The sequence below is a fragment of the Puma concolor genome, chromosome E3 (assembly GCF_028749965.1).
Source record: "Puma concolor isolate L17-30 chromosome E3, mPumCon1.1.hap2, whole genome shotgun sequence".
NCBI lineage: Eukaryota > Metazoa > Chordata > Mammalia > Carnivora > Felidae > Puma > Puma concolor.
Window position 1 is genome coordinate 35,796,651 of NC_141682.1, and position 72,089 is coordinate 35,868,739.

The 72,089-nt window shown below is 45.6% G+C and overlaps 2 long non-coding RNA genes across 2 annotated transcripts; both read left to right on the forward strand.

The window, feature by feature from the left end:
* The first annotated feature begins 9,155 nt into the window (after window positions 1-9,155).
* On the forward strand, window positions 9,156-10,633 carry LOC147573152 (uncharacterized). Its single transcript, XR_015245367.1, has 3 exons — window positions 9,156-9,223; window positions 9,700-9,802; window positions 10,497-10,633. It is a non-coding gene; the product is annotated as an uncharacterized LOC147573152 (long non-coding RNA).
* Window positions 10,634-18,613: 7,980 nt separating this feature from the next.
* Window positions 18,614-30,024, forward strand: LOC147573153 (uncharacterized). The gene is made up of 4 exons (XR_015245235.1): window positions 18,614-18,707; window positions 24,541-24,733; window positions 28,415-28,507; window positions 29,692-30,024. It is a non-coding gene; the product is annotated as an uncharacterized LOC147573153 (long non-coding RNA).
* Window positions 30,025-72,089: the final 42,065 nt, after the last annotated feature.

Genomic DNA, 72,089 nt, shown 5'->3' on the forward strand with positions numbered 1-72,089 from the left:
CGTCACCCTTAGCCAGCATCGTCTTTATTTCACAGGTGAGGAGACTGAAGTTTGGGCTGAGGAAGGGACTCCCGGGGAGTAGTGAGAGAGAAGACAAATGAGATCATAGAAGAACTTTAGGGCCAATTAACGGCTTTGCATTTCCTGCTCGGGGCGGCGGGGAAGAGCTGAGTGGCTCCGCATAGCTCTGGCTGCTGTGTGGTAATGACACGGAGAGGGGCAGAGCAGAGAGAGGGAGAACAAAGAGCTGTTTAGCGTTCCACACGAAGCCACAGCGTGGCTTGGGCCAGTTTGTTTGCAGGGAAGGGGTTTCTGATGCATTCTGCAGACAGCCAGCTTGTGGCAGATCCTTCCCGACTGAAGGCCATTCTGGACTTATTCACTGGCTGATGTGGGTGCTGAGAGTGGGTCAGCCTTTGGTGGCCAGACGCTCAGGTGTTGTGGGTCCACCCTGAGTCTCCTGTGCAGATGACACATGGCCTTCAGTCTCCCAGGAGATGCTTCTCTGCAGCGGAGCCTCTCAGCCTACAGAGGACCTAAACTTTCAAGGATGGAAAAATGGGCCACATGCGAGTATCCTGTCTCTTCTCCAGCACCCTGCAGACCCCAAACCCTTTCTAGAGCAGGAAGAACAACCTCAGAAGAGGCCATGAGAGCTTGGGAGACCAGTGGGGGGAAATCAACATTGCCTGTGCTCCTCCTGGTCTTGGCACTCCTGTACGACTTCTGATTTAATCCTCACGGTCCACATGAGACTCTGGCATACTTAGCCTGATTTTGTGGATCAGGAAGCTGATGCTTGACGATTCTAAGGTCATGTGGCAGGGGCATGGCAGAGCTAAGATCTGAATCGGAGTCTGGGTTCAAAGCACAAGCTGTTATAACTACGTGCTGTCATATGCCAGAGCTAAGGGTTCTGAAGCGGTAATGTGTGTGGGTGCTACAGTGGGGGGCCTTGAGGATCCTCAGGGACATTACAGCCCCCAACCAGGCCCCCTTTTCCCCTGAATGAGGCCCAGGTTTAGGTGACATTTACTGGTCAGAGCTGACACTGCTCAGTACTAATGGGCATTAACATGGACAGGTAGGTCTTGGAGATCTATATAGGGAGGGATGCCTAACGGAGGAAAGAAGGGGTGACCTCACCAGGAGCTTGCACACCTTCAGAACCTCTTGGCAACCACATTTGCTGATGCTTGAGATCCTCCCCAGGACAAGGGCAGCTTGGGTTTTCCCTGGCCTCTGAAAGAGTGAGAGAGGATGCTGAGAGCAGGGTGGTCTCAAGAGGAGGGAGGAGGGTTGGCCTGGGAGCAGGGTTCTGGCACACCTCCAATCAGACATGTGCCCTGTGCGGCTTGCGGCCCCTCTCCCTGGAATTACAGGTAATAAGGTAGAGCTGATGTTAATGGTTTATGACATGAATTCATTTTGAGAACTATATGCTTCACCCATTGCTTTTATTTTTCAATTTGGATCTGTTGGGTATTAATAGCTTTGGGGCTGTGTTTTCCATTTTAATCTTGCTTTTTCTCATTTCCAAGTAGATTCCTTCTTTCAATTTACACAAACATTAAACCTCCATTTCCTGCAGCCCCACACCTCCCTGGCTCTCCTTCTCTCTGCTGACCTTGGAATGAAACTTTCCTTTAATGTGCGGGCTTTCCTCATCCCAAACCTACCTTCCCATCCCCACTGACCACTGCTGCCTTTTGCATTAGCCACACTTTGCTGCTGGTAGCTTCTCCTTGGACATGATGATTCTTTGCGTTATAAGAAAGAGAATTCAAACCGACAGAGCCTTGGGGCGCCTCAGTCAGTTAAGCGTCTGACTTCGGCTCAGGTCATGATTTCACGGTTTGTGAGTTCAAGCCCTGTGTCGGGCTCTGTGCTGATAGCTCAGAGCCTGGAGCCTTCAGATTCTGTGTCTGCTTCTCTCTCTGCCCCTCCCCCACTTGCGCTCTCTCTCAAAAAATAAATAAACATTAAAAAAACAAAACAAACAAACAAAAACAAACCAATAAGAGGCTTAGAATATACAAGTCTTTAATGTCTTACATAATAAAACGTCCAGAGGTGGACAGTCCCAGGCTGGTTGGTTTGGAGGCACTATGATCTCAATAAGGATACAACTTCTTTTTATTCTTTGTTCTGCATGTAGAATATAAATCATTTCCCTTCCAGCCTGTGTCCTCATCCTTGTAAGAAACCTGGAGAGAGGTATCCTGCCTTCCTGCATCCTCAGGAAGGAAGGGGAGTTTTTTTTTTCCTTGTCTATTTCTTTTTGTTTAAAGTTTATTTTTATTATTAATTTTAAGAGAGAGCATGCTTGAGTAGGGGAGGTTGAGAGAGAGAGAGAGAGAGAGAGAGAGAGAGAGAACCCTAAGCAGGTTCTGCACTGTCAGTGTGGAGCCTGCTGAGGGATTCGATCCCATGAACCATGAGATGATAACCTGAGCTGAAATCAAGAGTTTGACGCTCAACCAACAGAGCCACCCAGGCGCCCCTCCCTGTCTGTTTCTTTTTTTTTTTTTTTTTTTAGCTTTTTATTTTTTTATTTTTATTTTTTTTTATTTATATATGAAATTTATTGTCAAATTGGTTTCCATACAACACCCAGTGCTCATCCCAAAAGGTGCCCTCCTCAGTACCCGTCACCCACCCTCTCCTCCCTCCCACCCCCCATCAACCCTTAGTTTGTTCTCAGTTCTCAACAGTCTCTTATGCTTTGGCTCTCTCCCACTCTAACCTCTTTTTTTTTTTTTTTTTCCTTCCCCTCCCCCATGGGTTCCTGTTAAGTTTCTCAGGATCCACATAAGAGTGAAACCATATGGTATCTGTCTTTCTCTGTATGGCTTATTTCACTTAGCATCACACTCTCCAGTTCCATCCACGTTGCTACAAAAGGCCATATTTCATTTTTTCTCATTGCCACATAGTATTCCATTGTGTATATAAACCACAATTTCTTTATCCATTCATCAGTTGATGGACATTTAGGCTCTTTCCATAATTTGGCTATTGTTGAGAGTGCTGCTATGAACATTGGGGTACAAGTGCCCCTATGCATCAGAACTCCTGTGTCCCTTGGATAAATTCCTAGCAGTGCTATTGCTGGGTCATAGGGTAGGTCTATTTTTAATTTTCTGAGGAACCTCCACACTGCTTTCCAGAGCAGCTGCACCAATTTGCATTCCCACCAACAGTGCAAGAGGGTTCCCGTTTCTCCACATCCTCTCCAGCATCTATAGTCTCCTGATTTGTTCATTTTGGCCACTCTGACTGGCGTGAGGTGATACCTGAGTGTGGTTTTGATTTGTATTTCCCTGATAAGGAGCGACGCTGAACATCTTTTCATGTGCCTGTTGGCCATCCGGATGTCTTCTTTAGAGAAGTGTCTATTCATGTTTTCTGCCCATTTCTTCACTGGGTTATTTGCTTTTCGGGTGTGGAGTTTGGTGAGCTCTTTATAGATTTTGGATACTAGCCCTTTGTCCGATATGTCATTTGCAAATATCTTTTCCCATTCCGTTGGTTGCCTTTTAGTTTTGTTGGTTGTTTCCTTTGCTGTGCAGAAGCTTTTGATCTTCATAAGGTCCCAGTAATTCACTTTTGCTTTTAATTCCCTTGCCTTTGGGGATGTGTCGAGTAAGAGATTGCTACGGCTGAGGTCAGAGAGGTCTTTTCCTGCTTTCTCCTCTAAGGTTTTGATGGTTTCCTGTCTCACATTCAGGTCCTTTATCCATTTTGAGTTTATTTTTGTGAATGGTGTGAGAAAGTGGTCTAGTTTCAACCTTCTGCATGTTGCTGTCCAGTTCTCCCAGCACCATTTGTTAAAGAGACTGTCTTTTTTCCATTGGATGTTCTTTCCTGCTTTGTCAAAGATGAGTTGGCCATACGTTTGTGGGTCTAGTTCTGGGGTTTCTATTCTATTCCATTGGTCTATGTGTCTGTTTTTGTGCCAATACCATGCTGTCTTGATGATGACAGCTTTGTAGTAGAGGCTAAAGTCTGGGATTGTGATGCCTCCTGCTTTGGTCGTCTTCTTCAAAATTACTTTGGCTATTCAGGGCCTTTTGTGGTTCCTGTCTGTTTCTTACTGTGGGTGAAATATCTTCCTCAGAAGCTCCCGCATTGGTTACCACTGGACCACATGCCTACACCAATCACTGACATGACCGTGATTGGTCCAGACAGATTATGGTTCATTTCCGAGGGCGGGGACTATCTTCCCAGAACACCTGGTGGGCTGATGCCTGGACACGCGCCAAGGGAAGGATGGCTGTTGTAACAGCCAAGGATGCTGCACACGACAGCTAACTTCCTGTCCGCGAATGTTTGCTCACGCTGTGTGCTCCTTTGACACGTCTTCTGCTGCTGCTGCCCCTTGACCTCAAACGCAGGGAACACCTGGCTTCTTCCTCATCACACTGTGAGATGCAGCACAGGCACCACGTTCTCTGGATGTCCCTGGTTCAGCGCTTGTCACCCACACTCCGTAGTGCCCCAGGCGAGTGTCAAGCATTGTCTTTGCAATGCAATCCTTAAAATAGTCTGCCTGTCCCTCTGAACGGGGAGCCCTTTGTGGGTACATGCTGGGTCTTATTTACCTCTGTCATCTCACAACCTGGCACACGGTGAGTGCTCAGTGAAATCGCTTAAGGGACAAACGGCCTTGAGGAAGGGGACATTGAGAGATGTCCTCGGTCTGTTCCTGCCTCGGAAGAGGCCCCCCCTAGAGCACAAGAGCCTTACTTTGGTTCCGCAAGCAAGTCACGCTCTCTTGTGCCCCAGTGTCTTAGACCTGTGCCTGCACGTCCTCATCTGGGCTTCTGCTCACAATGTGCAACCATCTTTGGGGGAACCACTTCCCTTTTAAGAAGAATCATCTCCTCCACGACCAGGTCTTGTCTGGAAATCTCTCCCAAATTTGGACGCTCTTTTATGGTTCTATTGCCCTTTGCATGTGTTTCCATCAACTAAGGAACACTTTAAGAGCCTTTCTGTGCTTTAGGTGATCAAAGAAATGGTAAACCACTTGTCTGTGGTTTGGGGGAGTAAATGGGTTAATGTTTTCATAACACTTAGAAGAGCACCATGCAAAACCGAGCACTGGACGCATGCCACCGAGTCATGATTGTAGCACGCGTCCCTCAGCCCCTCTGTGTGCACCTGGTTACTGTTCCTTCTTCCCCAGTGTTGTAGGAGAACCTTGCAAATGAAGTCCGTGTCTTGCCCATCACCAGCTCCCCAGCTCCCAGCACGAGATGGGGAGCACAGCTGATGCTCAGATGGTTTGCTGGGGTCCGAGTGAGTGGATATGAAAGCTTTCCTCTTGGAGGAAGGCTTAAGCCACTCTCCATCTCTCTGGACAAAGTGACATCGAGGAGGCGGCAGGACTGTAGGGGGAGGGATGCAGACCCGGACAGGAGGCAGGTGACTGAAGACCCTTCCATCCTCCTCCCGCAAGGCACGAAAACCAGAGCCAGTGAATAGACATCTTGGAAAGATCATGTGTCTGCCTGGTTGGGGTGGATTACAGATCAGGGGATCCGGGTTCTAACCCTGATTTTGCCACACACTCTATGCCTTGGGTGGCCTTGGGTGAGCTCCTGAAACCAGACCCTTGCTTCTCAGACCACAAAATGCAGGCACATGAAATGAATGACAAGCTTAGGTTCTTAGCATCTCACACATTTAAAAAATAAATACATGCAAGAATAAAACTGAGACATTCTGTGGTTCTAAGGACTTTAGACGCTTCCTTGAGACCCACTCATGTGGGAATATGGTCCGAAAAGCTTGTAATTAGGGCCAGGTGGGGAGGCCTGACCCTGGGCTGGGATCATGGCTAGACCTGAGAGAAGTGGGGAGCACAGGACTCTGGATCCAGGCAGGCTGGGTGTCTAGCTCTTACTCTGTCACCTGAGAGCCATGAAGCCTTCAGGGAGCGATTGCAACTCTCCAAGCTTCAGTGTTCTCATCTGTGAAATGGGGCTGTAGAACCTACCCAGAAGGTAGTTATGGGAGAGATGTGTGGACCTGGTTCATGGCAGCTCCCTCCCTACTGGGAATCTTAATGGAGACGAGTGTCTGTTGAGTGCAGTTGTCAGGAGGTGAAACGTGAAAAATGCATACTGATCTACTAGGCACAGACAGGTGAGGAAAAAGCCATGTCCGAGGCTAGGGGTGATGATGATGATTGACAATGGCCGTGTGACTGTGCATCACCTAGTCTCACTTGATTCTCAAAACAACCCTCTAAAGCAAGTGTTGTGATTTGTCCCCTTTTACACATTGGAGACCAAGGCTCAGAGAAGTCAAGTAACTTGCCCAAGGTCCCACAGCTAGCGTGTAGCTGAGCTGAGATTGGAACGCATGTGGATGTGTCCCAGAGCTCGTATGTTCTCCTGTCTTTGTAAGAGTCTGGGAAAGACCTGGCATACCAGGCCGACATCTTTGAACACTCAGCTGGTATGACGTGGTAGCCTTTGAAGGATAGCAGGGGTTGTCCAGGACGAGAGCTGAGTTCCAGACCCCTTGGCTGAGTGTAGGCAGGGCAGCCCAGCCCTCCCATCTCCCTCTGTCCTCTGAGAAGCCTCACAATGCCCAGGTTGCCTGATGGCTGAGCCACAGCACTCATGATGCTGGCTGGCAAATTGGAGACACCCTTAATTGGATGCTGAAAAACTCTGCCTTTTGTACAATGGCTCTAGCAGAAGAGTTATAGCTGTTTACTGTAACACACAGACAGTCCCATTAACAAGAATGATGGGAGGCTGTTCCGTGGCATTACTCTTAGCAAAAGACTTGACAAATATGCTTTGTAAATGAAGGCGCTCCAACAGAGAAAACATATAACACTCTCTCTCCCCACCTCCAACCCCCCTCCCTTTCCTAGGGACACTTTGCATGTTGAATCCTTTATACATTATTCAAGGCTCCGTATTCTGACGATGTTCATCAATAGCAGTGCCTATGGCAGGGAGAAGCTTGTATCAACTGACAAATGTAGACAAAGCAGGCTGCTTAACCCAAGAACAGTGGGTCAGAGAACAAACAAGGAAATTGATTGTGCCCGCCATATTTCTGCGGGAGCAGTAGAGTAAATGAACACCATACGTCACAGCTTATCACATACGGTAGGAGGCGATCGTGAATAGAGCAGCATGGCCTTCTTAAGGAATGCTGATGGGTCATTCACAGACAGCTTTCATTCTAGTTAGGGGTTTGTCTTGTGTACAGAGGGTCTGAGGTGTCTTTAGGATGACGGCCATTGGAAACATGCCCTCCCATCTATAGGCATTGGTGATGGTCTCTCGTGAGTGGTGGAGATGCCCAGTTGCCGTGCCCACTGGACCCACTGGACTCTCCTGGGTCCCCCTAGGCATATAGGTCATGAAATTCCTCAGAAGGACGGAGGGTCTGGGCTTTGGTATTTGTTAGCTCTTGGTCTGTCATTTATTATCTTGCGGACAAGTCAGTGAACAGAGGAGACTTCGATATCTTCCCCTTGGAAAGAAGGAAGCAACGGTACCTGCCTCACAGGAGTAGAATCAGGATAAGTTGAGTAACCGGAGCCCTTGGAACAGAGTGTGGCATCCAATTCATGCACAGTAAGTGCTAGCTGGTAGGTGTCTTGTGAGGTAGTGAGCTTACCATCGCTGGAGTTTTTAAGCAGAGGACAGACCACCTGCTGTTCTGGGGTGATTCTGGGATGGTCCTGGGAGGTAGGAATGGAGTATTGGGAATGCTGGCTTTGGAGTCCTGGTTTTGCCAGTTAGCTGTTCACAGGGTCTTGTCAAGTCTCATGAAGTCTGAGACTTACTTTCCTCTCCTGTCAAATGGAGAAATAGATAATGTCTACAAAGCACAGGATAGAGTGTGCTGCCCATAGATGACCACTGGAGCCCAGAAGTGGGTTTGGGTAAGAGCCCACCATGCTGTCTTCAATTCCAAGAGCCCACTGGGCTCTAGAGGAGAATTACGTTGATTCTCTCAGGACAGAAGCGGAGACATGGGATGGGTCTCCCCTTCTTCCCAAGCCACAGGAAATGGAGAAGAGAGTGGTAAAAGAACAGAGAAACAGAATGTGTTGAGTACCTGCTGTGCATTAAAGCAGCTTCAATAACCTCACTGAAAGCTCCCAACGACCCCGTCCGCCTCAACCAGTGGTTCTTAGCCCCATGTTGCCACATTGCCACTTGCCATCCACAGCGGGAGCCCTCCAACAGAGCGAGCTGGGGAGAGACCCGGGAGGGGAGGTTCTGGAAGGCCACTGTCCCCTGTCCCCTGCCCCCACCTCCGCCCCTGCTGGAGAGGTATCCTGAAGTCCATCCGGTGGAATGATCCTTTCTTCCTTTAGAAGCCTGCTTCAGAAAAGCCAGTTTCAAGTGAGGCTGGACAAGCTCATTCTGTTCCCAGCCAGACATCGATATGATAGTAAAATCTCCCAAGTTTCTGTGATGAAAATTGGCTCTTGTTTTTTCCAATGAGCTCATACCTAGAAAGAACCACAGCAGCTGAAAAAGGGGGTGCTGGGATTGGAGGCGAGGCCCAGGGCCTGTGCTGGGGTCTTGGGACAGACAGACGGGTGGAGGCGAGGAAGGCTGACAGCCAGGAAAGCCCAGTAGATTATTTCAGCCTTGCTCTCCTGAATCTCCAGAAGGGAAGGGTTATGTCCATGGCCACATGGGCCACCAGCATACCTGCTCTGTTCCATTCCCACATGGCAGGCAGTCGAGAAGAAATCCTTAATGTAAACTCCTTATCTCATGCATTCCTGCCATTGCCCACAGGAGGAAAGTGTGATTAACACCCTTTCAGCACCAAGGATGCTCTGAACCTCCCAAGTTCACATAGCCAACGAGCGGTAGATCGAGGACAAAGACATGTCCCACTGCCCCAACGCTTCGAACCTTTGCTCTTGTTTTTCCTTTCTTTCTGTCGGGAGCAGAGCCATCCATTGGAAATGCAGTGCCATCCATGAATGGATACCCTGTGGGAAATTTTAAATTTTTTGGTAGCCACGTTAAAAAATAAAAAGAAATAGGAAATTAATTTTCTTTAATCCCCATTGCCCCAAATATTATCATCATAACGTCTGATCAATATTGTAAAAAGGATTAATTACATATTTTACCTCTTTCTCTTGTACTAGGTCTTCTGGTGTGGACTCTATGCTGATGGCAAGCTCTCTTCGGACTGGCCATAGTTCAAGCGCTCGGTGGGTACCCGTGCGGACAGTGCAGGTCGGGAGGGTGAGCTCTCGGCTCACACGTCACCCCCACAAGTCACTTCCCTGAACCCTCTAATCAGAATGGCATCCCACCTCCGTCCTGTGACTTCTATCCCAGCATCCTTTTTAGCTTTCTACACAGTGTGTATCGCCCCCTGCTGGTCTTGCTTTTGTTATATGTTTATTTTTGTTTTATTTCATTATTTAAAAAAAATTTTAAATGTTTGTTCATTTTTTGAGAGAGAGAGCAAGAGAGCGATCACATGCACAAGTCGGGGAGGGGCAGAGCGAGGGAGACACAGAATCCGAAGCAGGCTCCAGTCTGAGCTGTCAACACAGAGCCCGACCCGGGGCTTAAACTCAGGAACCGTGAGATCATGACCTGAGCCAAAGTCGTACCCCTAACCGACTCAGCCACCCAGGCTCCCCTGTTTATTTTTCTTTTTATTGTCTGTCTCCCCCAGCAGAATGTAAGTGCCCAGAGGCATTTACTCCTGTGCCCCCGACATGGAGAACAGTGCATGGGGCCCAGGAAGTGCTCAGAAAACGTAACTATGTGTTGAACAGGTGAGCGAACAGACATCTCAGTGAAGAGATGTCTGAGTCCAAGGCTAATGATAAGGGTTATGTTGGGGCATCGAGACTTCTTTTGCCCCCACCGCCCCATCTCCAACCCAGGCAGCAGCTCCCCTTTCCAATAATTTGTAAACTGGAGGTGCCCGCTTTCAGCCACCTTCCTCCGTATTCCAGCATATTCCAGAAGAGGATGGCCTGTTGCCTATTCTAAGTTCTTCCCATGCAGGTACTTGCAGAAAAAGAAAGATCCAGGGACTGTGTGTATCGATTCCTCATCTATGCTAATTTGCCCATTCTTATGTAATTTGTAAGGTGGCAAAGCCCTGACATACTCTCACAGTCTGGCTGTTTATCAGCTGCTCCCTGCGCTAGCCATTGAATAATTTTGGGCCGCCTGTAAGCAGCAATCTACCGGATTCATTACATCTGGCGCATGCAGCTATTCGCCATACAGGTGAACCCGGTACAGCATCCTCGGATGCGGGACCCTGTGCTTTGGGGTTCCTGGAGTCCGTCTTTGCCCCTCAGTCCGTGATGACAGGAAGGATAAACTTCCTCAGGGGAATGACGACCTTTGCTACCCACAGCTTGAGTGAGAGACCTGGCCTGTTGTGATTGCAGAGAGACTGGTGTGGTGACGTAGATATATAAGGTGAACATCTCTCTGGGCTTCCTTCTCGCCCAGGAACCTGTACCAGATGTGCCTGTCCCTGACATTGGACCCTGAGCTCTTTGCGGGATGGAAACATACTCTGCTCATCTCTGTAACCCCAGCTTTTAGCCTCCAGCCTGACATGTGGTCTGTGTGTTGAAAGAACAAATGAACCAGGTGAGTCCACACACCATTCATTCATGCATTTATTCAAAGCTCTTGACGAAACATCTGCCGTGCGCTGAATCCTGTTCTGGTATCTGAGACAAGTCTCCTTCCCTCTTGGAGTTTACCTGCTCGCAGAGAGTTGAATGAATTTTGTGGATTTTTCCCTCTTTTTCAGAAGCTCATTTTGTCCCTGTTATTATTGACACTGCTGTAACTATTTGTTTAGCATAGTGGTAAGAACATGGGCTCATTAGTCTGATAGTGCTGGGGTCAGGTCCTTGCTCTGTCACTTACCTCCGGTCCATTTCTCCATCTGTAGAGGAGGGATAATGACAGTCCTCACATCAAAGGGTGGTTGGGGGCAACTGAGCGCACTGCTTACAAATTGCAGAGTGTGGTTCCTGGCCCAGGCATCATAAACATGTTTCCGACCCTAGGTGGGGCCGTGTTTGGTAGGAAAGATGGCCAAAGAGTGAGTTTGGGGCTGGGCCAAAGGAACCACAGATGGGCCCAGGTGGGAGATTTCTGGAGGCCAGAATTGCTGCGTGTGTCTTAGATGCTGGTGGGAAGGGGCCAAGGAGGTACCATGACAACAGCTGCACAATCTCTGGCGTTAAGCAATTAACACTTGGACACTACAAAGAGGCAAAGTTGCCAAGAAACAGGACAACAGGGCTCGGTGACCAAAAGGAGCCACAGGAAGAGAGTTGTGGCCACAGTCCCAGAGACAGCCCTTCGTCATTGATGTCTGATGGGGGAAGAAGGAGGGGTGAGGCAGCCCCGACCATGGCTCAGACGTTTCTCCAGAGCACGATTTCTGGATTTCTGGAGTCCTGGTGGGGCTAGGAGGGCTGCCCCAGGATGACAGGGAGAGAGCAGAGGTCTCTGAATGACAATGCAATATGCACAGAATGTTCTGGAGCCTTCTGGACTCTTCAGAACTTGCACTCTGGAGTCAGATTACCCTAGATGGCTCTGTCACCTATGGCTGGATGACTTTGGCAAGTCCCTTGCCCTCCATCAGCCTCAGTTTTCCTATCTGTAGAATGGGGATAACATTAATAGCCATCTCATGGTGGTTTGTGGGGGGCTATAATGGGAGAATTTGTGTAAAGCATTCAGGATGGTGCGTAGGACATAACAATCCCGTAGTAAGTCCTCTGTAGAGGTCTCTTTCCCCCAACATCTCAGCCCCTACGGTTAGTGTTCCTGACCTTTCTGGGTCCTCACTGTATCCTGAGGCCCTCCCTTGGATTCAGGCTAGTGCGTCTCATTACTGTGATCCCCAGAGTGTCTGCAGAGATGTGCAAATACAAGGTGGATAAATCTGTATCTTATTCACAGGATACCTACTTACAGGATAACCTGGCCATGCTTCTGGGCTATAAGTTCCCCCTGTCTCCTCAGATAGATGTGTGTGTATATGTGTGTGTGTTCGGTGTGGGGCTGCTGGTGAAGGAGAGGAAAGAAAAATCAGGGGAAAATCAGTCTTGCAAAATAAATAAGGGCAATTCTCTATTTTTACATACTGTTTATTATTTAGTGTCACACAGTTGTTAGCAGCTTTAGCCAAATTAGAACCGCAAGTGATGTCTGTGTGGGTATTTTTTAAGCAAATTATTTTGAGACATCCCACAATCATATTTTAGGGAAAAAAAAACCCATGTATTAGTGAAAGGTTCTCAGAAAGGACATCAAATGAAAGGAATAGACTGATGATTTTTTTTTAATTAAGAGAAAACAGAAAGGAAATTAAAAAAAAAAAGTAACCCTGGCACCTTAAAATAAAATGGGATGATAAACTCTTTGCTGGAAAAGTTGCAATTTCTCTGTTGGATTTTGGATCTGGCTTTTATTATTAAGGCTGGTGCTGAAAGCTGGCATTTTGACAGGAACACGGAACGTTTGTCACTATCTGGGAAAGAGATAGATGTTGAATGACATTTTGGAAGAAATGTATACATTTTGGGTCTAAGTGCTCTCTCTCCTTACCAGGAAAATTCCACTAGCAAATAACTGATTGGTTATCTTGAGTTCCCAATTCCCATGGCTATTTAAATGAAAACAGAATTAAAAGGCTTCTCTCTCTCTCTCTCTCTCTCTCTCTCTCTCTCTCTCTAACCCTTGGGGGAAAATGGAAAGATCTCTCCGTGGGCAGCATCCTTGCCAGATAAGGGCATCATCCTGGTTAGAAAAACCCCAATGGAGCATATTCTTTGTCTCCAGAGGTGAAGTAATTGGGGAAACATAGAATACATCTCTCGAGGAGTAGCTGAAGTCCACGATTAGGGAAAAGATTGTTTCTGTCTCCAAGTCCCACTTATTAATGCAAATAACGCAGGGGAGGAACTTGGCAGAGATGAGAAACGATGTCGGGAATGTCACCCAGGAGACTAGCGTTTCTCTAACTCTGCTACTTACCAGCAGTGTGACACTGGGCAAGTCGTTTTCCATTCTTGGCTTCTTCTTTAAAAATAGATGTAGTGGAGGGGCTTCTGGGTGGCTTGGTCTGTTGAGCATCCGATTTTGACTGGGGTAGTGGTCTCACAGTTTGTGGGTTTGAGCCCTGCGTCAGGCTCCGCACTGATGGTGCGGAACTGCTTGGGATTCTCTCTCTCTCTCTCTCTCTCTCTCTCTCTCTCTCTTTCCCTCTCTCTTTTTCTCTGCCCCTCCCCCACTTGCACGCTCTCTCTCAAGATAAGCAAACTTCAAAAAAATAGGTACAGTGGGATAGATGCTCCCTCCCTCACTGTGAGGATCAAATGTGATGAAATGTGGGGTAAAATCTAGACTGCTATACAAGTCCATGCTGTTGGATTAGGAAGCTGAGTTTGTGACCCTGAATGGGCAGGAGACAAACAATAGGATGATGAAGACTGGCCCGCAGGAGCAGGTTGATGGCACCCATTCCCTGGCAAGTGGAGGGTGGCTGTATGCCTGTTACACTAAGTTGGGTCCAGTGTTCATTCTGTTCCTACCATTTTAGCCTACAGATAACAGAGGCATTCCTTGCAAAGATTGCTGAGAAGTTGTAAGAGGGCATGGACCCGCCATATGTGAGAAGTCACGGTTTCTGCTTAGGGAAGTCAGAGTCCAAGCTCATGGCTGCCTGATTTCAGCAGCTGTTCTGCACGGTGGCTGCGCTTGACTTTGTGCATGTGCTTTCTCTCTTCCTGTGCTGGGTTACTTTCCCTTTAGCCATGGTCTTCTGTAGCTGTGAGGTAGACCAGTAGTAACCAAGCCCAAAGCTATTGAACTTTGGGGAGGTCATCCTCACAAAGACAGGAGTCTGGGGGAAAATATCAAGTGATGACCCCAGCTCCTCTCAAAGGACAGAGCTTTGGCTCAGGTGTCCGTGAATCACAGAAACTCCCTCTCTTCAACATGCCTTGGAGATTTAGCTGACTGAGTTAGCTAAACTAACTGAGCTGAGTTAGCTTAACTGACTGAGCCACCCAGGTGCCCCAAAACAGTGAGGCTTAAGAAACATCCTTATCTTGGGGCGCCTGGGTGGCTCAGTTGGCTGAGCGTCTGACCGTCTCAGGTCATGATCTTGCAGTCTGTGAGTTCAAGCTTCGTGTCGGGCTCTCTGCTGACAGCTCAGAGCCTGGAGTCCACTTCGGATTCTGTGTCTCCCTCTCTCTCTGCCCCTACCCTGCTCACGCACTGTCTCTCCCTCTGTCTCAAAAATAAATAAACATAAAAAAAATTAGAAAAAAAACCATCCTTATGTTTTTGTTTTCCAGGGAAATGGCTTATCACAAAGTACCGCCCTCCCTCTTACATATTCCAACATAAGACCCACCTCCGCTTTCCTCAGTGACCCAGATATGTGGGTCTCTATACCTTTTCATGATTCCCCCAAGACTTGTGAAATGCCTTCCAACCCTCCCGCCAAATGACTTCCAAACCCACCTCAAACGCTCTTCCTTTCCACTGAGACATCCTTATTACTGAATTATCTTCCTGTTGTAGTAGCCTGCATGAAATCTTCTCGTTAATTGTCTGGTGCATTTTGTATTTGACAGCCCCAAGGTGAATAATTTTTGCAGACCAGAGTTTCCATCAAGGCCCTAAAAAACTTGAAGCAAGAAGGTGATGGGGAGTCAGCAGGAAGTTCCTAAAAAAAATTGAGCTGGAGGTAGATTAAGCAAGGAACACAGGGAGAATTTGTATGCAGCTGGTGGGCATTCAAACCTTCCTGCTTACAGGAAAAAAAACACAGCCTTGGCAAAAGGAAGAGAAAGGATGTGGGGTGATAAAAGATGCCCTTGTTGGCCCATAAGTTTTCTCTACTTTAATATCATCACAAGTCCTATGATAGATGTCATCCTGGGGGCCCTGACACCAACATGAACACAGACAAGGGCTGGGACGGAGCTTCAGGCTGGGAAGTGTGAAATTGCTCCAAAATGGTTGACTTCTGGAACAATGCCCTTGGATGCTGGTATTTCTTAAGATTTTATTCTGAAAGCTGGAGATGTCTGGGAGTTTTGCCTCTCATCCCAACGGCAGCTGCCAATGACTGATGGGCAAGTACAAAAGTCTGGTGTCTTTCCATCAAGGCCTGGAGATAATTTTCAGCCCAGAGATGGCCTTGGGTTCAGGGTGCATTTGGAGCTTCACCTGTAACTGCCCTTGGTTACCTGCTTTCTCTTCCCTGTGCTAACGTCTCCACTTCCTTATTGGTTGCTCCTGGACCCCTTCCTTGAGGAATTGCACTCGAATCCTTGGTTCACAGTCTGCCTCCTAGTGATCAGACCTAAGACATTCTGTTGACCCACTCTGATGAAGGAACGAAAGAAGGAGAAGAGGGAGGAAGGGAAGGAGGGAGGAAGGGGAGAGGGGAGGCCAGCTCTGTCATTACCAGATTTTGATTCTTGCATATTATTTCCCTGCTTTAGTCTAGCCTTCTCTATCACTGACTTTGGGTTGGTGCAATAGTTAAGTAAGGTAATGCTTTTGAGTGGACCAAAGATGGCCAGATCAGCTCATTCAAGCACATCATGGCTTTTCAAGAGGAGTACATAAGAAAACTTGTGTTCTTTAGTGCAAGATCCCAGAATTACCCCTTTTGTTCTAATGAGAAGTGTTGACTTACCTCTTCCTCCTTCCTCACCCATTGGCTCTGAGTCTAGGTAGTATGAACCAAAGTAGACAGGAATCTTACCGCCTTAGTTCAGTAGATTTCAAATTCTCGGGCACAAAAATCACTTGGGATCTTTGTTAAAAATATAGATTTCCAGATTCCCCCAAGAGATTCTGGTTCAGTGGTTCCAGAAGTCTCAGTTTTTATAAGCTCTGTGAGACTAAGGCTGACATTCCACAGACCTTGTTTTTAGAGGCCTTGCCCCAAGTGCCAACTCTTCCCTGGTACTGTTCTCATGGTCTTTGCCCCTCCACAATGTATTTGTGCACATTATAGTCCCTGCCAGTAGTTTTCAGCCCAGGCTGGACTCTCCATGCCATTGCCCAGACCCCAGCTGCTTACCTGAGCTCTCAAATGCCTCTTGGTCTACCTTGCCCCATTGGGTTGACACTTTGCTCCGCACATCGATGAATTCATTCATGGATGTCAATGAACCCTTGTCCGTTTAGTACAGAATGAATAGGCCGAGGTTGCTGAGAAACTCAGATGGCACCGATGATCAATCACAGCATGCTGTGGGTCCACCTGGCCCTGGAAGGTGACACATCCATTACAGCCGATTAAGACCAAGAATGACAAGAAGCCAAGGCCCTTCCTCCTCCATGGTGCTTGTGACAACGCCAGAGCTCAGCCTCTGACTTTGACCATGAACACTGTCACCTCTGGTCATCACGTTTGTATTTGCCATCACTTATGCCTCAATCAATGCCTTGGCTCATTATGTTCGGTTCTAACTGCAGCATGATCAGTAGTGCCTGCCGGGCCCTGTCCAAGAACTTCCTTTCAGGCACTCCACACCTTGAGTTCCTGAAGTTTCCAAAACACAGCTGCATTCCTATCTACACCATCTTGTTGGATGGAGGATGGGCCTGGGAGGAAATCGCATTTATTCTTCATAAAACTTTCTGGTTTTCCTGTTACCTCTTGAGAGATTGGAATCTAGTCTGGCAGTTAGGAGACTTTTCTGCAGAGGGTGAGATTGTAAATATTTTTGCCTCATGGACCAGATGATTTTGGGGCAGTTCCTCATCTCTGCCTTTGTAGCACGAAAGCAGCCACAGAATGGGTGGCTCAGTCTGTTAAGCATCTGACTCTTGTTTTCGGCTCAGGTCATGTTCTCACAGTCATGGGTCCGAGTCCCATGTCGGGCTCTGTGCTGACAGCGTGAGCCTACTTTGGATTCTCTCTCTTCCTCTCTCTCTGCCCCTCCCCTGCTTGAGCTCTCTCTCTCAAAGAAAGAAAGAAAGAAAGAAAGAAAGAAAGAAAGAAAGGAAGAAGGGAGGGAGGGAGGGAAGGAAGGAAGGAAGGAAGGAAGGAAGGAAGGAAGGAAGGAAGGAAGGAAGGAAGGAAGGAAGGAAAAGAAAGCAAGCAGCCACAGAGGATGGGCAAACACAAGTGGGTATGGCTGTGTTCTAATAAAACTTTATTTGTAAAAATGGCGGTAGACTGGGTTTGGTCCATGGGCGGTGGTTGGTAATAACTGATCTAGCTTCTGTTTCTCCATCTTTATTCATTTAACAAATATTTTGGGGCATCCACATGTGCCAGGCACTGTCCTGGGCACTGGGGATACAGCAGTGGGGCAAGACAGATACTATTACCCCTCTCGGGGCGGCTATAGTTTAAAAGCAGGGAACAGATAACAAATAACTAACAATACAATTGAATGCTTATCTGCTATTGTTGCAAGTTCTCTGAGGGAGAGTGTAAGCTGTCATGGGACTGAGTAAGGGGAGGTATGGGGTTCAGGGAGGTGAAGGTCGGGGGGGGGGGGAGCAGGGTGGAGTGGGCCACCAAGCAGGAGTAGTGGGGAGGGTCCAGAGGCAAAAGGAGCATGGACATCGAGAGACTTCAGGGTAACTGTCACCCAGAGAAGGATGGAGAGAAGCATTAGAGCCAGAATTTGGTTTTTTTTAGCTACGTATTTCATACGTCCCCCCTCCCCAGAAGCCAGGAGACACCTCCAAAATCTTTTTAAAAAGCAGGGAGGTGACATGAGTAGATTTAGATTTCAGGACAATTTACGTGGCCAGTTTGCAGAACAGACAGGGGGACAAAGTCAGGGATGTGATGCAATGTCCACACCGAGGTCACCATATTGGGACAAGCCTGCCCATACCCCACCTGTGGTCATTCTGTTCTTGCAAAACAACGTTTCATCTGTACAGGGCACAGGGGTCTGCTGGGGGAGCCTGGGAGCTGGGCTGTGGTCACAACGTGAGTGCAGAGCCTGTTAATAACAAGGGATGTAGACTTCTAGAAGCCAGACTTCCATAGCCCTTCCTTCTTGCCACAGTGCGGCTCTGCATTTCAAGGCCACCTGGACCTTCTGAAGCTTTGCTTATAGCCAATTCAAGTAATGGTCATTTTGCTGATATCTTTTGAAGATGCTGTAATGTTGTAATGTATTCTAAGACATTTAATACCTCTGCTTGGAACGCACTGATATGTAGATCATTAAACAGAGCAGACCTTCTCGGGAAAAAGAGTACTAATTGCACTTTTCAAATGCCATTTTCATGTGCTATTTGGCAGGGGTTCCACTGTCACGGTATTTATATTTCTATTAACCACAAGGGCTGGGACAAAGTCATCCCATCTCCCCCGGCAGTGGTGTGGCTATTTAGGCATTACAGAAAGACGTGAAGCCAGCCCCTGAGACGGCCCCCAGTGATGGCATCTCCTGCAATGACACGCTGGTGGAGCGCCCTCTCACTTTGTACTATGGTTGATCTTTGTGGCCAGTGGCACTCGGGCGGAGGTGATGATACATTACTTCAACATTAATTTCTAAAAGATGTTGCAGCTTTCATCGTGGTAATGCTCTCTGTCTCAGATCCCTCACTCAGAGAGAAACTGGCTTCTGGCTTGCAAGGAGCTTCCTGAAGAGACCCATGTGGCAAGGAACTGGAGCCCCTTTCCAGCAGGTGAGTGAGCTTGACATGGACACCAGCCTCAGTCAGGCCTTCGGATGAGTGTCGCCCCTGTCCATAGGTTAGGGGCAACCCCATGTGACATCTCAACTAGAGGCAGCCAGGTAACCTACACCAAGCTTCTTGACCCTCAGAAACAATGAGATAATATGTGTTTACTGTCTATACATACACCACATCCTCTTTATCCGTTCATCAATCAAATATTACTCCATGGAATGTTATAGAGTATTACCAGTCACCGAAAAGAATGACATCTTGCCATTTGCCATCATGTGGATGGAGCTAGAATGTATTATGCTAAGCAAAATAAGTCAGCCAGAGAAAGAAAGATACCATATGATTTCACTCCTATGTGGAATTTAAGACACAAAGCAGAAGAACATATGGGATGGGGTGGGGGGCAAAGAAGAAGGGGAAAGAAACCACAAGGGACTCTTAATGAGGGCTGATGGAAGGAGGTGGGTGGGAGATGTGTTCAGTGGGTGATGGGTACTAAGGAGGGCACTTGTTGTGATGAGCACTGGGTGTTGAATGTAAGTGATGAATCACTGAATTCTACTCCTGAATCCAGTATTGTCTTGTATGTTAAATAGCTAAAATTTAAATAAGTCAAAATAAATGTTTCCATTCTTCACTTCTAAGTTTTAGGATAACTTGTTGCATAGCAATAGATAACAAAATACAGGAGATAAAAGCTTTGGGTCCTTCAAACAATTTGACCTTGTAGGAATGTTTGTATCAAGTATGGCAAAAGAGCCTCCTTTTTTGGAAGGGGGGCAACTCAGGCAGAACCTGGCTGAGAGCCAGAAGCCCTTATTGAAGCTACTAACAAGGTTTGTGGTCTGGGGCCAGTCACTGTCCCTTTCTGGACCTTGCTTCCCTTGCTATAAAAGCAAGAAGATAGATAGGATGACCTTACAGATTGATGACCTTCCTGATGTTTGGGTGTTTGGTGATGGAAGTACCCCATATGGGCACACACACTTAACATGTGAGGAGGTAAGCTAGCAATTAATAGGTATTGAACCATAGATCAAGCAGTGAATTACATAGGAATTGCCAATTAATATTGACAAGAGCCAATAAAAGTAGGTGTTTCTACAATTATCGTTTATTAGACCAAGAAATTCAGGGTCAGAAAGCTTCGTTTTGAGCAGACATTGTATTGCTTTTCTACTGCCGCATAACACACATCACAAATTTCATGGTTTAACACAACACACATTTATTATTTTACAGTTTCTGTGGGTCAAGAATCTGGGAAAGGCTTAGCTGGGTTCTCCAAGTAGGGTTTTAGAAGTTTGCCATTGAAGTGTTGATCAGGGCTGCATTCTTGTATCTGTGTCTCAGGGTTCTCTTCCAAACTCTCCTGAAAGGTTGGAAGAATCTTGTTCTTTATAGTCTGGGTCTGAGGCCTCCCAGAGGCAGCCTCTCCTTGTAAGCAGTTCAAAGCATAGCTCTTGATTGTGTAAGGCAGGCAAGAGAATGCCTCTCTCTACAGAAGGGTCCAATCTCTTTTTAAGGCACCCTCACCTGATTAGGCCAGGCTCACCAGGACAGTCTCCCTTTTGATGAGCTCGAAGCCAATTGACTTAGAATCTCAACTGAACCTTCAAAATCCCCTCACCTCTGCCATATAATGTGACCTAATCATTGGAGCGAGACCTCCTCATATTCATGTGCCCTGCCCACATAAAGGGGAAGGGTCTAACGCAGAGCACGTACCCAGGGTGAGTGCAGGATAAATCTCCAGGCTACCTTAGAATTCTGCCTACCACTGACACAGAAGTAGGAAATGGTGAAACTGGAATTCAAATGCAGGTCTGTTTGATTCTGGTGTTCGTGTTTTGAACCACTCACCATAAATCCTTGACTGAGGACACGTTCAGGACAAAATATCATGGCCTTTTTCTTGGTATCGTCAGTGCTTAACGCTTTATAATGGCTCCAGTATTTATCATAGCTTTGGTCAGGATGCTTTTCATGGCTAGTGACACAAATCTCTGACCATTATTTGGGAAGTCTGGGGCTGTACAGGGGCTTAGACAATATTCCTCGGGGCTCTGATTTTTTCATTTCAGTGTTCTGTGGCTATTTTTTCAGGCCTCCCCTCCTCACATGGCAGTGAAAAGGGCTGCTGATAGCCATAATACTACATTTTCTTGGCTCAAAATCCAAAAGGAAAGAACTTTCTGCCCACAGTACCCACACATCAAAATTTAAAGAAGACTAATTGATCTGAGTTATGCTCTTTCTGGATCCAAACCGTCTGGATGAAGGAGTCCTCCAACTGGTCAGCCTGAGTCACATGACCACCCTTTAGTTGGGGAAGGGCAGGAAAGGACGCCATGATTAACAGCTTCCCAAGGACAATGTGGGATATCTACAGTGTGGTTCCTGAAAGATTTGGGCACTGTTACGAACAGGAGGGAGTGACGATGGGCTGATCAGAACACTGGCTGTACACGAAGCTGAAAGATGAAGCTCTCCAACCCTCTGCATTGGGCAGAATGGGTATATAAGTATCTTTGAGTGTATATGGAGGCTCACCTTCCAATCACACAGCACTGAGAAAGTTAATACAAATTCTTCATTCTGTCTTTTAATTCTCAAGCGCCCTCATTACTGAGATGGGGGTGGAGACTGGACTTTCTGCATCGAATAAACAAATGATGCCCTTCCCAGGGCTAAGTATTTCAGAAACTTTGGAGGTGAGTTCATTGCTGAGATTTAGACTCATTAAACTTATCTTAGCCTGGGGAACTTTCTCCATGGTATTCTAGATTTTTAAATGAGCTTAACTCCGGGCAAGTCACATTAGCACACATTCTCTTTGTTATGGTGGCTTAACCCAAGGAGCTAATACAACTTGATAGTATGGTTTGGAAAAGGTGGAAGATATCCTTAGGATGGGGCTAACCTTTATTTTATGAGCATTCCAATAAACTAATGGAGGAATCCATCCAACACGGCTGCTGGCAGGTCAGGATACTAAATCCTCTCTTCAGCAGGAGACTGTTCCCTCTAGAAAGCATCCTCCCTAATTTCTGAGAAGCATCTAATTTCTGTCTATTTGTTTGTGTCTCTCTGTGTGTGTCTTTATTTCCGTCTTATACAGATCACGTGGATATTTTATCACTTACTCTCAAAAGCTTTTAACCTCATTTCAGCTGCTTTTAAGGCCTTCTATTAGGGAATCTCTCCAGAGAAGGGACTCAGGCTCCTTCAAAATAATGCCCCAAAATGATTTGGCAGTTGTGACAAGTCAGAGATCTTTCCATCTTTTGCTTCCATAGGGAGAGGGAAGTGGAACCATGGCCAACTTTCTATGAAATTTAATTTTCCAAAGTGGTAACTCTGTCTTGCAGCTGTGCATGGAGAAAATGTGCATTGTGAAATGCTCAGGTATTATAAGGACAGCTAAGGGCTTGCCTCTCCCTTGCTAATCATTCAAAGCTCACTGCCTTCCTTTATTTTCCGCCAAGCACACTGTCCCGATCCTGCCTCACAGACCTCACCCAAAAGCACAGGAAATGAGCATGGGTGGGAAAAAGTCAAATATGCATTTAAAATGGGAAGATACAGAAGAATGAGCTGCCCCCTGTCAACAGGTGGGTCCAGGGGCTTTGATAGAGTAATGGAGGCTTTTTCATATTCCCTGGGATAGTAGAGAGCAGCCATTAAGTTGTTCCCCACTGATCTCCCTCCCCTTGAGTATGTACTGGACCTTGTGACTCACCAGTGGAATAGGGCAGAAGGGAGGGACTGTTACTGCTAAGAACAGTTTACACACAGACTGGCTTCCATCCCGTGTTTTTTCATAGTCTGTCCCTTGTCCACTGGGATGGAGACAGCCTGCCAGGCTCTCAGCTGCTCTGTGGAGAGGGCCAGGTGGCTAGGAACTGGTGGTGGGCCTAGCTAACAGCCAACAAGGAGCTCATGGCCTCAGTCCAACAATCCATAACAGACCGAGTCCTGGCAGCAACCATGTTAGAGAGTTTGGGAGTGGATCCTCCCTTGGTTGGGCCTTCTGATGAGACTGCAGCCCAAGCCAACACATTGATTGAAGCCTTGTGAGAGATCTTGAGGCAGAGGCACCCAGGTGAATTGCACTCTGATTCCTGACTGACAAAGATGGAGAAAACAAATGATTGTTGTGTTAAGCCACTACGTTTTAGGATAACTTGTTATGCGGATACAGATAACATCTCTCCTTACCCTTCTATTATCTCTCTCTCTTTCTCTCTCTCTCTCTCTCTGTCTATCCATCTCTTCATCCATCCATCCATCCATCCTGTGTGTGTGTGTGTGTGTGTGTGTGTGTGTGTGTGTGTGTATTTAGAGAGAGGGAGGGGAAGGGAAAGCATCTCTACCTGATAAGAATCTATCTATCTGTCTATCCATCCATCCATCCATCCATCCATCCTTCCTCTTTTACAGAATGTATATTTGCTTTCTCTTTGATCACATAGCAGACAGGGCTACCGTGGGTCAGGATTGTAGAACCCTACATTTTCGCTACGATTTATTTGCACACTATTCTGTGCCTGCATTGTGTTGAATCTGTGCCCTTGTTGAATCTCCATCTCATTCCTGTGAAGTAGATATTTTCATCCTCCATTTAAAAGCAAGGAAACTAGAGATAAGAGAGGTCCAGTATCCTTACTAAGGCCACACAGTAAATAGAGTAGCTAGGATTCACCATCTTTTTTTTTTTTTTTTTTTTTTTTTTTTTAAAGGGAGGGTGTTTTGCCAATCTTCATCCTTTTTCCATAAAGAGAAGGCCTCATTAGCCATTTCTTTTTGGTGCTTTCTCTCTCTCCTCTTCATGCTGTAAGTCAGAATTGGGAAACATAGAAATCTTTTATTTCAGAAAATGCAATGAGGAGACCCAGTGTCTTAGATCACAGTCTGTGTCCTCTCTCCTAATGAAAAGCACAACTAGCATTTGAGCACTTACTGTGTGCTAGGTACTATTGTTATCCCCAATTTATAGATGAGAAAATGAAGGTTCATAAGTGTATTCATTTCATGTCATATAGCTAGTAAGTGGTGGTCAGAATCACACCAGACTCGAGCTGCCATGCCATGGACCTCTTCCTCCCTACTTCCCCTCTGCTGAGCACCCTAGTCCCAGCGCCCCAAAGTGAGTGTGATTCTCAAGGAGAGCTCCTCATGAGGACCCTCATTGTTTACTCCCCTCCCTCAGTATGGATAAACATGTAATATTTACCAGACATCTGTGTTCGGGAAGGAACTGTAGCATATTATTGATGAGCATTCCTGTGAAGAATAATCACCTGGTACAGTGTGAGCCCTTGTAAAGACTATCATTCTATGAAGAGGAACTTGTAAGAGGCATTCCGGGGTGACATTTCTCAGACCGAAACAGAACGACGAGTACAATAAATACGAGGTCCCCACAGGCAAACCCAGACCCAACTACAGTGGACTAGACATGTGTGAGCATGGCATCCTAATGAATTTTTTTCCAAACCTCGGTGCACACTGGGTCTGGGTACTACTACGGAGGCATCACGACTGGATGTGAGGTTGGAGAATGGATTGCGAGTTCCACCCTTCAGGTGGTCAGAGACTTTTGGGCAGCCAGCAGAGGCATATATCAGCGATTTAACACAACACACTTAAAAATATATATAAGCCAGAGCTAAAGTGTATGGAGACTAACGCCTGCTCTCAAGCCCACTCCCCTGTTGATTTTCCCCATGTAGGTAACTAGAACACTGTCTACTCTGTTGCTCTAAATGGACGCTCAAGAGATTCTTGTTCGAACCTGAGTTGGTCCCTCTTTTCCTATTTTTAGGCTCTCTGGTTTCCCTGAATGGAACCATGGCTTGCAAGCAACGGCCCACATCTGATGTGTGGTGAATTCCTGACGGAGACAGCGGTAGTAACGAGTGCTAAGTCCTTCCACCTTGACTTCTGCAAAGAGCCTCACTAGTCGGGTCTTCTAAGAAAGGGACAAATCTTGGGCCCAACAAAGAAGAAATAGAAAGGTGGGTGTGGACACTTGTAAAACAAACTCCTATTTCCCGGACTTTATTTTAGATGACCAACTCATGGTTCTTTACCAAAGATTGTGTATAGATCTGCTTTCTTGGGAAGAGCCACTCACTGCGTTCAGCCTGGGGAATATGTGTCTGTGTGATGCATGTTGTATTAGAGGTGAGCCCCAGGTACTGTATTTGGAAAGACACATAAGCAAGCCTGAAGGGTTCATGAAACTAGTGGAGGGGCAAGTGATGCCAAACAGCTTCAAAGTCTAGAAGGTTGTGAGTCAGAGAGCAGCGAAAGGTGTTTGAGGATGGTGGAACAAAGTGTACTAAATCTTAGAAGTCAGGCCTTTATAGAAGCAACGAGAAGCCACCTGTTGGTTGGAAACAGTGATGTTTCCAGGAACACACTGCAGAAAAATCTTTGTGCTGGTTCTTTAGGGCCTGGCTTGAGGGGAGATTGGAGAAGGAGAGTGGAGGCATCTATACCAGGTGAGAGATGATGCTCTTAAGGATAAAGACAGTGGGGATGGGGAAGATGAGAGGATCTGAGAACTTTTGCTGGTCAAATTGACCGAAGTTGATTGAATCACGAGGTCAAAGAACATGGCTGTCTTGTGGATGACCATATTGCTTTACTATATCCAATAAGAGTTCAACACACATGTAGTAAAGAAATGAAAGGAGGGATGTTGGGGCCATGCATTGGGAGATCTTTAGACTGAAGACGGAGATAGCAAGCTGTCATAGTTCAATATCACTAAGATGTTATTTAAAAATAACATCTAAGAGTCTTTCCAAATACAGCGCCTGGGTGGCTCAGTCAGTTAAGCGTATGACTTCGGCTCAGGTCATGATCTCACAGCTTGTGAGTTCGAGCCCCTCATTGGGCTCTGTGCTGACAGCTTGGAGCCTGGAGCCTGCTTCAATTCTGTGTCTCCTTCTCTCTCTGCCCCTATCCTGCTTGTGTTCTCTGTCTCTCATAAATGAATAAATGTTAAAAAAAAAAAAAACTAAAATAACATCTAAGATTACTTTAAGAAATCAGTCCCTCTTGGATTCCATGTTTGTTGAATAAATGTCTGATTTAGTATTTTACTCATTAATCAGCATTCAGGGGTGAGGCATGGAAGGCTTTTATTTGTCCTTATGCAAGAATACACTGACATCTGGCTTCTACATTGAACCTTTAAGAATCTGGTCATGGGGAGACTTAGGTGCCTTTGGGTCCCCTCTCAGGTGAGTTTTGGACCTGAAAATACCAGGCCCTGTTTGGGTGAGTGGTCAGGCTATTTCTCTATTGTGAACCAGCTCTGTTATTTCTAGAAGAGTCCAATGGAACCAACCAGAGTAGATTTACTTTGCAACTCTTAGACAATGATTACCCCACTTAGAAGAATGGCCTTAAGGAAAGGTGGTGGCCAGAGACAAGGGTAGTGCCCTAGGGAGTCCAGCCCTATCTGGAGCTGTCCCAGTGGTTTTCAACTGGGGGCAGTTTTGCAACACCTGCCCCTCTCCCCTATGCCAAAGGACTCTTGGTGTTGTCTGGAGGCCATTTTTCTTGCCACAACTTGAGGTACTAGTGCCATTGGCATCTAGTGGGTGCAAGCCAGGGATACTGCTAACCATCCTGTAGTGCAAAGAGTGGCCTCTCTCAAGAAAGAATGGTCCAGCCTCAGATGTCAGTAGTGCTGAGGTTGAGAAACCCTGGTCCAGACATACATCTGAGGAAGAGGAGAGGGTGTATTAACGAAGGATGTCCCACAACTGGGTTCTAATCCAGCTCGGACACTAACTCACTGTGCGACTTTTCTAAGTCGCTGAACTTCTCTGGACCTCAGGGTTCTCCCCTAACCCCTGAGAAGATGGGAGCCACTTCTAGATCCTCAACTCTCCTCACCTCTAAAACCTTACAAGTTTGTGACTACCCCCAGTGTCTACTCAACATCTCCAGAAGACCATTTGCAGTCTTTCTTGTAGATTGTTTTGGGGAGAGACCATGTCAGGATCTTTCATTTCAGATGGCTTGACCATTGACATTATCTTAGAAAGTTTCCCATTGTTCAGAAGGACGTCAGCTGCAAGGGATCTTAGTTCTTTCTTTAGAGAAAGTACTATTTCACGTGTTTTTTTTTTTCTTCCTGAGATTCAGTAGCCTGAACTCAATGTCTCTACCCAGGAGGAAACAAGGAAAGGAGACTAGAAGCTAGAGCAAAAGTCTGAGAATGAGGATTTAAGCATCCAGGAATCCAAGGAGTCCTCAATCCATGTTTTCATGCAAAATAGGGAATTTAAAGTTTGCTCTATCCACCACCACTCAACCTTGCTGTCAAGGTTAGAGTAGATACTACTCAGATGGTTTTGTTCAAAGAGTTCCAACAAACATTTATTGATCAAATGCTATGTCCCAGGCATGAGTTGTATATCAAAAAACATTTTAGTTAGAGAAAAATATTGAATAAATATAAGAATCATACTAAAGTCTCATAAAATAGTGTGAAGGTGGCTGAGAAAATGCCAGCTGATGGGCAAATTAGTCAGAGTGCAATTTACAAAGTCGTCTCTTGTTCTCCTGGGGTCACTTCACACTGGGATGTATGATCATTAAATATGACCCTCAAAGGCACTATGTCTAGAGTAGGGGAAATTACTCAATTTTAAGACAAGATTTTAAACAAGGGCCAAACTGTTTTATCTACTTGGATTTGGGTCACTAATTACACCCAGTGATCTTCCAGTAATGAATCTAACAACGACCTCATAAATTGTGCAGTGACAACGAGTTTCCTTTCCACCCTGTGTCATCATAAAGCGAGCCTGATGCCTTTTCCAATTAGTTATGGCAATTATATGTCTATCAAAGAGATGAGACAAAGAAGGATCATAAGTGCTGCCTTGTAAGGGGGACTTGGGATACAGCCTCTGTTGGGCCGATGCTGTGTGTCCCCAAACCCACCTTTTTCCCTCTCTGATCCTGACTCCTTGTGCAAAAAGTATGATGTTGCTTCAGATGGTTTCTTGTCTTTACTGACTCCCCAGTTCCAGGATTCTAAGTAAAGTTCTGCATTTCTCCCAGTGGGAGATTTTTGTGTATATTGTTTCAAAGTAAGGTGGTCTGTTTACGTTGCATCTAGTTGATGGTCATCATCAACAATAAAACAGGTAGAAATAATAACAGGGCACATTTGGGATAGGGAAGAAAGGCTTAATGGTTATTGCAAAGTGGAGAAGCCATCAACTACCTTCCCAAAGATGTGGTGTTTTTGTTTTCTTTTTTTTTTTTTTTACTAGTTGAGATCATGAAGGGACAGCTAGAAGGTTTTTATTATATATTTGGTGAAGTGCATGTTGCGAACCATATGTTTATGTTCCTGCAGAATTCGTATGCTGAAATCCTAACCCTCAGTGTGATGGTATTAGGGGGTGGTCAGGTCATGAGGACAGTAATGATGCAATTCGTGCCCTTATAAGAAAAGACCGGAAAGCCTGCTTCCTCTCTAGGCTCCCCACCATGGATGAGTACAGCAAGAGGACAGCTAACTGCAGACCAGGGTGTGGGCTCTCACCAGACACTGGGTCTGCCAGCACCTTGTGAGAAATACATTTCTGTTGTTCAAACCATCCAGTCTATGGCATTTTTGTTATAACAACCTGCCCCAACTGACACAGTGCATTTCTTTCTAGAAGGAAGTCTGTGATATTGTGAAGAACAGGACGTGGAAATTTTTCAGTGGTGCAGTCCAGCCCAAGGAGCATTAAGCTGGCTCATAATATCAGGTGAGTGGGGGCTCAGTCAGTTAAGCATCCACCTCTTGATTTCGGCTCAGGTCATGATCTCACGGTTCGTGAATTTGAGCCCCACGTTGGAGCCTGCTTGGGATTTTCCCTTTCTCTCTATCTCTCTCTCTCTCTCTCTCTCTCTGCCCCTGCTCTACTCGTGCACGTGCACACACACACACACACACACACAAACGCACACACACATGGACACTCTCTCTCTCTCTCTCTCTCTCTCTGTCTCTCAAAATAAATAAACTTAAAAAAAAATCCAGTGAGTTGCCTTTGAGCACCGGATCTTGTTCTGTAAGTCCAGGGACCGGGGTTTTGGCGGAAGCACTGGGTTCAACAAAGGCAAATTCGTATCTAGGTTCAGTGTCTCCACCACCCACACAAGCAGCTCAGTAAGTGCAATCTCAGGGGCCCCCTACAGTGTAAGGCTACCTGGGGGGAGCCTTTCTAAGACAGAGAACCTTCTGAGTCTCCTTTGTTCTGAGAGTGAGTGGCTGTCCCATTTCAAGAAGCCCGGTGACCAGTTCTCAAAGGCACCTCTGGTAAGAGGGAGAACAGGAAGGAGAAGGAAGGGAGGATACAATTCACCCAGTAATGAAACACACACACACACATACACACACACACACACACACACACACACACAGAAATTATTCCAGAGGGGAATCTACATTTAAGACCTTTTGTAACTTTTCAGAGGGTTTTCCTATAGCCCATAAGACCATGAATTAAAAACTTAAAACTTGGTAGCCTTTCCAGTAATCCCCTAACTGCATTTTGATTCAGTGCATATGTGCACAATACCTCTCATGTGTCTGACATTGGGATTATATAGAGAAATGGGACAGGGCAGGTCGAACACCTGTCGTATACGATTATAATCCACTAGTGTGAATGGATGCATACGTGTCTAATTTACACTGTAGTGTAATAGTGGCACAGAAAAGGTTTATAAGGTAATGAGGGAGCCGAGCGGTGATAGTGAGTCTCCTCTCTTGATTCTGCTAATGGTGTAGCAGAAGGGAAATCAGCACAGGTGACGTCTGAGTGGGTGTCAGGAGCTGAGTGGAAGCGTTTGTGTCCATCATCAAGGCTGCTGGAGGGAACGTTGTTATTTTTCTTCATTATTAAAAAAAAATGTTTTTAATCCTGCGATCCTGTAATTTATTTAGGGATTTTCCTCAATGACATAAAAATTGCACGAGTGTGCAAATGACTGTCTGAAGATGTTCTTGGCAGTGTTGTTTATGATGAGAGATAAGAAGCAACCTCAAATGGCTACAAGTGAGGTAAGGATTTGTATCAATTATAACATGTATGTAAATCAGATACCTGTGTTAAAATAATATAGATCTATATTTATTGCAATAGAAGACTTTCTGCTAAATTGTTGGCTGAAAAACCAACAAAACAACCATATCACCCTAGGTAACGGAAAAGTGTAAGTGATAAGAGGCCATTTATGTAGTGTGTGGGGCATTTCTTTCATGTTTTATAGCACTCAGAGGGACGGTTTCTCTCACTGGGTAGAGTTTCAGACTTCCCGGGGGCTCCTGAGTTCCTAAAAGCAAGGGGTAGGCGTCCAGTGCACGTTTGGGAAATTTAAGACAAAAGCATGCTGAACCGTTTCCAAAAAAATGGATGCAATCTGGAAGCAATGAGCTGACTTTGGTTCTTTTCAAGGCCTGGAGCTACCCCCAAATTTTAGCTCAAGAAAACGCAGCCTTGGTTGGCACAGCAGTTAATCCCAGATGAAGTCCTTCAAAGTGGAAAATTTCAGTGTGATTTATTTTTTTCCAGATGTAAATATATAGCAATAATGCAGTTATAAAACTGGCATTGTATTAAACCATAAATTATATTTGACACATAATAATGTTGAATTACCGTGGAAGTCCATCAACATGCAATGGCATTACCAACACACAGGCCATTGCTGCTTGCACCAGCCCAATTGCTTGCTTCGCAATGAATAAAGTTCTGGGGATCTTTGCTGTTAGGGTCAAAACGGAATAAAACAGTGGAGAAGGGCTGCGTCAGAGTCTAGCTTGGGCTGAGGACCCTGTAACGTAGGGATGCATTTCTTTGCTTATTTATTCATCACTCAGTACGTGTTTGCTGAAGACCCAGTTGTGCAGCGCCGGGCTCTGATGGGAGATAGGACAGACATGGGTGGCCTCCGCCCTCAAGCAGAGAACACGGGGATTTAAAAAGAAAATACACAACTGATTACTTAATTATGGGGAATTCATGTAATAATTCCTTGGAGATTTGCTCTCTTTTCACTTACTGCCAGGGTCAGTGTTGTCAAGTAGGGTTTATGGGGCTAGTCTAGATGGCACGAGGGAAATTAACCACCGTGGATGGAACTAGCGTCCAAGCACAGGAACTTTGTCTACATGGCGGCACACAGGGTCAGGTCAAAGAATCTGAATTGGCTAACAGATTGAAAGGGTCAGGGTAAGGTTGGTTACGATTTACTTCCAGACCAAGGATTCAAAACCAGTTCACAACAGCCCATGAGCCCACACCTGCTGACTTGTTTAATTGCTGATTCTCCATTGCCAAGACCCATGCCTTGCTTGGGGAACATTCAATAGTTTTTGAAAGCATGAGTGAACTAAGACTCTAACACCATGGGAGTGTTCAGTATTGTTATTATTCTAATGAGGGTCACAGTGGGCGCTTAATTTGCATGGTGGGGATTTGGGGACATATCAGCCAGAGACCTGTTTATGTAAGACTCTTACCTAGACCCCCAGGGGAAGGGGTTTGGGGAACTTTGGAGGTGCCATCCAGATTTTCTAGGGGGCTACCTGTCCTACAGGTAGGAGGGAATGGACGGGCATTCACTCTGAGGTAGGAGGGTAATGAAACATGTTTGACACCATGTGTGGTCAGCGGAGGGGCGGGGGTGGGGGCATTTTATAGGGTTTGCGTTTTCTGGGGAAAATGCTTCATGTTTCTTCTGAGAAAGAAATCTATGACATAGAAAGCCACAGGCTGCCCTTTGGAGGAAAATAGAAATAGAAAGAGCTTGAGAGGAAACTCTTGTCTTTGACCATTTCTTCAGAAGCAGAGCCTTGACGTGGCAACTAAGAAACATGGAGAAGTACTGTGGGAGCTCGGGATGGATTTGGCGGCCAGTGCTAGGAACCTGGGTTACATGTTAGGTGCTGGGGAAACAGAAGGGAGTAAGGCACGATGGTTCCCTCCAGTCCTTGTGATCCTATTTCATCAGGTTGTGCTCAGGGTGTTGTGGAAGGAGGGGTCTCTAGTTCAATATGGTGGTGGTTGCGGGGGGAGGGATGTTGAGGGAAAGCTCCCAAAAGGAGGTGATGGGTGGAAATGCAGGGTTGAACAGATGCTGGCTCATGAGGGGGTAGGAATGCTTCAGGCAGGGAGGTTACTTTTATGAGAAAGGGGGAGTGGGTGGGAACCAGTGTGGTTTGTGGGAGAGACTATAAATATACAGTTGGTGTTGCTGAGAATAAGAGAGAGGAGGTGAGGCTGGGAAGAGCAACGGCCAGGCTATTCAGTCTATGAATGCCCTCTGGGCCATATGCCCTGTTCTGGGAACTGCGGATATGGTGGGTTTAGACTCCAAGGGGTTGACCGCCATGAGAAAACCCATGAGTTTGGGTTTTCTCATCAGGTTAGTGGGGAGCCACGGCTGGTTTTAAGCAGGATTGCTGTGAGATCATATTTGCATTTTGGAATCATGCCTCTTGCTGCCGTATGGAAATCCAGGTCTGAGGGAGAGAGATGGACGTGAGAGGCAAAGTCACAAGAAACCAACTAGAGGGATGATGGGAGCTTGAGCCAGCAGAAAGGTCTCACCACCCCTGGTTCCCCAAGGGCAGTGGGGAACACGTGCTGTTAGGGTGGTAGGATGGATGGAAGGATGAAGTCTCACCCCTGGGTTCTGTAGAAGCAACAATTAGGCACCGAACAACAGGGAAAATATATATCTGCCCCATCTCCTCGGTGGTGCTGTCGTGCAGCAAAAATTGTGAAGTCGGTATGTGGGCGGTGTGATTTATTTCTCGTGGTGCTCCCCAAACCAAGGGTGGTCAGGGCAGTGATGTAGACCACAAGCTGGCTAGGGGAGATGAGAAAACCAACCCCAATTTGGGAGGCAGGCCGTTCCTAATTGAACTGTTGAGGGAATTTTGATAAATGACCCCGCCAAAGCAGTGAAATTAATAAATCATGCTTGAGGCTGGAAGACTGTTTCCTGAGGGACAGCAACAGCGCTCACATCCCATTGATGCCAGGGGTTTGGAAGGTGACTGGGGCACAGGCAGGAAACTCACGCTCTTTCCCAGCTCTCCAGCTGGGCTGGGAGAGAGGCAGCCCCAGTTAGCGCGGTCTCCCTCAGCTCTTTGAAAAAGTGGGGAAAGTCGTATTCTGGGATCAAGAGGGAAGCACCAAGCTGCTGCCTGAACTGAAGGTTTAGGACGCCCTTATCAGACTCAGAGATGGGTGAATGGATTCTGGTAGAGACGACGGCAGCCGGCATAGCTCTTAAATTCGTAGGGGAAGCGGGGGCAAGGCGCTTTGCCATCGGCAGTGATCTCTTTTTCTGGGCTCTGAGTTGGTGCCCCATGTTCTGCTGAGACAAACCATCTGCAAAGAGAAGGAAAATCAGGTCCGAAGGGGCACCTGACCTTTGTTTTGTTTTTTTTTGTTTGTTTGTTTGTTTGGTTGGTTTTTTTTGTTTGTTTTGTTTTGTTTTGTTTTTGTTTGTTTTTTTTGCGAAGAGCAGGAGAGGGGTCTGGGAAAAGGAAGTGGAACGCAATCCTCATAAGGTTGGCATCCCTATCCCTACTTGACAAATGAGGAAACAGAGGCTGTGATATTGTGATTTATGAACAGAAATATACATGTGGTCTTTATCCGAAATGCCAGCTCTTTTGGAATTTCCTAAGTGAGGAGAGAAATAAAGGTGTCTCCTGTTATGTGAATGAGGCGGCTCTGGGGTTGCACCTAAGGATAGGGGCTGGTTGCCAGGGAACCAAGCACATCACTGGGGGGTTGGAACGTTCAGTCCTACCCCTCAACCTCTGGGGAGGGGAGAAGGGCTGGGGTTGAGTTCAATTGCCAGTGGCCAGTGATTTAATCAGCCATGCCTATGTGATGAAACCTCCAGAAATAGCCAAGGAGATGGGGTTCAGAGAACTTCTGGGTTGGTGGGCACATGGGGGTTGGGGGTGAGTGGATTGGTCCGAGAAAGTATCGGAAGCTCTGGGCTCTTACTTTGCCTTGTACCTTGCCCTACACATCTTGCCATCTGGCTGTTCCTGAGTTATAGGCTTTGTAATAAACCACTCACTTTAGAGTGAGCCAGTCTGGCAAATTAATCAAACCCAAGGAGGGGGATTGTTGGAATCTCTAATCTGCAGATGGTCGATCAGAAGCACAGGTGACAAATAACCAGGACTTGTGACTGGCATCTGAAGGTGGGGGCAGGGTGGCAATCTTGTAGGACGAGCCCTTAACCTGCGGGGTCCAATGCCGTCTCCAGGTAGATGGTGTCAGAGTTAAGTTGAATTGTAGGATACCCAGCTGGCATTTGAGAACTGGTTGGTGGTGTGGGGAGAAACCTCCTGTCGCACATTGTAATTGGTCCCAGATTCTCAGTTGGTGATCAGAAGTGACATCAGAGTTAGAATCTTAGAGGCTAAGAGAAGTTAATTTGCCCCATGTGGCTTGGAGATATTGACAAGGCCAGGGGGTTGATAACTTCAGGCACTTTAGCATTGACGTTAGGTTTTGGAAGGCAAGTGGGTGTTCTGTATGCTCTTCCCAATCACCCTGCCCAGCTAACTGCCTCTTTGCCAAATGGGAGCATCCTTGCCCATCATTTTCTGGCAACACCATCAAGGTCCCCGGGCAAAGCAAACTCTGACAGGAGTTTTTTTGATTAAAAAAAAAAATTAACGAGCACTGTGTTTACTCAGAAAATTTCCCACATGGGGCGCGTGGATGGCTCAGTTGGTTAAACTTCTGACTTCGGCTCAGGTCATGATCTCATGGTTCATGAGCTCGAGCCATGCTGACAGCTCAGAGCCTGGAACATCCTTCAGATTCTGTGTCTCCCTGTCTCTCTGCACCTCCCCTGTTCTCTCTCTCTCTCTCTCTCTCTCTCTCAAAAATAAATAAACATTAAAAAAAAAGACAATTTCCTGCGCAACTCTGGTTTGGGACAGAAAGGCCTTCCTTATAGGAAGACCTGCCCTTCCTATAAGGGGAGGATTTCTGTGCAGAAACAAGACGGGAGAAAGGAGAAGGGCAAGTGGGGACAGGAGATGGCTGTGCCTGTTGCCATTAACGGAGATGATGACACAGCTTCCACGTGCATCCCCGTGTCTTCTCTAATGCACACCAGGAGCTGGCGTAAGAGGCTTAGTGTGCACCAGAGGGGGGCCCTCACTTGTGCAGAGTGGATACAGTGTAGAACAGCTTCTGAATGTCCAAGACTGGGTGTGGGAGAAGCAGAGCGATGCATGGGGCATGGTTCCTGGAACTTACAGAACTCGAAGGGGAGAAATTCGGGTTAGCATGTCTCATAGTATTGGGGATCTGTCCAAATTTAAACAAGTCTCTGAGGGGGCAGGGACACATTCAGGTTATATGAGTTCAGGTTATATGAATTATTATGTTGAACCCTGGTAAGCAGGAAAATTGTGTACCATGAGGGCTCTGACCCATTTTATGAGTAGAGGTCATCAAAGGCTTTCTGACAACTGGACCATTGGAGGAAATTCAGTGCATGAGAACGAGTCGGGTGATGTAAGGCCGGGCTGGGAGGGGAGACCAGCAGCGGGCTCACATGTATAGCTCCACAGGCTGGGAGGAAGGGCACAGTCCATTCTAGGAATTTGGAACATAAACACAGAAACGGAAGCCTTGCCTTTAGCCCACACTCCTCTCCCATTCTACAGGTCGGGTTATGTGTGAGGACATTTGTGTCCAAGCTGGGAGAGGATGTCTGCTGCCAATTAGCTCCTCCATTCTTACAGATAATCGGCAGGTAATTTAGTGTGCGCGCGCGTGTGTGTGTGTGTGTGTGTATGTGTGGTGACAAGTCTCTGAATATATACATGTATACCTTGGAGATATGGCAGGTTTGGTTACAGATCACTGCAAAAAAGTGAATGTCACAGTAAAGCGAGTGAAATGTATGTTTTTGTTTTCCGGGTGCACCTAGAAGTTACATCTAACACTCTGCTGTAGTCTGTTAAGCGTGCAACAGCATTATGTCAAAAAAAACCCAAAACCCAACGCGTGTACCTTCATTAAAAATTACCTTATTGCGGGGCGCCTGGGTGGCTTAGTCGGTTAAGCGTCCGACTTCGGCTCAGGTCATGATCTCACGGTCTGTGAGTTCGAGCTCCGCGTCGGGCTCTGTGCTGACTGCTCAGAGCCTGGAGCCTGCTTCCGATTCTGTGTCTCCTTCTCTCTCTGCCCCTCCCCCATTCATGCTCTGTCTCTCTCTGTCTCAAAAATAAATAAAAATGTTAAAAAAGAAAAAATTTTTAAAAATTACCTTATTGCTTAAAAGTTTTAACTGTCAACGGAGCTTTCAGTGAGTCATAGTCACTGGCCACAGGTCACCATAAGAGATAGAAGAATGGCAAAGTTTGAAATATCGTGAGAATTCCCAAAATGTGACGCAGAGACATGAGGTGAGGAAATGGTGTTGGGAAAATGGTGCCGATAGGTTAGCTCGTCGCGAGGTCGCCACAAAGGTTCAATTTATGCAACACACGGTATCTGAGAGGCACAATAAAATGAGGTGTATCTCTGCATGACTTGGGCTTCCAGAACTTTCTGCATTGTTGGAAGGAACAGATCTAGCAGATTAACAGTCTTTGTATCGTCATATTCCAGAACTAGTGAACATTTTGGTTCGGAACTTTTTTCCCTTGGGCAGGTGTATTCAGTTCTCAGATGGACACTGGGCAGATCACCATTTGTTAGTTTCATCCGTGTAACCCCTCACAAAGCATTATCTTGTAAGATGTTCTTGCCAGCCCTGAGAGGTAGGTCATTCATTCATATGTGCATTCATTCACTCACTCATTTAACTAGTATTCTTGGAGCCCTGACTACCTGCCAGGCATGTTTTTCAGTTCTGGGACTGAAGTGCACATGACAGAAAAGGTCCTTGTCCTTGCAGAGTTAAAAATCTACGTAGGGGAAGGCAGATGATAAAAACATGAACAAGCGAGTATTTAAGTTCTCTGAGCAGGTGGTGAAAAGGACAGTGTGGATGGTAGGTGATGGCAGGTGGCAGGTAGTGATGACTTCCCTGAGGAGGGAGGTGACATTTGAGATGATATTTGGAAGGTGAGGAGGGGCTGGCCACTGTCAGCTAGGAAGTGCTGTTGTTCCAGCAAGAGCGTCCCAGACAAGAGACAACATAAATGGAAAATCTCAGAGAGGCTGAGGCCCTCACTCAGGTCACACAGCTAAGTGATGGGTCTGCTGGAGATCCTACACTATGTCTCTGACCCCAAGTCACTGGCTCTTTTCATATGCTGTCCTCCCAGTGGTCACCTCCCTGTGGTCTCTGGCTAAACCTTGATATTGTAGGATGATATGTAACTTCTGGTTGTCCTCTTAGGTCATACAACTGATTGAGCATGTAACGGTCCTTTCATGGCACAGTTACTCTAAGTCACAGAGAAGAGACAACAGCTTTCTTCCGGAAGGGCTCATGGCTTCGCAATATGCCCAGAGTTCCCTATAGAGGCTTCTGGCAGCATGAGAGGCCTCTTTTCCATTCGTGGAAAGTTTACTTTTATCCTTCTTTCTGCCCCCCCCCCCTAACTTTTCTGGAAGGTCTGGATAACTGTTGTGAGTATCGAAAGCAACAAAACTCCAGAATGTTCCCGCATGTTTGGTAGGCCATCAGATGATGCAAATCCAAATTTCCCACCCACCTTAGCTTCACTGGTCAGCATATTTTTTCTGTACGGGGCCATATATGAGATATTTCCAGCTCTGTCGACCCTGTGGTCTCTTTTATAACTACTCACCTCTGGGCTGTGATGGGAAAGCCAACACGGACATTTTGCACATGAATGGGCATGCCTGTGTTCCAGTAAAATTTTATTTACAAAACAGGAGGTGAGTGGGCTGGGGTTGGCCGGCAGGCTATGGTTCGCTGATGCTTTTCCAGAGCAATGCTCCAACTTCATGGGACAGACATAGATGGGGACAGTGGGTAGTTAGGACTCTGAGACATGAACTAGTGATTTGGTAAACTGATATACCGACAGCGGACAGAAGTCTGGGACTTCCTTTGGGGACTGCCTGCCATTAACTTGCATGAACGTTGGATTAGGGGGAGAGGGGAAAATGAGTGATGGGCAGTTGTTGGGATGAGCCCTGGGTGTTGTGTGTAAATGATGGACCATGGGAATCTACTCTAAAAATGAAGAGCTGACTTTATACACTGTATGTTAGCCAATTTGACAAAAATTATATTAAAAATATATAAAGTCCATTTCTGGCCAGGGGACCTGTTAGCGCATTTCAGACTGAGGGCAGCGGGCCTCCAGAGGGACCCCGGCATTCCTGAAATATTTCCCTGAGTTCGTCTGCCACAATGCGCTGTCTTGTCAGTGTTGGTTCGTCTCCGGCAAAATAGGCGGCGTGTTTATCCGCTTGCATATGCTTCCATGATTAGCAAAATATGCAAAGTCACTGAAACATTTGTGGAATTCATCATAGCTTTCTGCCGCAGCGCCTTTTCTCAGCAGACACTAAACACGGACGTACTGCTGTGGGAGGGTCTGCTCAGTCTTTAGTGTGAAAGAGGGAGTCCCACACTCGAAGTCGGGAACCCCGCCATTCAGTGGGGAGCCAAAAGATGCAGCCGGGCTGGGTCTCCAGCGCTGCCCTGCATTGGCTCAGGCCTGTGGTCAGATGCGCATCCCCTTTAAACTCCCATCTTTGGGGCGCCTGGGTGGCCCAGTAGGTTAAGCATCCGACTTCGGCTCAGGTCATGATCTCGCGGTCCATGAGTTCGAGCCCCACGTCGGGCTCTGTGCTGACAGCTCGGAGGCTGGAGCCTGCTTCGGATTCTGTGTCTCCCTCTCTCTCTGCCCCTCCCCCTCCTTGTGCTCTGTTCTTTCTCAAAAAATAAATAAACATAAAAAAAATTTAAACTTTTATCTTTTACCGGTGAAATGGAGAGAATGATAAGTAATTCCCCGCTTTACTTGTAGAATTCAGTGGGAGAATATAGACAAAGCAATTAACATAGTGTCTGACATACAGGAAGCACATATTAATGTTAGCTATTATTTTTGTGATGATGATGATGTTGAATATTAATCATTTTACTACAGGAGCAGGAGTAATAGTAGCAATAGTAGAGGGAGTGGTGATGACCCTGTTGGTGTCGGGAGCTGCTCAAGATGATGGGAGTGGCAGTGCGTCACATGTGAACTTCCCCAACCGCTGGTGACCCACATAAGACACCACCGATCTATCATTGCTTTTTGAAAGACCGTTTTCTCTCAGATACCTCCGCTCAGACCCCTAGGGTCAAGAGATTTCTCTGAAATCTGTGGTTTGGAGAACCGTTGAATGTAATTTCACCGGGGTAGTGCTGCTTTCACAGGAGAGAATCAGCAAGGCCCTGAGGGCCAGGCCAAAACGAATATATTGCTTGATAGTCCACCGTGGAGATCAGGAGGGCATCTCCAAGACTGACTGTGGACTTCCTGAGGATGCTAGGAAAATAGTATATAGATGGCGCTAAATGAGCAACAGAGGGCATCCAGCCTACAGTTCTGTGGGGAGGTGTTTGGCTGCGGGGTGGGGGATGGCTCAGAGCCGTGCCCTTAAAGACTATCAGGGTGGACTCTAGTCTTGGAAAATACCCCATGAGTTTTTTGTGTCTGTCGAACATGAAGGTCATGTGCTTTTATTATATGTTTTATTTTATTTTGAAAGTTTATTTATCATGTGTGTGTGTATGTGTGTGTGTGTGTGTGCGTGAGAGAGAGAGAGAGAGAGAGAGAGAGAGAGAGAGAGAGAGAGAACAAACCAGTGAGGAAGGGCAGAGAGATCTGAAGCAGGCTCTGTGGCTCTCTGCTGATGGTAGCAAGCCCAGTGCAGGACTTGAACTCATGAACCGTGAGATCATGACCTGAGTTGAAGTCGGGTGCTTAACCGACTGAGCCGCCCAGGTGCCCCAATTACATATTTTAAATAAATAAACTGTCTAATTGAACAGGGATTGGGGCAAGCACACCTCTGGAGTCCTTGGTATTTATTGCAGGTCTCTGTGTTAAGCACTTTGTTTTTCCTAGTTTTGTATAATCCTTGCAATATACCTTTGAGCTGTATCCACACCCCACTATGCAGACCGCGCTGATTGCGAGGTGCTTAGCCACAGAATGTAACGGTCAGAGACCAGGCTTGGCTGAGCCCAAGGCTACCTTCCCAGCATCCTTGTGTTTCTTAATGAACGATTTGATAAACACTTGAGCCAAATCCCCTGGATTTCCAGTAAAAATGAAGATGATCGCACCCCACTTTGTACTTACTGATTAAAAATCTCTACCAGGAATGTGCATTTTTAGTACCCCTCCACCCAGGAGATCCTTCTACACACTAATGTTTGAGAGTCTCCACCCTGCACACTTTATCTGTTAAGATCTCTTCCAGCTAGCATTCCCAACCCGTGCTGAGGCGTCTGGGAACTGGCAGAGTTCCTTAGATTTCCACTTACCGTTAATCTTCCTCCAACCACAGGACAGGTTTTCTTTTTCTCTACCCTGGAGGATTATTAACAATATACTATCAATGGCTCCATTGCCTAGCGTGACCAAGAATATCCCGATACTCAGTGTACGGTGCTCTGGCATATCTCTTATAAATCACAAGAATATCACAAGTCGGAGGGAACTTCAAAATAGTAGAGAGTTCCTTAGGACTCGCTTGGAGCAAAACTGCTAAATCAATTGGATATTAAATTTGGGGGGTTACAGTCAGATGATTCCCTTAAAATACTGTCCTTACATTTAAGTGAGTTGCCGCTTGGGGATAGGGATGTCCTCTTTCTATTGAATTTGATGGTCAGATAAACAAAGTTTTCCTTTAATAAATTAAATAGCGAAGCATGAATTAGAATAATAGAATTGCAGATGGTTGGAGCTTGATGGGGCCAAGGAGCCAAAGAGGAGAGTTGCTGGAAATCTATAAAGAACACATCGTTAGTCAGCTAAACACCATTTTATGTGTCTTAAATAAGACTCTGAAATCTGTTGCCTAAGCAGACGAAAGAGAGGGACCGCAGCGAAAAATGACTTCAAAATGTTTCCTTTCCATCTTTCCCTCTTTGGGTGGTCTTAGGGATCTCCTACTGTATCCTACACTTTCCTCTTAGTCTCTTAGCATTGGTTACGGCATGAATTGTGTCTCCCCACATGGATATGACAAAGTTCCAACCCTGGTAGCTCAGAATGTGACTGTATTTGCAAATGGCCTCTTTATAGACGTCAGTAAGTTCACACGGGGTGATGGGTGGGGGGTGCAGTTCTTAATCCAGCATGATTGGTGTCCCGAGAAGGAGAGGAAGTTTGGACGTTGGCAGGCACCAGACAGGGGGAAGATGGATGTCTGCACGCCTAAGAAAGAGGAAGAAACCAAACAAGCTCTTGCCCACACCTCGATCCCAGACTTCCAGGCTCCAGGAGGGTGGGGCATTAATTTGTGTGGTTTAAGCCGCCAGCCTGGAGTATTTGTTACGGCAGCTGGAGCTGACTGATACCACTTTTTCCTGCACTGTCATTCTCAACGGATCTCTATGGCTCTTGGTTTCTCTCCGTATCTCTCGATATTCCTGTGTGTCTTTCTCTGACTTCATCTGGATTTTTGTTTGTGTCTTTTTCTGTGTCCCCTCTTCCCCAGTCTGTCACATCCTCCCCGTTTCCCCCCCTACCCTCTCTCTCTCTTCCTTGGATGAAACAGAATAATCTGTGTGGAAAGTTTAGAGCAGCAAATATCCTATAGAAATTACTCACAAAAAGCAAATTCTTCTCTGTTCTCTTTCTTTCTCTTTCCTTCTGCATTATTTCCCTTCCATTCCCTTCCACGCACCCCCTAACTGGATGTAAAATAAAACTGGAATTTATTTTTCAGGATTTATTGTCTTTACTGAATAAACTTTTATGGCCCCCAATTCTAATTTTAAGCAAGTCACTTGGCTGTTTTATATTCTTCAAAGGGGGAGACAAAAGGAGACTGATTGAATTGCTTTTTGTAAGTGGCTCCGGTTTGATTAGTTTCTTTTGGGGGGCTGGTGGTAAAAATCTTTAGATCTGTTGATCTCCAATTATACTAGGTCTAGACTCACCCAGGAGGCTGGTTAACTTCACATGTTTGCTCCCTCTCTCTAACTCCAAAGTTTGAATCAGTCCATTTGTGGTGGGGCCCGAATTTACAGAATTTGCAAGATTTTCTGGTAATTCTGACACAGGGGATTCATTCTTTCAGCACGCTCTGACAATCCGACTCTCTGCTCTGAGCCCTCCCTCACCTTCATTCATTCTAAACAAAGAATAAAATAAAAGCGTGCTTCATTTCGGGAAGAGGTTTTAAAACACTCCTTCTGGGTATCAGCTGTGCATTTCCTCCCTTTTCTCTCTGTCTCCGACAGGCTGCCCGTGGCCTGTACTCGGCCCAGCAGAGAGCTGACATTCATTTCTGAACAATTTAGGTAGGTGGAGAGGGAGAACAGAACTTGAAAAATTAACAGTCAGAGATTTACTTCTTTGGCACCTGTTTTGATTATTGAATTAAGGACGTTCTGGCAGCTACAACCGGTTCTGCCAGATGTTGAAGGGCACATATTGAAGGCAGGATGGAAAGGGATGTCAGAAGATGTGAGGATCATTCATTTAAAGAATAAACTGTCCGGATCAAGTTCTGTTTAGGCTGTCAGAACTGATCGCAAGAGTAATGAAACATCGAGAACAGAGAGGGTGAGGAGACGTTGATAAAACCCAAACACCTCATGAAATATAAAAATCTCTTGATTTTTAAGTCAACACCCACCCACCCCTCCCCGCGTGTCAGCTCATCAGCTCGCAGAGACCACAGACCTATTGACAATAGTCCATTTTTCCTGCCGTCTGGGTTAAGTTTGCCCACTGCTTTCGTGGAGACTGTAAACAATGCTCTTGGGGGACTTATATGTCAGCATCAGGATGGAGGGAGGGCCACAGCACCCGAGAGGTCTTTGGGAGATCGTGGTAGGAGAGAGGCCAAGCACCGTGTTAGTGGTTGAATCACTCAGTGTCATTCTAGAATAAGCAGCATCTGCTTCTGTGAGTCCTGAGCATCGGTTTCAAACACACATGTGTGCACACACGTACATGTATATCCAAGCACACACATGCACACTTATATGCACTGTGTACACACACATCACAGATGCACACACCTGTCCTGCACACACGTTCCCCCATTATAAATGGCAAACAAGATCATACATTTGTACACAATTGCATTCATGGGCAGCACCTTGTGTAGCACGGATCAGACACCTTTTGTAGCCCCTGGCCCAGCCTGTCGCTGACACGTGGGAGATTAGAGTCCCTAGCCAGGGTCTAATGTTGGTGAGAGCCACTGGGTGGACCTTCCCCTGGAATTCTGGGAGTTATTCCATTAAAAAAAATGCTTTTGAATAGACACTTCTCTAAAGAAGACATCTGGATGGTCAACAGGCACATGAAAAGATGCTCAACATCGCTCCTCATCAGGGAAATACAAATCAAAACCACACTCAGATACCATCTCACGCCAGTCAGAGTGGCCAAAATGAACAAATCAGGAGACTATAGCTGCTGGAGAGGATGCGGAGAAACGGGAACCCTCTTGCATTGTTGGTGGGAATGCAAATTGGTGCAGCCGCTCTGGAAAACAGTGTGGAGGTTCCTCAAAAAATTAAAAATAGACCTACCCTATGACCCAGCAATAGCACTGCTAGGAATTTACCCAAGGGATACAGGAGTGCTGATGCATAGGGGCACTTGTACCCCAATGTTTACAGCAGCACTCTCAACAATAGCCAAATGATGGCAAGAGCCTAAATGTCCATCAACTGATGAATAGATAAAGAAATTGTGGTTTATATACACAATGGAGTACTATGTGGCAATGAGAAAGAATGAAATATGGCCCTTTGTAGCAACGTGGATGGAACTGGAGAGTGTGATGCTAAGTGAAATAAGCCATACAGAGAAAGACAGATCCATATGTTTTCACTCCTATGTGGATCCTGAGAAACTTAACAGAAACCCATGGGGGAGGGGAAGGAAAAATAAAAAAGGTTAGAATGGGAGAGAGCCAAAGCATAAGAGACTCTTAAAAACTGAGAACAGGGGTGCCTGGGTGGCACAGTCGGTTAAGCGTCCGACTTCAGCCAGGTCACGATCTCGCGGTCCGTGAGTTCGAGCCCCGCGTCAGGCTCTGGGCTGATGGCTCAGAGCCTGGAGCCTGTTTCCGATTCTGTGTCTCCCTCTCTCTCTGCCCCTCCCCTGTTCATGCTCTGTCTCTCTCTGTCCCCAAAAGAAAAATAAACGTTGAAAAAAAAAAAACTGAGAACAAACTGAGGGTTGATGGGGGGTGGGAGGGAGGGGAGGGTGGGTGATGGGTAGTGAGGAGGGCACCTTTTGGGATGAGCCCTGGGTGTTGTATGGAAACCAATTTGACAATAAATTTCATATATTGAAAAAAAAATGCTTTGCATTAAAATAGAACTACCCTTGGGACACTTGGGCGGCTCAGTCAGTCGAGTGTCTGATTCCGGCCCAGGTCATGATCTCGCTGCTCGTGGGTTCGAGCCCCACGTCGGGTTCTGTGCTGACAGTTCAGAACCAGGAGCTTGCTTCAGATTCTGTGTCTCCCTCTCTCTCTCTCCCCTGCTCATACTCTGTCTCTCTCTGTCTCAAAATAAATAAACATAATAATGGAAAATACAAAAATAAAAATAGAACTACCCTATGATCCAGGGATCACACTACTCTTTACCCCCAAAATACAAAAACACTAATTCAAAAGAATATTTGCACTCCTATGTTTATAGCAGTGTTTCTTACAAAAGCCAAACTATGGAAACAGCCCAAGTGTCCATCAACTGATGAATGGATAAAGAAGATGTGGCATATATATATATATATATATATATATATATATATATATATATATATATAACAGAATATTATTCAGCAATCAAAAAGAATGAAATCTGGCCATTTGCCATGACATGGGTGGAGCTAGAGAGTATTATGCTAAGTGAAATAAGTCAGAGAAAGACAAATACCATATGATCTCACTCAAAAGTGGAATTTAAGAAACAAAATGAACAAAGGGAAAAAAAAAGACAAAGCAAGAAGCAGACTCTTAATTACAGAAAACAAATGAATTGTTACTGGAGGGGAGGTGAGTGGGAGTATGGGGGAAATCAGGGATGGGGATTAAATACTACACTTATTATGAGAAAAAATAATAAAATGGAAAAAGTTGCCTTGCTAGTATAGCGTTTGTTTTGACATGCATTTCTTGGACCCACCATTCAGGATAAATTGGGGCATGATTCCACCTTGTTAGCCTTGTCCTACACAGGTGGATTCATATGCCCAACCCACTTATTCTGTGGTGTGGGGACTAGGAAGCCTGTCTGGGGAACTTGGCAGAGACTTAGTAAGACTTGGGTGGCTGAAATTTCCCAGTAACATCTACACTTCATCATGACCATGCTGGGGCTGTGTGTGCCTGTTCTGGCATTCACATAATAAAATTATTCAGTATCTGTATTCCTTCAATCAATGTATATTTTTGAGATTCATCTATGTTGTTGTATATATCAATAGATTATTCATATATACATGTATATGTATAATCTCAAAAATCCCATGTTTATCTGTCCACAGATGGGCATTTGGGTTGTTTCAATATTTGACTGTTATGAATAAAGCTGCCATGAGAACTTTCAGTACACATATTTTCTGAATATATGTTTTCATTTTCCTTGGATAAATACCAAGGACTATCATTTTTGAGTAATATTTATGTGTAGCTTTGTAAAAAAATTGCCAAACAGTTTCACGACATTGTTGTTAGATGTTACAGTCAGACCAGAATTCTATGAAGTGCCCTCATCCTTGCCTACACTTAGTATTGTCAGACTTTCCATTATAGTGGCTATGAAATGATATCTCATTGTGCTATTAAATTGCATTTCCCCGATGATTAAAGTGTTAGGCTTTTCATGTACTTCATATATCTGGCTTTGTGAAGTGTACATTCAAGTCTCCTGTCCATTAAAAAAAGTTGTGTTGTCTTTTTATGATGGTTATAGGAGTTCTTTATATATAATAGATACAAACCCCCTTTTTTCAGTTGTTTGTGTTGCAAATATGTTCTCTGAGGTGTTGGCTTATAGCTTTGTATTTTTAATAGTGTCTTTTGATGATGTCTTTAATATTGATAAAGCTTGATGGATTTTCTCTCTTATGATTCATGATTTTCATCTTGTCTCTAAGGAATCTCTCTATACTTAGTTTCTAATGATATTCTCCTTTGTTTTCTTCTAGAAGTTTCATAGTTTTATATATTGGGATTTATGATCCATTTCAAATTTTTATGTATGGAGTAAAATAGGAGTTGAGCTTCAGTTTTTGGTGGTATTAATTAATAGAATCTAAAACTATTTTCCAAATTTTTATTGGCAGACAGAGAAATATAGCTTTTGAGTATTGATTTTGAAATCTGTGTGCTTGTTGAGTTTACTTATTACTTTTGTTTGTTTTTGGTAGATACCTTCGGATTTCTTTATAAATAATCATGTCAGCTGTAAATAAAAATACTTTTGTTCTGTCCTTTCCAATATTTATGCTTTTTTATTTCTCCCATGTGTTATTGTGCCAGTTAGGACATCCTGTATAATAAAATAAGAAAAGGTTCAGTATTTCACCAGTAAGAACGATGTTAATGCTAAAGATTGCTGTTGTTTTTGTAGCTGCCTTTTATGCAAAGAAATTCCCTTCTAGTCCCAGTTTGTTGGGATTTTTTTTTTCCCATAAGTATATGATGAATTCTGTTGAACTCCTGCATCTGTTGGTAGGTTCATATAACTTTTTTTCATATTTGTGTTAATCTGATAAGGTAGATTAATGTTTTTTTCACATGCCAAATCAACCTTGAATTCTGGAATAAACCTTACCTGATCAGGATATATCATGTTTCTTAAATATTGCTGGATTTAATTTGATAATATCTAGTCTGGAATTTCTACCTTTATGTTCATGAGGAATATTGATGTGCAGTTTTTTTTCTGTTTTGGTAATAATGTCTATGAAATTTCAGAATTATGTTGACCTCCACAAGAAAACGAGAATTGTTCCCTCTTACTCTCTGTTCTGAAACGAATATATTATTTTTTTTCTTAAATGTAGTACATAATTCACCAGTGAAGCCATCTGGTCCTCAATTTTTATTTGTGGGAAGGTACTTAAATTACAAATTCAATGTCCGGGGTGCCTGGGTGGCTCAGTTAGTTAAGTGTCTGACTCTTGATTTCAACTCAGGTCATGATCTCATGGTTTGTGAGATCGAGTCCTACATCAGGCTCTGTGCTGATAGTTTAGAGCCTGCTTGGGATTCTTTCTCCCTCTCTCTCTCTGCCCCTCCCCTGCTCATGCATGTTCTCTCTCTCTCTCTCTCTCTCTCTCTCAAGATAAATAAACATTAAAGAAAAAACAATTTCAACTTCTGTAATAGAAAAAGTCCTACTCAAGTTTTAAAATTCTTTCCTTAGTCCGATTTGGTTATTGGTATCTTTCAAGAGATGTACCTGTATCATCTGAAATGTCGTACATATGGCCACAAAGATATTTATGATATTCTTTTAATCTTGCTTTTCATACCATGTCTTCTCTTTTGTTCCCAGTATCGATCATTTGTGGTTTCTCTCTTTATTCTTGATCAGTCTTGCGAGGGGCTGATCAATTTTTATTAATCTTTTTGAAAGATCAACTTGGGGCTCTGTTGATTTTCTTCATTTTTAAACGTTTTCTGGTTTATTATGTTTCCCCTTCCCCCCATTTCTTTTGGTTATTTTGCATTTCATTTCCGCTTCTTTTTCTGGCTTCTGTATGTGGAAGTGTAGATCACTGATTTTCTGCTTTCTTCTGACACGCTGAAAGAAATCTTACTAAGGCTCAACCTGACATTCTCTCAGGATGGGACCCTAATTTGTGCCCTTAGGGCCTCCTTCTCTACCACTGAGGGTGAGAGTCAGTCTGTACTTCTGGCTCTGGCTCAGCAGCCTGACCCTGCTTTGCCTCCTGTACAGGTTGGGGTTATCAGATAGGTTCTAGGTGACCCCACTGGAAGGGGTCTGCTTTGTGTTACCACATTTGGTCTTTACAAATCCACAAGACAGGCACACCGTCTTCACTTTTTAGATTTAAGGAAAGTAATAGCACTACTGATTTAGTTGCCTAAAACTCATGACATGGCCAAGATTCAGATTCATCCTTTGGACTCCAAGGTCAACCTTCAAGGACTTAAGTAACTCACTCAATTTCCCCAGAAATTGAGTAGGAGACAGAGCTGGGATTTGAACCTAGTTTGATCTTGCTTCAACACCACAAAGAAAGTAAGAAAACCAGATGTGCGAAGATTATCAAGGAACCCTGTTTATCCTCATGCAGGAGGCTGGAGGGTCTTTGGGACGTAGTGATTAGTTTACAAACTTTTAAAAGCACTGACCACCCATCCTCAGCACCAAACAGAGATAGGAGACGTGACAAGGATGGTGGTTTACCCCAACTGGTCTCTAAAGGAATGTGCACAACCTTCCATCAGATCCTAGCAGATCGGGAAGAAGAGTGAAGTGAGCCATCTGGGTTAGCTGCTTGTTTTTAGAAAGAAACTGAGGCTTAACACGAAGGTCCTCCTTCCTTCCCCCAAGGGCACTTGGTGTGGCGGCTGCTAATAATCGCAGTGGGCCCTTCTAGTTGAATGCACTCTCTCGGGTGCCTATATGCTGTTGTATTTAGGTTCCCACAAGAACCAGGTAGGGCGAGCGAGGTGGACATTTTATTACCGTGTTCATGGCAGGGAGCCTGGGAGCCCAAGAAATGACTCGCCCCTGTCCCCATGGGGCAGCAGTGTCTGCCCTCAGATTCCACACCTCTTTCTAAACCCACATTCTCCACAACTGTCCAACAGAACTGGGAGGGTTGAGTGGCGCAGGGAAGGAGGAAGTCTCATGAAGGATCAGGAGCAGACCAGCCCAGCTCAGCCTTGCCCACCCTGTTCCAGGCTTGTTTTCCACTTGAGAAAAAGCTGGCGAGACTACACAACATCTTCACAGCTGTTTATGGCTTCCAGTAACTTCCTCTAACCTTTCCCCATCTGCTTTTGCAGTGGGAAAAATCATTTTCTCCATGTGATGGGTCTTCAATATCCCCTTTTCTACCTCCTTGATACTTTACTCCAAGATACTACACTAAATTACAGTGATTCATTATTCCTATTAAAACAAACAATATCCCCAAATTACCCAGCAAACTAAACAATTGTGAACAGTAAATTCAAACAGTAAAACATGGGCACATATTGGGTAAATGTTATTTTCCCGAACAAGAAAAGGCTTTCGGCAAAGTGTTTAACTTGAATACAACAAAAGGCAATTTAATTTAGTAATACAGCTGGGTGAAAAATGGAGACCTCGGGTTTAATAAGAAGGGGGAAAAGACACACATATATCATCCAAAAGGATAATTATGAGAAACTATTTTGTATGATCCAACTAAATCAAAGCTTCTAATGCTTTCTTACTTCTGTCAAAATAGGGAGATTTAAGGCCTTAAAAATGGGAACTTTGCAGACTTCACTGCCAAGGAAAAATGATTTGTCTCTTGATAAATTACTATTGGGCTTTATACTTGGGAAAAAATACACTTACATTGAAATAAATGCCAAGGTATGGCTAGAGAATTTATATTATTCGTTCAGATCTACCACTGGCTTGGTGGGGAGACAGAAGTCCCATTTAAAACATCTCCTGGCTTGTTGACAGAGTGCCACGGAGGCAAGATGAACACCTCTGGTGAATGGGGGTGGGGGGCAGGTGTAGCTCCCCTCCCCCCCCCCCCCCCCCCCCCCATCCCAGGAGGTTGTACAAATCTGGCAGTGTGATGCTTTTCTTCTTTTTCTCCCTGGAACACAAAGTTTCTGTCCTCTCTGGATTCGACATTTCCAGAAGGCCCCCACAAATATGGTCACGTGCCTTTTCTGGATTCTGCACATTTTTGTGGGTTTTTGTGCATGCCCGAGACAAATTCGCCTTCCAACCCAGCAGGGGAACAGGAGAAGGAAAGAGGAAATTGGGCTCCATCCAAGGCCTGCCAAACAGAGAAACGGTAACAGCGTCAGAGAGAGCAAACGTCGGCCATCGAGGTAGGGACCCAGATGCCAGCTTCCCTGCTTTTTCCACCTGGGGAACCTTTGGCAAAAGGCAGCTCTGGGCCTTCCCTTTCCCCATCTGTAAGATGGCTAATTTGGATAAGCAACATTTTCCTTACAAGTGTTTTTGCACAACACTTGCTTTCAGGCACACTTTTACATAAAATTACAGTCTGTAGTACAAACAAGGACGTGCTCCAAGTTAGACCAGAGTGCTCCTCCTTTCTTCGCCTCGTGGGGACCCCTGGAGGTCATTCCACAGAGCTCTGGGGCTTCAAGGCATACACTTTGAAAATCGCCGAATAGAGTACTTTCTAAGAATCCTTCTGGTTTGACCGCTCCTTGGTTCTGGGGTTGACGTGCTCTTGGATCAATTAGTGGAGGCTGGGAAAATGCTCACACAGCTTTGCCTGGTGGTCTTGTCCTACGCGGTGGCGGTGTGCGCGCATGCGCATACGCTCATGCGTGTGTGCGTGCTCGTGCGTGCATGCGTGTGTATGGCGGGGGAATCTTTAAATGGCAGGTTTCCGAGACGTAATAGCTGTGGCTCACTGTAAGGTGCACCTCTTTCTCTAGGCTGAGACAAAAACATGTAATAGAGCCCTGGGAGCTGTTTCAGAAATCCAAGTAAAAATCGTCCAAATATTTGTCTTCAGATTTCGGAGCATGCTGCACTTGCTAAAGGCTAATTGATTAGTGTTTATCAGTCCCATATTCCAGTACGTTCTAGGGAAGCCTCTTTTCCAAGTGAAGCAAACATAACGTTTGAATCTTCTACTAGCTGGATTCTGACTCATCTGCGACAAAAATAAATAAATGAAAGAAGTAAATACTTTGCTGAAAGAAGGTGTTTTTTTGTTTTTTTGTTTTTTTTATATTCGGTTAGTTTTTCTTGGTACTTAGAAAAGAGCACCCCTATTTTCAAGTTGAAAATTTTTCTAACATGCCTGGATCAATTTCCATCTGAGTAATACCAACTTAAAGTGTTTCCATTCTAAATCTTTTTTGTAGTTCACAGAGTATGACCATTTCACAAAGTACTTTTTAGTTTATAAGGCATCATTTACAATAGACTTTAAAGTTTATAAGATGCTGCACCTTTTCCAAGGTACTTTACAGTTTACAAAGCTTTTTATGGTGAACACATTCCATTGCATGTGTCACTTTATCATTTCGAAAGTCTTTGGCATTTTCCAAAGCCTTGTTACCATTGCAAAGCACTTTGTAGCTTACCAAATGCCTTGCAATTTGTAAAATGATTCCAAGCCCATAACCACACTTAGTGTTAGCAGACGCTAGTGACATAATTGCATCTTTCTTCGATGATGATAAGGATCATGCTGGGCGTCAGAGTCATAATTGTGAACTTGCCTTTACTGAACACAGACCAAGTGTCCCATAGACGGGTTGTTATTGTCTGATTAGGAATATTATTGCTCTGAAGGGATATAATTGATGAAGTCCTAAAAGTCCAGTCTTGATCAGTGGTTTTCTATGGGGGGGGGGACCGGGGAGGGGCGTGAGGGATCTTACCCAGCAGGGACATTTGGCAATATTGGGTTGTTACACCTGGGGGAAGGGATGCTACTGGCATCTGGTGGATACAGGCCAGGGATGCTGCTACAAACATCCTACATTGTACATCACAGTCCCCAAAACAAAGAGATAGCTAGCCTATAAGATCAATAATGCTAAGGTTCAGAATTCCTGGGCTTGATAAAGGTAGGGTATTTGATAATTGTAGGCTACTTATCTCTTGTAATAGAAGGCTGTTTTCAGTTGCAAGTAACAGGAAACAGCCTCACATGGGCTTAAACATTATATCCGTTTCTCATTCCACCTAACCGGAGATCAAGAGGAAGTTCGTAATATAGGGCTGGGTGATTAAGGTGTTGGCCATGGCACCAAGGACCCCGATTCTGTCCTTATCTCTCTTCTGTTCAGCCTCAGCTAATCCTAGGGCTGATTCGTGGCTGTCAGCAGGACAAGGTGCCTTCTCTTGTTCATATTCAAAGGCAAAGAGGCTGACTTTTCTCTCCCAGGATCCCAGAAAGACTTTTTGTGTGTGAATAAACACACACAGCATAATGCACCGACTTGCTTAACTGGAGAATGCTTGCAAAGTGTCAAGGACAGAGCCTTTTCCATAGCTGGTGCTCATCAAATGTTCCCCCCTCCACTTCCATCCTTTCTTGGGTACTAACTTTTGGGCCGATAACTAGGGATTTTGAGAGAACAAAAACATAATAAAATCACTTGTTGGTCCTGCTGGAAAGCGTTCCTGTGAAACGGCTGAGCAGATTTACGCACAGAAATTCACACTGTTTCCCGGCCTGGGATTCTGAACTGTAAATCCTTCCCCAGCACATTACACATGCACACATGCACATACTCTACCTCTTGCAAGTTAAAAGTCATTTATATCTTGCCAAAGCATTTCTGACATGCAGCTTCAGCATTCAGAGCCTTAGGCAAGCTTTGTGTCTACCACTGTGATGTATAACTGGCCAGGGAGGTTGCAAAGTCCAGAATTCAATGACTAGTCAACAGGCCTTCAGATTGTAGGCAAGGTTCGCTCTCCCTTGTCTAGAAAACCTCATCAGCAAGAGTTACCTTATTTAGGGACATACAGCTGAGTGCAGCTTCTACAAAAATGATTTGTATTGTGGAATCCTCACGATCAACCAGATGCTGTGATTTAAGTGTTTTCACATTGGCTTTGGAGAGACTGCTGAGTTGCACGGGTTTGCCAGAGGCCTTCTCTGTGATGAGGAATGTGGCTCGTGGACACTCACCGGCAGTAGCCTTCAGTGGCTCCCAGTTACATGTCAGACAGACTCAGACCCCTTAGCCTGACGCTCACAGTTGGGCCCCCAGTCATTCCTTTGACCATTATCTCTCCAACAACTGTTTCCCTGCAAGGATCACCTACTCCATTTAAACTGGTCTCTTAGTTATATTTCAAATAAGTTTTATGTGTTTCTGTATTACACAATCTGGAATAAAAATCCAACCGAGCTGGGTCTTAATGGTGACCCTACCATGTTATGACCATGGATGAATTGCCTATTTAGTGAGATTCAGTTTCCTTGTCCAGAAAATGATGATAATACCACCTTGTGGAATAGAAGTGAGTGTTAAATAAAATAATTATTCCTTGTTCTTAGCTCAGTGCCTGCCATTAAAAGGTGATTAGTAGGGATGCCTGGGTGGCTCAGTAGGTTAAGTGTCTGACTCTTGGTTTCGGCTCAGGTCATGATCTCCCCATTCATGAGTTCAAGCCCCATGTCAGGCTCTGTGCTGACAGCATGGAGCCTGATGGGGATTCTCTGTCTCCCTCTCTCTCTGCCCCTCCCCTGCTCTCTTTCTGTCTCTATCTCAAAAATAAGTAAATAAACTTTTAAAAAATATTTTTAAAAGGTGATTAGTAAAGTTATCATTTTCCCTTTACTTTTTTGCCTGCCACATTGACTTTCCTTGTATATTTGTACATTTCTCCATTATTTTAAGGAAGGTGCACTTCATTTCTCTTGTAAATCCCTCAAAGTCTGAAATGTTTCCAATTCTACAGCCTCCCAGCTCCTTGTATTTTTCCTTCAGCACTGACCCCATTTTTAATTTATACTACTCTGTGGAATCAATTGTATAATATTTGCTCCCTTTGGTATATTGTGATTTGCTTACGAACAGAGAACATGTCTGTCTTGCTCATGTATATTGCACCTCAGTATTGCTCATACCTAGGACAGATTCTGACACATAATAAATGCTAAATAAATTCTAGATGAATAAGTGATTGAATGGCTCATTGAGGTGAATTGAGTACTTCCTAGTCCCATGCACTATGTTAGGTTCTTCATACATGTAATCTCATAGCAAGTGGATAACGTCACTATTAATGCATTCCTGTTTCCCGATGAAGAAATGGAGCTACAAGGGCATAAAGTAGCAGAAGGAAAAACACATCTAGGATGCGAGTCAGAATCAGGATTTGAATTTTTGTCACCCAACTCCAAGCCCAACTCCTAATCATTACCATGACACCTTCTGTTCAAAGATGGCGGGCAGTGGGAAGCAATAATGGATTCAGGGCTTGGGTGATTGTAGTATTGGGTAATCCTGCTTTAAATCACTGTGAGTTGCCCACACAGGATTCAGAAAATATGAATTTCCCCCGCACCCTTTTTTCTTTTCAGTAGCTTTTCCTGTCAGCATGTCCTTTGATCTTCACATAAGACTTTGTCAATAAAAAAAAAAAAAAAAAAAAAAGGGACACATCAGGGTAAGCGGTTTGCCCAAGGTCACTCATCCAGTCACTGATGTGGAAACATAAAGCTGGGGACACCCGGAACGATCAGTGGAGTAATAACATCAGGTCACCACAGTCAGCCAGGCCTCCCCTCCCACCTCCTGTTTTGGAGGGAAGCAACATGTTGGTCGGCCTTACAGACAGCTGAGGATGAGCTGGTGCTATGGAAAAGTTCCAGGCCCACAGTCAGGGGTCTTGATTCTGAAAGCAGCCACGTTATGTGGACCTGAGTTCACGGCAACTGTTGGTTGAGTCTTGTTTATCTATCTGAACAGCAAGAAGGTTGGACTGGATAATTTCTAAAGACTTCACTGGGACATGTTCATTCAACAGATATCTGCTGAGTGTCTACTAAGACCTTGTCTGCCTTACCCACCCCTGCATCCCTTGTCCTTAGTACAGTTTCCGATACATAGTAGGTACAAGATAATTACAGAGTGAATGGAAGATTGTGAATGCATGTGGTAAGACAAAGCAGTGGGCAGTACCTAGTCAGTCTCTGCCCTTGAGTTGGCAGATATAAGTCAGCTGCTAATGACCCTGCACTCTGCTGAGTCCTGTCATTGAAACCAACCCAGAGTACTTTGGGTGCAATGAATCCACTTTTGGGGATGGACAGAAAATCAGGGAGGCCCTCTTGAGGGAAGTGACCTCTTGTCGCCAGCACCACGAGGATGCATAGACATAGGGGAAAAGAGACAGGTAAGTGTGGGGCGGAGCTGAGAGGTGGAGAGAAAACTGGATGGTTTGGTTGCTCTCCCCAGACAGAATAAAAGGGAAGGAAATGAAGTGTAGTTCAGTCGGGCCTGGGGCTGAATGATCGGATCGGGCAGAGGGGAGAGGTGAGTCTGGAGAGTCAGGAGGAGGAACGGTGGAGGATAAACCCTCTTGAAGGGCCAGGGATTTATCCTGAGGTATGCGGGGAAACTGCGGAGGGGTCCTAAGTAGGTTTCTGTATGTGAGCTTTTCAGGGAAAGGGGGTTGTGGAAGCAGGAAGGCCAGTTCTGGTGCTGTTGATGTGGTGTGGAGAGGGGGTCGGCGGGAGTGTTGGTGTAAGGAGAAGACGACCAGAGGAGACGGGGAGATGGGGTGGGCCCTTGGAGCTCAAGTGCTCTGCTCAAAGATTATGAAGACCCTGCGGGGAAGAGCAGAGAGAGCTGATTTGAGGGCAGGCGCAGAGCTGATGCTCTGAATTTCTGGTCCCTCCGTTCCTCCCTGCGGCGGGGGCAGAGAGCATCCACCTGGGAGAGGCAGGCCGACTGCTCAGCCCGAGGCCACTCTGCTCCCGGCACCTCCTGTCCTGGGCGCTGGCTGGTGGCCACCTGCTGCCCGGCGAGGGCTCTTCCTGCCTGCTATCTGCAGATTCCACGGCCCCTCCTGCCCTCACACGCTGGGCTGACACTGTTCATCATACCGCTGCCACTCTGATCAGCATGGCTGATCCCACCATTTCCTTAAGTGGTGTCTTTGCTGTTTAATTTATTTCCTTGACCCCTCCAGTTCTAAGGCAAACTCTCTGTCAATAGAGATTGTTCCCAGGGATTAGCTTTGGCTCTTCTTCATTATCGGTTTGGAAGCAAGAGGCCCCAAAGCATTTTCAATCCTGAGAAGACAGTGGTACACACAGGAAGGAGCCCTGGGGCGGTGGACAGGACTCGGTGCACCTGTGACCTTGAGCAAGTCAGTCAAGCCTCATCTGTTCTGTGGGGGAGGAAAGGAAAGCGTGTTTCCTGAGCCCTGATATGCAGCCAGTACTGTGTTTCTTCCTCTGTGTTCTCATTGCATCTTGTTACAGAGTTTCTTCCTTCCCTCCCTCCCTCCCTTCCTCCTTCCCTCCCTCCCTTCCTTCCTTCCTTCCCCCTTCTTTCCCCCTTCCTTCCACCTTCCTCCCTCCCTTCCTTCCTTCCCCCTTCCTTCCTTCCTTCCTTCCTTCCTTCCTTCCTTCCTTCCTTCCTTCCTTCCTTCCTTCCTTCCTTCCTTCACTGGATATGTAAGATCAGTTGTTCTGTGGTCATCTCACTCTCCAATTAGTTTACAAATACTTGGAGGGGAAGGACCACTTTTTATTTTAAATGAATCCTTGTATTCCTGACACAAAGGCTAGCACGTGGTAGGCACCTACTGTGTGATGAATAATGTGTGGCCAGATGCCGTACTTTGGAGGCCAGCATCTCAGACCCAAAAAAGACCACAGCTACTTAGCTCTGGGACCTTGAACAAGTCCTTGAGCCTCTCTGAGCGCCATCTGCAGAAAGAGTGGATGTGGACGGTACCTGCACGCGCAGAACAGCTTAATTTCTGAGCAGGTGGTGGGGAGGAGGAAGGGTACTTTGGCATCACAACCCATGAGGCCCTGCTAGGAGAGGGGGTCAGATCTGAAGAAATGAAACCTTATTTGCTAGTACGATGTCCACCGTGGACAGTCTGAGAGTGGAGACCAGTCTTCTCAAGGACCTCTCATCCTCAGCAAGGACCTTTTCCCGGGGGCAAAGACCCCCATGGCTTCGATAGATGGTTCATGGATCATAGAAGGAGACGGAGAGAGAAAGGGAAGTGGATGCCCCTCACGTGGTGATTCTCTGGGGACTTGGAGGAGCTTTAAGAGAAAAGTGGAGACATGGTGTACATAGCCACTAGATGTCACGTGCATTTATGATTGGCCATTGGTTTCACTGTTTCTTACTGGAAAGACCACACTCACATCCTGTTCAACAAGTTGCTAATCGAGGGGCTATGCATGTACACCATCTAGGAGGGTGGCTGACCGCTCAGACCTGATTGTTATCCTTTGAGGATTAAGGCATGGGGAGTATTTCAAGGGCTCCCCTAGTACAGACATATGCACAGGTCCTCAGAGGCACCCCCTGTTTTGGGATAACTTTAGATACCTAAGCCCTTCTGAGGAAATACTGTCAGGATGGTTTGTAGGAAAAGAGATAAACGTGACTTGAGTATTTTTAGAAGCCTACACTATTACTCAGAGTTCTCCAGAGAAATGGAACCAATGGGATATATCTAAAAAACAGGAATTGGTTCACATGACTGTGGCAGCCAGGAAGTCCCACATCTGCTGTCTGGGAGCTGGAGAATCATGAAAGCTGGTGGTGTAATTCAAGTTGTCACAAGGCCCAGAAACCAGGACCCCCATTGCCCAACAGATGTCTCAGTTCAAGCGGAGAGAGCACATTTGCCCCTCCTCTGTCTTTTTCTTCTCTTCAGGTGTCTTCTGTGGATTGGCTGATGTCCACCTGCATTGGACAGTGCCATCTTCCTTCACTGATTCAAACCTTAGTCTCTGTGAGGGCGAAACACCCTCTGACACACCCAGAAACAATGTTTTACCAGGGATGCAGGCATCCCCTAACCCAGTCAAGCTGATGTACAAAGTCAACCACCCGCACCTATGTTTTGCAAAGTGAAATCCATCGTAAAATTGGGATGGGGATTGGGGTGGGGGCGGGAGAATGATCACATGGTGGAAAATGAGAAATAAACCTTCCCACGTCACAGTGGCCCCTTGGAAGAACACCCAGGTCCCCCGCCTGGAGCATCTTTCATTGTTATCTTAAACGACATACATACAGCTCCGTCAAAGCAGAGAGAAACTTCTCTGTGGCTGACACATTTCACAGGGAGAAATGGATTTTAAAACTGTTTTCAACTAACAAATTGACAGTCTTAGCCTTCCTTCACCCAGGACGCACTCCCTGGAGTGAAGCATGGGGAGGAGGTGGATGAGGGCTGATAAAATCTAATCCACTGCTTACAGAATTTGAGAGAGAGGTTTTCTAATCACCCACTAGAGGGTTCCCCCTCCCGACCCAATTTCCTCCTAAATCACATACTAGAGGTCAGAGAAAGGGGTGATGAGCTGTCCACCACGAGGTGGTTGAAAAGGTCTGATTCCATTCCATCAGAGCAGTGTCAGAGTTTATAAATTGTCGTGTCTGTCTCTACAAAAAGGGATAAAGTCTACCGTCTCACAAAAAAAAATGCACGTTTTCAACTTAGATTTATCATCTTTAATATTCTTGAAGACTGGGAGAGAGACAGAGGCAGACAAAGGTGGGGGTGGCAGGGGAGAAAGGGGTGCAGTGGATAAGGACAACTGACAAGTGTAAAATAGGACTGCTATTCCTTTCACAAAGCCGAGACCAGGGAGAGGGGAGCACGGAGTTATGGAGGACTGGCTTTGCTGTCTGACCGCATGGGTTCAAACTCAGGTTCTGCCACGGTGTGAATTTAGGTGAGTTCCTTCATCTCTCTGAACGTTCTCATCTTGGAAATGGGGACAGTGATAAGAGGGACATACCTCTGAAGAGAATTGTGGGAGTTCATTCCATTGGCATTTAGCACAATGCCCAGCACCTACTAGCCCTCATTCAGGATTGGCTCGCACATACAACTCCCATGGAGGGAGCTTCAGTCAAGAGAGCCTTGTCATAAAAATGAGGATTAGGGGCTTCTACGGACAGAAGTCAAGGGGCTGAAAGTGTCACCATGTTTTACTAAGACTACTGACTTTTGGAAATGTAAAACTACACTGGGACCATGCACTCCTCTCTGTCTCTCTCCCTTTCTCTCTCTGTCTCTCTGTCTCTCATTTTCATATCTATTTGATCTGCTTTATTCTCCTTTCCTAGAAGATGAGCCATTTGCCTTTCTGTGCCATTAAATGAGCCTTCGTCCTGGTCTCAAAATGGCACCCCCACTGCCAACGGACTGCGGCACGTGTCCCGTTCCAAATTTCCAGGAGCAGTAATCTGATTGGCTCAGCTAAGATCCGCTGTCCACCCCTGACCTAATCTCAAATCCCAGACAAAAGACCTGAGAATTGAGGGTTAGGGTTAAATGATAATGTTACACTCAGAGCCCTGGGTGGTGGCTCAGAATCCTTAACACTCATAATCCAGAGGGAAATAGAGCATCATGGTGTTTAAGAGCACAAGCTCCAGACTCGGACTCTCTGGGTCCAAGCCCTAACTCTGCCATTTCCTACATGCATGTCCTTGGGACTGTAGATGAATTTCCCTGTGCCTCAGGACCCCCCTATATAAAAGGCACAGGATAGAAATTCCTACCCCTGCAGGGATATTTTTCTGATTAAGTAGGATGTATGTGGTGCCAAATAAGCACCCAGTAGTCAATACGTCATCATTACTCTTATTCTTCTTGTAAGTATGAAAAGGATGTAGCTGGGAAAGGCAACTTTGTAAGATGTCCACAACACAACATGTCGGACTCTTACTGCAGAGATGCTCTGTCGGCTTCAGAAGCCATCTTGGCCGTCCTCCTGGGCAGGGTTTGGATTTATGAGCGTGCTAAATGTGAGTTCCCTGTTGATGTACACCCAGAGTGCCTTTCCCCTCTGGGGGCACGTGTGGTGCTGGGAAGCATCCTCAATCTGTCCTAACCACATGCAGTCTGATGCCACCCCTCCCTCCCAGCCCCCCTTCTTCTTCCTGCTGTGGGTGTGTATGTCAGTGGTGGGTGGTGATGGAAAATCAGGAGAGACAGAGCCCATTAGACAGAACTGCAGGCGGATAAGGTTTGCCAATTATGTTTTGTTTCTTTCTGCTTTCCCCCTGACTTTTAGGATATACAGATTCTTTCTGGCACTCCCCCTGGTTCTGTGCCTATAAAATAAGTTTAATGGCTGAATTTTCTTTAAGATAATCAGAGGCGGTATAATTTATGCATATGAATAGTATTGTAGCCAGATGTAATTTTGCTCGAAGTTGTGGCATTACAGTTAGAAATGGCTCTGCTGGCTGTGTTTTGTAGAATTTGCAATTTATTTAACAGTTGACTGAGCAGTGACCCCAGATAAAATAACCATAATCAAAGAGTAGTTTTTAAAAAAAGAGGTATAAAAACAAAGGTGGGAGTGGGCGTTGGAGAAAGGCTCCAGTGCCGATGAGAGAGACGAGCAGGTGGTGAGGGTTTCAAGGCAGGTGAACACTGTTTAATTGGTACAAATGGCAGAGGGTTCTTTGAGGGACAGAGGGAGGGGGCTGGCATCTTTGCTTTGGAAATTCCTCCCCCCACCCCAGGACTTTGTTTGGAGGTTCATCCCCCCTTTGATAAAAAAGAAACAGATTATTTTTTGTACTGCTCCTGGAAGCTGTAATGTTTCTCATTCCTGTTGTCCCAGGATTGCACAGGAGAGGTCTAGAAACTTGGAGGGGCTGGGGGCTAGCAGGATAAGCCTGTGGCTTCCCTAAGGAGCAAACTTAACCTTTTCACAAACTGGATGCTCTTGTAGTTGGCCTCATTCCATGGTTGGGGAGGGGAAGACCCCCTTCTCTACATTCCTAGCCTTCCTCTGCCTCTACGCCCAAAACCTTTTCAAAATGGAAGAATGCTTGGTTGTAATCCAGGACAGTTGACAGACCTCTTTGCACCAGGGGATGGTGTTAGTATCCTGACACCCAGGCTGCATCCTGCCGGGGTCTGTCCCTTGGAATGGGATGTCCATCTTTTATGTCCTTCCTTCTTCCTGAATCCACAGAGTCAGGGAGAGTCGAGGACCTGCTCATGCCTGGAGCTGTGTCTAATGCTTCACTCCAGTCTTTGCCATTAAGATTGGAGCCTCTGTGCATCTGTTGATGAAGTAATGCTGAAGATGAGTCCTATTTTCTGTTCCTCATGTGTCCTGCTCCCTTAGCCCTGTGGAATGGTGGGGTGAGGGACTAGTGGGTAAAGACAAACGTTTTGTCTGTGCCCAGGAAACTATTAAAATAACCACGAAGCTTCTGACCTATAGCCTAATGCATTGCACACTCATTCCTAATCTGACCAGATCACCCCTTTATTTGAATCCTTCGGAGCCTTCCCTTGGTCTTAGGATCAAGTTAAAAATATTTCGGCCTGGTTTTCGAGATCTTTTAAGATCTGACCCTGTTTGTAATCCATTTTTGTCTCATGTGAATCCTGCCCCACTACCTCCTGTCCCCCAGTGGCATACATTTCAGTGATCCCAAAATTCTTGGTCTTTGCACACAAAGTGTCTAAATGTTTTCACCTAGATAATTTCAACTCATTGCTCAAAACCCAGCTCACCTGTGCCTTGCCCTGGGAACTCATTGCTTTTTCCTAAAGGTTGGGTGAAATCCCCCTCCCCTGTGGTTCCACAATCCTTCGTATCACCTCTTTCGTGACAGGCGTGTCCATATTAATTGCATCTTTGCTTTATTATCTGTGTATGCTCCAAACCCAGAAGTTGTCTTGCACATAGAAGTAGTTCAGTATGTATTTGTGAAATGAAGGTGTAAATAAATGCTCTCTAAAAATTGTGATGGAGACCAATGTGCAGGGAGAGGCCAGAGAGGGGAGGGCACTGGAGAAGAAAAGAGATACACTGTTGTTCCAGGAAGCAAAATACTTCAAGTTTGGAGAGGGTCCAAAATAAAATATGCTAGTGAGGATAAATTGCATATATATCATATATATGGTATATACCACCTGTCACTCTGCTAAGAACTTTACATGTCTCATCTCACTGAGTGCACATGGTAACACCATGATAGGGCGTCTCATTTCCCTTATTTAACTGATGATGAAGCAGGCTTCTGCGCTGACGGTGCACGGCCCCACGTGGGGCTCAAACCCACGAACCATGAGATCATGACCTGAGCCGAAGTCAAGAGTCAGATGCTTAACCGACTGAGCCACCCAGGCACCCCTGGAATAATTTTAGATTGACAGAAAAGTTGAGAAGATAGTCCACAGAGTTCCCATAGACCCCTCACTCATGTTCCCCCATTAGTAACATCTTACATCACCATGGTCCTTGGTCAAAACTGAAGAAACCACACGGGCACATTATCATTAATTAAACTCCAGACGTTATTTGGATTTCCCTATTTTTTTAAAAAAAATTTTTTTTAGATCTCCTTATTTTTTATTATAATTTTTTTAATATGAAATTTATTGTCAAATTGGTTTCCATACAACACCCAGTGCTCATCCCAACAGGTGCCCTCCCCAACACCCTTCACCCACCCTCCTCTCCCTCCCACCCCCATCAACCCTCAGTTTGCTCTCAGTTTCTAAGAGTCTTTTATGTTTTGGCTCCCTCCCTCTCTAACCTTTCTTTCTTTTTTTCCGTCCCCTCCCCCATGGTCTTCTGGTAAGTTTCTCAGGATCCACATAAGAGTGAAAACATATGGTATCTGTCTTTCTCTGTATGACTTATTTCCCTTAGTATAACACTCTCCAGTTCTAGCCACGTTGCTACAAAGGGCCATATTTCATTCTTTCTCATTGCCACGTAGTATTCCATTGTATACATAAACCACAATTTTTCTATCCATCCATCAGTTGATGGACATTTAGGCTCTTTCCATAATTTGGCTATTGTTGAAAGTGCTGCGATAAACATTGGGGTACAAGTGCCCCTATGCATCAGCACTCCTGTATCCCTTGGGTAAATTCCTGGCAGTGCTACTGCTGGGTCATAGGGTAGGTCTATTTTTAATTTTTTGAGGAACCTCCACACTGTTTTCCAGAGTGGCTGCACCAGTTTGCGTTCCCACCAACAGTGCAAGAGGGTTCCCGTTTCTCCACATCCTCTCCAGCATCTGTAGTCTCCTGATTTGTTCATTTTAGCCACTCTGACTGGTGTGAGGTGGTATCTGAGTGTGGTTTTGATTTGTGTTTCCCTGATGAGGAGCGACGTTGAGCATCTTTTCATGTGCCTGTTGGCCATCTTCTTTAGAGAAGTGTCTATTCATGTTTTCTGCCCATTTCTTCACTGGATTATTTGTTTTTCGGGTGTGGAGTTTGGTGAGTTCTTTATAGATTTTGGATACTAGCCCTTTGTCCGATATGTCATTTGCAAATATCTTTTCCCGTTCCATTGGTTGCCTTTTAGTTTTGTTGATTGTTTCCTTTGCAGTGCAGAAGCTTTTTATCTTCATGAGGGCCCAATTTTTTTTTAACATTTATTTAGTTTTGAGAGATAGAGAGAGATAGAACAAGTAGGGGAGGGGCAGGGAGAGAAGGAGACCCAGAATCCGAAGCAGGCTCCAGGCTCTGAGCTGTCAGCACAGAGCCTGATGTGAGGCTTGAGCCCATGAACTATGAGATCATGACCTGAGCCAAAGTCTGATGTTAACTGACTGGGCCACCCGGGCGCCCCATGGATTTCCATATTTTTTTCTATCAATGTTCTCCTTCTGTCACAGGACCCAATCCAGGGAAGCACATTGCATTTAGCTTTCACATCTCCTGAATTCCTGGTTATAACAGTTTCTCAGTCCTTCCTTGTTTTTTCCATGACCCCACCAGTCTTGAGGGGGTACTATGCAGGTATCCTGTAGAATATCCCCCAGTCTGGGTCTGTCTGATGTCCCACTGGGCTACGGGCTTTGGGGAGGACCACAGAGGTGAAGTGCCCTTCTCATCCCTTCCTATCAGGGCGTTTGTGACATCCACCTGACCCCCCTGGTGATGTTAACCGCATTCACTTGGTTAAGGTGGCATCTGTCAGGTCTCTCACTGTAAGTTAGTACTTTCCCCTTTCCATGCGCCATTAAGTCACTAAGTCCAGGCAAGTCCTCAGAGGGTGAGGGTTTTAACCTCTAGCTCCTTGAAAGTTGGGTGTCGATACTAAATAGAATTCTTCCATCAGGCACATTTGTCTCTTCTCTCCCATGTATTCATTTATTCAACCACTTATTTATATCCGTATGGAGTCGTGGATATTTCTTTCACACTTTGTGTTACAACCCAATGCTGCGTTATTTATTCTGTTGCCCAAATTCCTCCAGCATTTCCCACTGGGAGCTCTTTGAAGTTGACTCTCTGCTGATGCTGCTGCCTTCTCTTTTCATTTTTTGAACTTCCCTACTTTCTGGTATGACAGGACCCTCCGTCTCATACCTTTTATTTTCCTTTTCAGCCATTTTTCCATGGATCTTTTTTTTTTTTTTTTGCAGATTTTCTTTATTGTGCTAAAGTATACGTAACATAAAATTTTCCACTGCCGCCATTTCTAAGTGTACAGTTCAGTGCCAGGAAGCGTATTCGCCATGAGCAACCAACACCACAGGGGATTTGGTCCGTTCCCTTGGACAGCTGTATGGTATGCCGTTGTGAGAAGGTAGCGCGTGCATTCATTCTCCCCGTGGCGGACTGTTGTGTTGACCCCCAACTCTTCATTGTTTCAGACAAGGGTAACATCAAATGTCTTTTTCACCTGAGTCCAAATGTGCACGCTCAAGAGCTTTTCTAGAGTCTATTTCTAGAGGCGCTAGATGCTGGGATGTGGGACATGAAACATCTCCACATATTCTAGGCATTGCTAAATTTGTCTGCAAAGTGATGTGCAGTTGCTATCCCCACCAGCTGGAGAGGCTGTGTTTGTGCGCACCCGTGCTAACCCTTGATGTTACTTTGCCTCTCCAATGGGTGGGTATCTTGTTTCAATCTGCATTTTTCTGCTTATGTAGCAGCATGAGCTCCTTTCCACCAATTTACTGGCCACTCAGGATTCCTCCTCTGTAAATTGCCTCTTCTCATGTTGGGTTGTTCATCTTTTCTTATTGATCTGTAGGACTCCTTTATATTCTGGGGGAAAAATTCACTCTTAGTTTTATGTGTTGCAAATATCTTCTCCCAGCTGTGGCTTGTCTTTTAACTTTTCTTTTGGTATTTTATTTTGTTGTCATACAAACCATTTCAAAGATTTTCTTTTTGCCTATAGGCCTTTAATCCATTTAGAATATAACATTTTATACGGTGGGAATTGGGGATCTAATTTTATTTGCCTTCCGCACTGTTTTTACCTATATGTTATCGATTCTGAGATGTGCTCTACATCATATTTTGCCACCTCAGGAAGTGTGATGCATATTGCCACCCATGGAATACCATACCCTTTCCCCCTCTCTTAATGACATGTAAAATAGTATGTGTCTTACAATCATCAGCATCTTAGATTCAGTGAAAGGTAAACATAATAAAGGTTTATCTCAATTCTTTTTTTCTTAAGTTTATTTATTTATTATGAAAGAGAGAGAGAGAGCGCACGTGAGTGGGGGAGGTCAGTGAGTGGGGGAGGGGCAGAGAGACAGGGAGAAAGAGACAATCCCAAGCAGGCTTTGCGCTGACAGCACGGATGAGGGGCTTGAACTCATGAACCTGAGATCATGACCTGAGCTGAAATCAAGAGTTGGACACTTAACCAGCTGAGCCACTCAGGCTCCCCTCTTTTTAAAAACTGTTTGTTTACTTATTTTGGGGGGAGAGAGAGAGAGAGGGGCAGAGAGAGAGGGAGAGAGAGAATCCCAAGCAGGTGCCACACTGTCCACATAGAGCCCTACTCAGGGCTCAATCCCGTGAACTGCAAGATCATGACTTGAGCCTAAATCAAGAGTTGGATGCTCAACTGACTGAGCCACCCAGGCGCCCCTTGTTGCTGTGTTTTTAAAGTGGAATTTCAGTGACCCTACAGAGTAGTTCTTTTGGGGGGTCAAATTGTCATGGTTAAGATATTTCATCAGGCCTAAGCTGGTGAAAAGTTTGAGGCTTCCAGGTTAAGCAGTTGGACTAAGTGACAAGGTGAACAGTTCCAGACCCAGGATTCTGTTTTGTTTTCTCTTTCCTCCAAAGTCTTGACTCTTTCTTTGATGACATATCCCACTTCCTGGAATAAGCCACTTCCTGGAACAATGAGACCCTGTGGCTGGCTATGTCCCTGCAGTGGCTTAGTGGCCACCTGATAGAGAGGATTCTTCCTTCAGGGTAGAAATGAACTCTTAGGCTCTACTGAATGTAAAACTCCATGAGCATCAGGGAACACAGTGTGATTTGGAAGGCTGGAGCTGGACGTGGAAGTGACCTACTCCTGCTCTATGACTTTGCCTGGGGCCAGCCCTGAGCTAGGAGGACATGAAGGAGATCTGCCCACTTTGTCGTTCACTTCTTGTGGCTCCTGGAGAGGCCGATGAATGTCCTCATTCCTTTTCTGTGCGGATCTCCTCTTGTCCCCAAGTACTGGAAAATTTAAAGAAGGAATGGGCAAATAACAACCTTCAGGCTAAATCCATAGGCTGTGTGTTTTGTAAATAAAATTTTATTGGAACACAGCCACCCCAGCCATTTACACATTGTCAATGACTGCTTTCAGGCTGCACACCCCGGAGTTGAGTCGTTGTGACAGAGACCACATGAACTGTAAAGTCTAAAGCACTTACTCTCTGGCCCTTTGTGGGAAAAAAAAAATAGCCAAACCTTTGTTTAAGGGAAGACACCATTAACACAAAGCCTATTTGTTCCCTGGATTCCAAAGCCCAGGGTTCCCTTTATGCTTCATTCTTCTGTTCATGGTATAGACCTTCTTTCTTTTTTGAGGAGGGGAACAGGTGAGACGGCTCACTTACGTACAGCTCTGAAGAGAAATCTGGAAGTATGGTGGGTGTGCAAGCCCCCTAAGGGAAGATGAACCCTAGCAACGTGCCTTCACTTTCTTTGGGTTTGAGGCTGTCCTTACGAAATTATCTTTGGAAGAGGCAGCCGGTGTGAAGGCTGAAGATGCAGCAGGGAGAGAGAGATGATTTTTTTCTTCTTCAAGCTCAACGTGGGGAGGATGGCAGTGATATGTTATTATAGCCCTTTATTAGAAACTACTGTAGGCCAGCTAAGCGATCAGGGGTGGGGGGGCAATGTGGCACTTCTGATTGTTTGTGACCAAGTCACTGGTTTTTGACAAGGACTCTCTGGGATCTGCTGCTTTTCTTACCCTAATCCACTGGTTTCCATCTCTTCACAACCACCCTATTATACGTCATCCAACCCTTCTCTCCAAATTTGAAGAGTCTGGGGTCTGAGGTTCTGGACTATGAACATGGGTATGAATATGGATGTTCCCCCCAACTGTTGCCCATGGGCCATTAACAGAACTCTCTCTTTTAGATGGCTCACTAACAGACTAAAAAAGTAACAGTATCATTGATTAAAAGGTGGAGATAAAATTTTAAAATAGAAATCTAAAAAATAATCCTGGCATAATGATCTCCGATCTCTTGAGTAGTACCACTTGGATAAAGTCGACAACCTCAATACAAATAATAGCAGCTGTGGTGGGCTGAATAATGGCCTCCCTCAAATATGACCAGATTCCTATCCCCTGAACCTGTGAATACATTTCCTTACAAGGCACAGAGGAATGTGGAGCTATGTTAAGTTAAGGATCTCAAGATGGGGAGACCATCCTGGATTATCTGGGTGGATCTCAGTGTTAATCACAGAAAGAGAAAGGGAAGAGGAGGGCCAAGGATTGAGGAAAGGAGATGTGATAGTGGAACCAGAGGGGAGAGAGAGGTGGACAGAGATTTGAAGATACTTCGCTACTGACTTTGCAAATGGACGGGGCCATGAGCCAACAGATTCAAGTAGCCTCTGGAGGCTGGAGAAGACAGAGACATGGATTCCCCTCCTAGAGCCTCCGAAAGGAAAATAGCCATTCCAGCAACTTGATTATAGCTCAGTGAGCCCCACTGCAGACCTCTGACATCTGGGACTTGCAGATGATAAACACGTGCTGATGTGAGCCACTAGATGCGTGGTGACCCATCACGGAAGCTACAGGAAACAAATACAGTGGGTAACAAGTAACCAGCCCTTGCTATGTTCTGGACACTGTATAACGTGTGATATCTGATGTATCTTCACAAGGACCTGACCAGTAAGGAATTAGTATTTCCATTTTATGGATGAGGATTTTGAGATTCTGAAAGGGAAGAGGCAGTCTCAGTCCTGAGTGGTTTGCCCAGAACCAGACATTGTCCAATTGGACATTACCAGATATCTCCATTGCTGTTGACTGGTGGTGTGGGAGTGGGGAAAGGTTGTGGGACCAGATGATGGATAATCGGCTATTGTCCTTGGTTGGGTGACCTTTTGACTGTCCCTCCTTGTCTTGGCTGCAGTCTTCTTACCCACCCGGAAGAAGGGTGTGGATAAAGTGACATTTATTCCTCCTTTCATTCTTTTAAGACTCTGGCATGATATTTCCAGTTCACCCAGCATTGTGGCCACAAACGGGGTGTGTGGGGGGGGGGAATCTTTCCCCACCTCTGTCCCTTGCTCCTTAGTTTTTGAACATGGAACATAGGCTTTTCTGGGGGGAGGAACACGGCTTTAAAATTTCAGCCACAAAGTGTTCAATTTAGAGGCAAAGAGTGAAGAGAAACCTGCAGAAATAAACCTGTGACTGAGAAAGCTTAGTATCTCACAGAAATATATTTATCTTGTTAGTGTTCCTGGAGAATATTTGCATAGCAGGAAAAAGAGCTTTTAACTCGTTTCCCTATCTCACCTTCTTACTGTAGAGAATATTTTCCCCCTAAAGGTGTATCTCGCTATTGAATCTGGCGTTTAAAGGAAATGTCATCAGGACCTGTGATGAAAATTGAATTTTCCCAATGCCTAAGGATGACTTTAACTAACTTAGCAGACTCCCGACCCGAAATGGAGGCAGACATTCTAGTTTGCTTTCGATCTGCTCTTCTCTTCCTGTTTCAGCCTCTTTGAAGGGTCTTGCCACCTTCTACCCTCTCCTCCTCAGCTGCCCGCACGGTTTGCTCAACCTGACTTTCTTCTGTTCCTCTGTCTCCTTCTTGAATTTAAAAGTCTCCAATCTTCCTCTCGCGCCCGCTTAGGTGCAGAGGACATTGGCGTCTCCTTTCCTCTTACTGACAGTGTGTCTCTGGTTCATCCCAATACCTGGCTTTCCCTCAACCTGCAGGGAGGATACTACCTGACTTCAGCACATGGAAGAGAGTAGGCATGGGGATCTGGAAATGGAAGGGCTGGCCTTTTTTTTTTTAACCCCCAAGGGAAATTTATTGACTGAAATTTATTACTTTGCCTGTTTCAGCAGCTGCCTCTGATTCTGATCTGGGGAGATGTCAGCTCATCCTATGAATGCACATAAGATGACATTTGACACTCATTCAGTCCAGATGTGGGGTCGTGACAGCACTCCATGCTCCGAGGTTGGGCCTGAGGCATATTTGGTTCCATGTAGCGTTTTCTCGGCATTTAGGGAAAGAGGATTAGGAGGACACCGCAGTGCGACAGGTTTATGGCACCAGAGGCTTTGCCCTGAAGGACAAAACTAAAAATCCTTTCTGCAAGTTTTTGGTCAAGCAATACACAGTACTTTTTACCTGCTTGTTTAAATAACTTGAATGTGAAATCAGGCCATGTGCCGCCAGCTTCCAGCTGGAACTGAAGACACTGTGTCTGAACCCTTGAGGCACTGCACAGCCCATGAAATAAGGGATGGGATGGGTGCCTGGGTGGGGCTCAGTCAGCTGAGCGTCGGGCTCTGGGTTTCACCTCAGGTCATGATGTGCTGACATCTGGAGCCTGCTTAGGATTCTCTGTCTCCCTCTCTCTCTGTCCCTTCCTTTGTCTCTCTCTCTCTCTCAAAAATAAACATTAAAAAAAAAAAAAAAAAAAAAAAAAGAATGGGGAAAAACTCCACCCTCTGAGTTGAATAAGAGTTTCAACCCTATTCTGGGTTGAATGGCTTTCTGGTTGAAAAGCGTTTCCATCAAAGAGGGTGACCACATAATTTGCTTCTCTAAACCACTCTTAGATACTTTTCATGAAGGTGAAATTTCTATGGAGTAAATGTACAGATCTAGATTGTGCATCTCGATAAATTCTTTTGTACATTTTCATCCGTGTAACCACCACCCAGATGAATACAGAAAAAAATGCTCCTCACCCCAGCAGGCTCCACTGTCACCTGGTCGCCTTCCGTGTCCTCCACCAGGGTGACTGCTGTGACTGCTTTTGCCACCCAATTTTGCCGACTTACGAACTACATCTGAATGGCAGCACGCTGTAGGTACTCTTTTCTGTCCACTCAAGAATAACAAAGGACAGACGACTCACGATAAGCATATTGAGTGAAATCAAACGCAGTTCGTTGCAGAATGAAAGAACCACTAGTGACACCCGTGGGGACAGCGGGCATGAGAGGTCTGTTCTGCGGAACGAGGATGAATGGACACCTGATCTTTAGAGCGAGGAAGCCTCTTGGTACAGCTCAGGTAGAGTGTCTGAGAAGCCCAACCTCATGAAACAAGGCTTTGTTCTTTCAATACAAAGGCCACTTAGGCTCTTTTCCCGCTGGGGGGCCACCCGCCTTTTCAGGGATTCTGCCTTCTCTTTGGAGATTCACCCATTTGGCCACGTAGCAAAAAAGATGAGAGCAGGCTTGATGATGCGGCCCTTCTCAGGTCTTTGAAATATCTCCCCTCTCATCTCAGGTACTACCCCTCACAGCCAGGCTCCCTCCTCTCCTCAGCGCCTACAGAATTAATCCAGTGGGAGAGGCGGCCGCTGCTGTGCGCACCCTTCCGAAAGCCACTGTTTCTGACCTGTTTCCACGCCCGTGGCAGAATTCAGGAATCATTAGTGTTTGATGATCTCGTGTTTCGAGACTTCAATCTCTTGTACTTTGAAATTGAAATTCCTGAGCCTGCAAGGGTCCCTACGCTGACAGCTGACTTATTGAACTTTCTCCGGCTTCCACAGCCCAGGAAGTCAATCTATCCCCTCTCCGCCTTGCAGCGCACGGTCCATTGGGAAGCTCAACACCAAGCTGTGTTTCTGAAAATGAGCGCTGTGTCCGTTTCCCTCTATGTCAGGGGATAAGATGATATTAACTTGCAGGCTAATTAACAGATATCAGGATGGTGACAGGATGGTGAAATGCCACGCAGGACTACACACGCCCAACTCTGCTTCTGACAGTGACATCAAGGGTGCACTTGGCCTTCCTGAAATCTGTTTTCAAAGCCCTGCTGTCCAGAATAACTCATCCTGCATTCAGGCATTGCTCTGCTCCCCTTCCCCCAGAGAGATTACGTATGTGTCGCCTCTGTGGCACATTCTCTCCACCTGTAAAGTGGCTGTAAGTACTTGACTCGGAGGTGAGTATTCAAGTAACGTGAGTGCTTAGCACAGTCCCTGACATATCGCAAGACTGGAATCAATGTTAGCAGTTACCGCCATAAAACATGGAAGGGCGAGATCCTTTTCGATCTCTCTAGGGCTTGATTAACGTCTCTTCCTCCCGCCTTTGTTGTCCTCTGAGCACACTGCTTTGAACGTGTACTTCCATCTGCCAAAAATGCCATTTCACCTCCTCCCACCTGGCCAATTTCTTCTCTTCCCATAAAATTCCTTCAATGGAAAGATTCGCGTTGTTCAGGGAGAGTGAAGAGGCTTCCATTGTGTACAACAAGTCAATAGGCTTCTAGTTCTGTATTTGTCTCATATTTCTGTTTAGGGGTCTGTCTCCCCCCCCCCCCCCATGGAAGCTCCTCACAGCCCAGGAATGCTGGCATTGCTGGGGAGGACTGTCAGCCCTTAGTCTACCCATTAATGCCTGCCATTAATGTTACTAATGCGACACTAATGCCACTCACACGGGGACAGCTAGAGTCGCCCTTGTGTGAAGCTGCCTGGCCATAAATCAGTTGCCTAGTTTGGATCATCTTTCCTGGCACCTTTGACTTGGGACACATATTTGAAGCCCGAGTTTGTTTGGTCTGCCTTTTCCTTCGTGGTGTATGTCTCTTAAGTGACAGCCACATGCACCTGTCATTGTATACCTGTTTCATCTGATGCCTGTACCTTGGACTTCAAAGTAACGTTCCTGTTGACCAATAACTTGCATTTTTAGTCAGTGTCTTTAAAGTTTGGTGGATAGCCATTCAGATGTTTTCCTCT